Genomic DNA, 72,089 nt, shown 5'->3' with positions numbered 1-72,089 from the left:
CAAATAAATTTAACTTTTTTTGTTTTAAATTACTAAGCATACGATTTTTTACAAAAATTTTAATTTTACGGCTTAATTGTTAATGTTAACTTTTAACCAACGAATTGCAAATTAGAGCTGTGTTACATTATGAACCTACTTTTGTAAAGATTTATATAAAAACAAAGTTTATGTCAACAGTAGTGCAACATTTGTGGTTAAAACATTCGGACTTCTTCACACAAGATACTAAAATACATTTTTAAAATCTATTTTTTAATTATTTTACTTGTGTTAACAAACTGAGAAAGTAATATTTTTTGTTAACATCTTAAAAGATAGCATTTAAGAAAAGTATACAACATTAAAAAGTAGTTTTGCAAAAAATTCTGAAGAACCACGACATTCAGTTCTACACTAAGGTATATGCTTTGTTATTAACAATTACCATTAAAACTTAACAATATAAATATTGTTGGTAATTTACTTTTTGTAATACTTTTTTCATCGGACTTCTTTTGGCAAGGAAGCGTTTGAATATCACAAATATTTAATTAAATTTTTTCAATTCACTTATTTATTTAATTCAATAAAAAATTGTTATGTATGTTTTTTGTTATTGTTAGTTATATCTTTTGAAACTTGGAATAATTATGGAAAGCGAAACTTCAAAAATCGTTTCATGATTTCGGTATAAATGGTGTTTAGTAAAAAGTACTGAATAAATTACATAGCTTTTTACATAATCTGAGTATTTTAATGTTTATTAGATTTTATTGCTTTTTATGACCTTTAAACCACTTATATAAGTAATTTTTATTATATAAAGTTAACTAGTATATACTTTTTCACAATAAGATCTAAATTTTTAAGAGCTCTAGCCATAAAAATTAGCAAAAAATAGAATTCTTTGATATTTTATTCAAAGTTTTTAATTTCATGAAACTCTTCAAAATTAAACTTTTTGCTATTTTAATTAATTTAACAAATTCAAACTATTTATAAGAAAGGGTTTGATTTAACCTTAATATTATCAAGCTAAAGCTATTTTGTTTTCATTTTAATTGATTTTGTTTATCAGTTTTGGAGACTAAAATAAATATCTAAAAATTAAAATATAATTTCATTGATTATTTTGTGCACTTTTGTACAACATAAGTATATATATATTACTTTTTTCGTTTTAATTTTAATTCCTTGATGAAAGTTACAATTGAAGCAAAATTTGTAAAAATATTACATATGAGTTATTTGGTATTAAGTGTAATACAAAAATTTTATGTTTAAGTTACTCAAATAGTTGCCATAGTTTTGAATTTCATATATCTTTATAAAAATATATAACAGAATGCATTTCATTTTCTTTAAATTATTTAAGTACTTTCAAGTAGGACTCGTCAGAAATTGTTTCCTACTGGATTGGAATGAATACAAATTGAAATAAAATTATACTGCAGTTTAAAGTTTTAAGATATAAAATGACGTAATAATCAAATGTTAAAAATTAAATAAGTGCTAATGCTAAACAAATTTGGTATACTAATAAAACTCGGTAGAATTAAAACAATCTAAATCAGGGTTTCCCAAACTCATTTTCTAAATCGCCCCCTTTTTAGAAATTTGAAAAATAATCGCCCCCCACGATTTTACAAAGTAGTTTTTCTATTGAGTACAAATTTTTGAGCCGAAAAAGTTGTGTTCGAAATGTAATTTAGTCTGGTACTTCTTATGCACGCCTTTTTGGGCTGTGTTCAAAGTAGTTTATAGGGCTTGGAAAATAAGTTACATTTGTTTTCTTATAAGCCCAGTTAAATGTATTAAAATACTTAATTATTAAAAAGCCTTGTGTAATCTGTAATTAGTCTTGTTTAGATATGAACAGTTTTGAAACTAATGAAACTTTTAGGGTAGTGGTGGACAACTTTTGTAGTCAGCAATTCATATTTACTAAAAAATCTTTTCTAGTTTCAACTCGTTTAAAAAATGTAATTGCGGGCTGCATAATTTAAAAAATAACATATAAGAAAATTAAAAAACTCGAGCAAAATTGTAATAAAATTACTTAGTAATATTGTGATCTAGGAAATACTATTGTGAACTGAAAACCAAATTGAAAGTGTAATTCAAAATATTTAGTATCAAAAAACTAAATTTTGTTTCTTTTGCACAATTAGTTTCCAAGTTACTTAGCATGTCAATATTTGACTGGATCTTAACCATACGTTACCCATCTGAAATCTTAATTTAAACCTGACATTATAATAATCTCTCATATAACGAATTTCGGACATTTAGAAGTTAATACTAAGTAACTTGTTTAAGCCGCACAAGGTACTAAAATTATTTTATAAATAGGCATATTCTAAAATTACTATACCAGAGATAAAGAATTTATAAAAAAAATGAACAGTTTATGTTACACATAATAAAATAAATAACAAAACATAATTTCTGATCTAGTTCGAGGAAGTTTGACCGACTGGTTGATTATCTCACATGAAAAGTGGTTTCATCAACAGCTTCAGTTAATGAAGTAAAGTTATTAATTTCAATGCTAAGATATATTATAAGCAAGTTACTTGTAAAGTTAAAAACTTAATTTTAAACTTTTTAAACTACATGTTTTGTAATAGAATACTATTAAATAGTATTTGACTTGGAATAACCTTTAGGAAACTAAACCTTATTTTAACATTTTCTTTTTTTTTAAATAAATTCAAAAAAAAAAATCAAAAGTTTTACAGTTAATTCTGTGAACAGAAAGCAATCGATTAAAAAATTCTTTTAATTAGCTTAAAATTTTGTTTCGTAACTGCAGCAGTCTTTTTAATGGCTTATTTAATATTGTTTTAAATTTATTTTTTCTCTAGTCATTAGCCTATGATAATTTACCAGAAGAAATAGTGAAAAAATAAAAGCTAGTGTTGAACTATTAAAATAAACAACACATTCTAATTGCTAATATATTTAAAACTAAGATAAAACAAAAAATATTTGTTTTAATAATTTAAAATTCCTTAATGTATGGGTTTTTTAACGATAATAAATCAAGTTGGAAAATAAAATTGAGTTTAAAAATGTTTTAAATGAAAAATTTGAAGTAGTTTCAAATAGAGACCTCAAATCTATACTCTTTTAAAACCAAAAAAAACTTAAAATAAAAACTTTAATGGTTATCAAGATTTTCTTATTTTTACAGATTAAACAAGTAATAACAAAAATATTTCAAATAAATTTCTTTCAAACAAACACTTTAATCACTATGCTATAAAAACTTTTAATGTAATGCAAAACGACAAACATAAACTACAAAATTAACCAGATCAAAATAAAACTAATATCAGATTTAAAACATAAATGATTTAATAAATACAGTAGACTTCCGCTTGAGTTGGCACTTTGAACGAAATCAAAAAGTGCAAACTCAAAAGTTATTACCTTTTTTTTTACTAAATGATAAATTTAAATATATTATATGCAATAACGTTATGCATAAACATAAAATTAACTAAAACATAAAACAAACATTCATTAAAAAATAGATCTATATAAGATATTAAATATTATGTATTTTTTTTTTATTAATACTTAGTTAGTAATAGAATTTTTTTAAGTTAAACTTTAGAAAATATAAACTTGCACTTTTTTTTGGGTAAAAAGTGCGAACTCAAGAGGAAATCTACCGTAATTGATATTTATTTGGCATTATGCAAACCTGTTGTAGAATAGATAACTTAAAAAAAAATTATTATAAAAAGACTACTTAAATACAATACAAAACAGGTTAAATAAAAAGTATTTTAAAAGATTAAATAAAACAAAAGAAATTTCATAAAATAATGTCTGCTATTGAAGTCTAATATAATGTGAAGGATGAGCTTCATGACTGCTTGCAAGTTTTTCTCATCTGATTATTTATCAGTAATAAAAAGCCTCCTTTACAAATATCTAGATTAGATCTTTTGCTAAAGATGTTGATAACTCATCTGAAAGCTTTCTCAACAACATAGCTAAAAGGAAAAACTATAAACAACAATCTATATTCCTCTCAAATTATTGGATACTTTTGCCTTAGTTTTTGTTGAGTCCAAAAGCTTTTATTTCGTTCTTTGGAAAAATTCAATTTTAGTTCAAGGTCAGTCACTTTTCAAAATATAATTGGAAATATCATGTGGTAATATAACTATCACCTCATGATATTTTCAATTGTTTTTTGAAAATTCACTAAGTTAGAATAAGAAATAAAGTTATACAGGGTTGCCAATTTACCTAGAAACTTAATAATATATAACATAGATTTTCATGAATGGTTTATGATCCCAAATACCATATATGTCAGGTTATAAAATGGTGAGAGGGATTCCGATCGTCTATGATCTATGTAATTGTTAAATAAGAAAATATATGAATGAAAAATTGTAATTTACTTTAAAGTAGGAGTCATAAGCACTTGAATTTTGTCTCTATGTTTTACATTAATAAAATAAACTTTTTTTGTTTAAGTTTTACCGCAGGGTCAAATATTTAATAGCAAGCTAAAATTAGTAAAATAGCAATTTAAAAACTTAATGATAGCCAAAAATTTCAAAATCGCCCCCTTTTCGCCCCCTTACTAGCTATCGCCCACCCTTTCGCCCCCTTACTAATTATCGCCCCCCGACTTACTAAAATCGCCCCAAGGGGGGCGATATCGCCCACTTTGGGAAACCCTGATCTAAATAAAGGAGCGATAAAAAATTTAAATTAAAACTATGCTTAAAAATAAAGTTTAACAAGAAACTAATTACTTTAAAACTTCTTGTTAAACTTTATTTTTAAGCATAGTTTTAATTTAAAATTTTTATCGCTCCTTTATTTAGATTGTTTTAATTCTACCGAGTTTTATTAGTATACCAAATTTGTTTAGCATTAGCACTTATTTAATTTTTAACATTTGATTATTACGTCATTTTATATCTTAAAACTTTAAACTGCAGTATAATTTTATTTCAATTTGTATTCATTCCAATCCAGTAGGAAACAATTTCTGACGAGTCCTATTTGAAAGTACTTAAATAAATTTAAAGAAAATGAAATGCATTCTGTTATACATTTTTAGTAAGTTATGCACCGGAAAAAAGCTGTTCATATATCTTTATCTTGTATGGCATTTGTAAACATTTCAATTTCAAACTTAGATTTTCACATTTGTAGTTTATGACGAAATAAGCTGTGATAAGTTAAGTCTCTAGAACGTTCAGATTGAAATAAATTTAGTTTGTAACGGTTTTGAAAAAAAAGTTTGTAACTGTCAATTAACTAATAATCTAATGGCAACTATGCTAGTCATTATAACTGGTAAGAAATCGCTTCAAATAAAATTTTTAAAATTGTTAGTTTAAACTAATGTACAATAAGTTATCATTTGCTAATTTATAATTCTAAATAACATGTCATTACTAAAATTTAGATAAAAAGAGTTGAATATGAAATCTGAAAAATTAAAGGTAGTGTTTACAGACTGACTAATCTTTTTGTTTTTCAAATACTTAGGGCACATACCAAAAAATAACTTTTAACTCTATTATTTACAAACTTATTATATAAACTAATTAGGTAGAAACTTTATTTGCGGAAACATTATAATAAAATCAATTTTAGTAGTTATTTTTCTTTGAGTAACCTTTTTTTTGATATATTTGTTTCGGTGGTAATGAGTAGTAATACTAGTAGAAAAACATACTACTAGACTAACTACATTCATAAAGTTGTTAACTTTTACAATTAATTCAAAATTTTAAATTTAATTAACAATACAATGTTTCACTTTTACAATTAAGCTGTTTCAAAATAAAGAGTAAGTTTATCAACAAACATATCCTCATTAAATTGTATGTAATAAAAGTAACTAGATATAGTAAAAGACTGTTTAAAACAATAGAAAATTAATTAATAGTGGTACCTTTTCAGCTATTTCTCAGGTTAGTAATACAGAAAAACTAAAATTATTCACAGTGAAAACTTTAAGAATTGGTTTAAACACATACACAAGTTGTTTTACTATTTACAATTGAACAGAGGTATTCACTGTTGAACTTGGACATGTAAAAAGTATGAAAAACATTTTAAGATCTTAAAAGTTTGGCAATTGGTCATGAAATATAAAGAAAAATATAACAAAGTTAAAAATAAGCTGAGCTTGCATAAATTTTAAAAACCAAAGTCACTGTTACAAGCTGCTTCTTCTTTCATAAAATCTCTTCCCCTCCTCACCCCTCATACTCCACGCCTGGTGGCACATGATCGCCCCCAACACCCCGAAAACGGCCGTCAGCAGAATTTTCACCGCGGGCGCGGTAAAATCCCCCAAACCGAACAGGACGCAGGACGAGACGGCATCGCCTGAGCCCAGGAGGGCCATGCCGGCCGCTGTGTCACGACCCGAGTAAAGTTCGGAAAAGACCTGCGAAAAATTTATTAGCAATGCCCCTTTCTATTTTCATAGGTAAAAAAAAGTTCCCGAAATACCTGCGAGACGAGGCTGCGGCTGAGCCCGATGCACAGTCCGAAGCCCAAGCTGTAACAGACAAAGTACCAGTCGGGGTTGTCGGTGGCGGGAGTCCAAAAAAGCCCTAGAGTCGAGAAGAGGACGAGCTCGACCACCAGGGAGAAGTAGATGAGGCGGGTGACGGGGAAGCACCTGATGAGAAGGCCGATGGAAAAACTGGCGGCAGTTGAAGAAGCTCCGTAGATCATCAGTAAAACTGGCACAAACGACACGGCTAGAAAAAATAAATTGTTAAAAAAAAACTAAAAACTAGTGAAACGTCATAAACTCGCATTATAAATATATATATATATATATATGCCTTTTTGATTAATTTCTCTAGCAAGTAGTGTTAACACTTCGTATCTTTTGAAAGCGTTTTTATTACATTTTTTATAGAAAAACACTTAAAAATTTTTGGACAGATGCTTTATTTATAAATTTCTTTTGAATAGTCTAATAGAAATAAAAAATTTGCAAAATGTAAACAAAAAAAGGTTGAAGATTGTTTTAGTTTAAACGTAACCATAAATTAGGATATATTTTTTTAATGTAAATAGTACTTTTACAAATCATTTATTATAGTTCTGCATATTGTAACGTTTTGAGATAATACTTGAAATTTTAAATAATAAAAACATATAATTACACTTAAAAACTTTATTTAAATAACTATCGTGAATGACGACAGACTCGTGATAATGTAGAAAAATTGTGAAGAAAAGTGACATTTGATTGTTCGAGTTTAAAAATAATCATGAAAATAGTTTATTCTTACAAATTAAGTTTTATTACAAGTTTTTGTAGTAAACAATATTTTAAAAACATAAGTTATAATAAGATTAAAAGTTACTTAAACTTACAAATCTGAATCTCTTGAATACATAATAATTAGGAGTGTATTCATATTTGTGGTTTTTAAAGCTATATTGAAGTTTAGGTATTTATCATATTTATATGGTAAGTCTATAAAACTTTATGTACAGGTGCTTTATTTAAGACTTTCTTACAACAATTGAAAAACAAAAACAATAAAAATAAATTAAAAACTTTAAATTAATATAGTTTACACGTCTGCATAAATTAGCAATGAAATGTTTAAAGTATAAAATATTAAAGCTAAAATTGCTATAAAATATTTGTACGTATTCTTACGGTTCAATATACTTAAACTTTTTTTAACCAAAAATCATAATAGAAAGTTTGAAAGTTTTTCTTCAAATAAATATCATAAACTAAAGTGATTTAGTAATGGTGGAAAAGTTTTGTGAAAATACTACATTTGTTTAATTATTCATCATAAAAAAGCATAAAATATGAAAAATTAAATTTATTACAAGTTACTTTTCTAAAAGCATTTAAGGTTTAAAAAAACAATTAAAAAGACTAAAATTCATTTAAAGTTTATAATTTTAAAGTTTTAAATTACAGAACTAAAATAGCTTTGAATATGTGTATTGTAGCTAGTTGTATTTTGAGTTAATTTAGAAGCTTAAGTTATCTAGTTAGTCAAAAAACCCTTTTTATATTGAAATTAAATATAATATTTTTGTGAAACGTTTTAGATTATAAAACTTAAACAATATTGTTGTAATACAAAAATTTTGACAGGTTTTACAGATGCTTTACTAACAAATTGCTCAAAAAGAAGTTTTTGTCATTATTTCAAAAAAAAAAAAAATAAACTAGAAAATTATCATAATTAACACGTAACGTAAGCACTACCTTTTTTTTTAGATGTTTAGATATAATAGCAATTACCTCCAGACATTCTACGTATTGTAACGCTTTAACATAATTACTCAAAACTTCTTGAAACTAAATCAAACTAAATTTGAATCATTAAAAAGAATTTAAAAGAGTTTGTAAAAACAAAATTCGTGAACTAAAGCAATTTTTGTGACAAAGTTGAATTTTGTTAATAAAAAATAAATTTAGTATGTTATAGTAGTAAGTAAAAAAATTACAAACTAATTTTTTTTATAGGTTTTTATTATTAACTGTGTTTAAAAGTTTGAATACTTTAAACTTTCCAAAATTAACACAACAAAGGTTGGAAATTATTCAAATATTTGAGATATGAAGTTGTTGATTACTTTGGTTGAATAGCTTTAGGTGTGTATTAAATATTGTGGTTTTTTAAGCTATTTCAAACCTTAAACTGAATACTTGTTTAAACATTTTGATTTACATTAAATTTTTATAAAACAATAGTTGAAACATTTTAAAAAATCTAATTTTAGCGTTTAGAGTAAATTTAAACAATAATATCATTATTTGCATTTAACTAAAAATTACTAATTACAAAAAAGTAACTTGCTAAAATTTCAGCATCTTCCAACAGTAAAGTAAGTAGTAAGAACTTCTTTTTTTAAGTTCACTGGTATGTGTTATCATTATTATACAACTAATTGTTATTTAGTTTGAAGCCAAACTGTTTAAATATATTTTTAGCCTTATTACTAACAATATAAATATTAATAGTAAAAATGTTTTAAGTTCAGTTTTATATGCATTTTTAGTATAAAACGGCATAAAACATTTAATTAAAATTTAAAACAAGCTGAATAGTCTTAACAAAATGTTACTCTAAAAACTGATAGTAATTGAACTATTTATATCAAAAGTTAACTTTTAACGCAGGAAGCCCAGCTCTTGGTGAAATCGCCCACAAAAGTCGAATGCAAAAACCCAAGATGGAAGGTGATCAGTAACATCAGCAAGCAAGTTTTGTCTGAAGTCATCAAATTGAACATCGCTCGTATCAGAGAATGCTGCCGTTTTCTATAACAGTTGACTTTAATGACTTATGTTTTGTGACTTGAATAAAATGTTATTGGTTGTTTGAATAACATAAAAGTTTTTATCTATTTTTAGAGTTTCACATCGGTAAAACCATTAAAGTATAACTGTTATGTAAATTTTCAGCTTTACTGTGACTTTTGTTAAGACTTCTCAAGATAAAAGTTTTTACATTCTATATAAAAAGTTAAAAAAAGGTTACCTTAGGCATAGTTTTATCGAAATGTAACTACCAAGTTCAAATTCACCTATATATTTTATCTGAACTTTCACTGTCGAGTAATTTCATGTTGCTTTCAATTTCTTTAACACGCGAGGCTTCGTTCTCAATTGAACTTTCCAATTCAACAACTGTAGAAAACTTGCTGTTGTTGCAATTTACTTCTTCCGTTACTGCTAAGCTTGTTGTGTCGCAGAGAAAGTAAAACATTACAGCAGATAGCAACTGCATTACCAAAAAAACAGTTACCGCCAAAAAGTTTATATTTCCAGAGTCCAAGTCACTTTTACTGTTTTTTTCTGCTACAGCAACTTTGTGAAATAAGCCGCAGTTTGAGTCGTTTTTACGATGTTCTTCATGCTCGACAGCAGTAAAGTTGAATAAACGGACTTGTGAATTTTCGTTCTCAGCTGTTTTGTTTATCAGCCACATAAGCGCGCTGCCTAAAACTTGAGATGCCTAAAATTGAAACAAATTTACATTTTTTAGCCAGAAAATATAAAAAAGGATAAGATGATTATCATTGTATGCATAACCTTTGTCTCTTGTTTTTGTTATTCAACTATCAAACGCTACCTCTCGTTTTGTTTATGCGGTAAACTTTTGAACATGTATTATTCATTGGTGTTATTAGAGCACTAAATCTATGTAACTGATACGTTTTTGTCATTATTATTATTAGTTTATAGGTAAAATAACTTTGAAATTACCTTTATTTTGCAAGCAATATTTTTTTAAGGTCTAGTAGAATTTATAAACTATGCAGATAATATATGTATATAGCTTATATGGCTTATGTGCAACTTTTGTAAATTGTTTGTGCCGCACAAAAAACGACTTTGTTGCATTTTTATTATATAAAAGATTTATACGATAAAATTCCAAAGTCTTTGGTGCATAAAATAAATTTTAGATACGTATATAATTATATAAAAGCTATTCCTATTTTGCATAAGTTGTTACCAGTTTTTAGCTATAAAATAAAGCAAAGTTTCTTATCATCGTAGAAAAGTTAAACGTATTCTTAAAATCAATTCTTATTGTTAAATTGTTGTAATTAAATCTATGTTCAAATATACTTTAAACTTTATTAACAAAATTTATTTATTAACAAACACTTAAAAAATTTAAAACTAAACCTACATTAAAGTCTTTATTTATAAATTAGATATAAATATAGTTTGAAAAACTTTAAGTTTATGCTGGTTTTAAAACTGTTTTCAATTTTACGTACTTTACTCTGTTTTCATCTATAAAATGTGTAAAAGTTTATACTTTACTTTTTACATAATTTACTTTGTTTTGGTAAAATTGAGCTGAAGAAAAAAATTTAGTATGTAAAAGTTATCTTACTCTTTACACAATTTACTCTGTTTAGTAAGTATAACACACAAGTTAGTTTTTTAAACTTAAACTACCAAAAAGTCATCAGTAAAAAAATTACTTGTAGCATGTAGAAAATTCCAAAGTAGAGCCCAGATATTTCAGTGAAATCTTTCCCCGAGTGCGCGGCATGGACCCTAGCGAGACCCGCAACGTAAGTCCTCGCCGTGGCCCAAAAAGGACCGGCAGCAATGCCCATTACGATCGCGCTGGGAAACAACGTCCACGCCGTGGGGTGGTAGTTTGCTGCGTTTAAGTTTGTTTCAGCAAAAGAGTTTTATTATTGGTTAAAAACATACGGATGTGATGGTTTTGATTTTTTTGAACATTGAAACCTGCTGTGTACAAAGTGTACAGAACTTGGCAGCACGGCAGCACCTGGTGCGGTTTGAACTTGCTCGACACCAGGGTCGGAAGCAGCATCGAGGAAAAACAGTAGAGGCCGTAGATGAGGCTCAGGGAAATCAGACCGATGGTCGGATTCACGCTGCTCTGAAGCCCTGATAAATATAAACTGCACTAAGAATAGCTCTTACAAATGCTGCATTAGTAAAATAGTGAGATTTAAAATAGATTTTGTGCTAATACAACATTTTTATATAAATTTAAAGAAAATTTTTTGAAACAACTCATAAATTTCATTCTGTTACAATAAAAAAGCTTATAAATTTTAAGCACTAATTTATATTAAAAAAGCTATTCAAGCTACATCAACTACTAACCTTCCAAAGCGAAGTAAGCAGAAAAACTTATAGTGAAACCAATAGTTAGGAGTACGAGGGAACGAAAAACTTTCTTGACAGCTTCTGAATTTTTACTCATTTTTTTTGTGTTTTTCTACAACACTAAACACTGATATTCTTCAAAACAAGTTGGTTAATATTGGTTTAATGATTATTGCAATAAAAATACTTTGTGAATGTTTTTTCCCACTTGAGCACTGGCATGCGTTTTTTAGAAAAAATGTAAAAGAAAAAATGCCTTGTTCTCAGCAGCTTTTTTGACTTGGCAACATTTCAAAATGTGCTTGTGAAGTGTGACAAATTAAAGAAGTAGTAATAACTTGTGCTTTATTTTACAAAAAATTTTAGAGTGACACTTATCTTTGAATAATAATTTTGCTAAGGGTTGGAAAAAAAAATCATGTAGATGTTTCTAGCACTTACCAGCTTTTTTATGGAAATTCGAATAGTAAAAAATAATAATTTTAAAGACAAAGAACTTTATGATTATTATATTGTTCATTGTGAAATGTTTGATTAATTTTATGATGTTTAAATAATTAAAGTTAACGTTACCTTATCTATTAAATGTATATTTAAAACTGAAAAAACAATTTAGAATAGTTTTTTAAAGTATCTTTGGCTCGGTAATAAAAAAAATTGTACAAAAATTTTTACAAACTTTCAAAGATGTGCTTAATTTAAGGCTTTCATTTCTATTTACTTTAATTTTTAGCTCACTGAAAACAAAAATTCAATTATTTATACTATAAGTAACTATACTTTTTTTTTTTTTTCGAACATATTCTTTTAATTTGTTTAATGGGCTTAAACAAACTAAGACATTTTTATTTAAAAAGTATATTGGTGTAAAAAATTACTTTTGTTTTTATTTGTTGTTACTATATACCTTAAAATACCAATAAAGCTATAAACTTTAGTTTATCAACTACTATTTCCTTTATGTACAAATTCCAACTGCACTTCAACTTGAATAAAAACAATTTATTATCCGTTTTACTTAAAATATAACTAAAGAAGTTCTTTCATAGAATTTGATATAAGTTGAAAGTTTTAAAAACTGAATTACAGTTCTGTATTTAACTATTAAACTAATCACAAAAAGTTTAGCTTATAACGATAATTGAAATTTAAGAAAATCTACTTTAAAATACTAACAACGTGGTAAAAATAAAAATTTCTTTCTTTGAAACATGCTGATAATATTTAAAGTTAAAAATATTTACGCCATCAGTTATAATCAGTATTATTTCTTAACGTTCAAACTACTATTTTTAATATGCAATACTAACTATATGATAGCTTAAACTAAAAAACACATATTATTGTTGGTGTAATCAACAGTTTTGCACACGGAGTTATTCACTAGATTAATTTAATGTTCAGTATGTCTTTTTTAAGACAATATAATCTACAAAATTAAAAAAAATTATTAAACATAAAAAGGTCTTATTACCGATGAAAAAAACTTGATTTAAAATAAAGAGCTAATAAACAACTGCCGACGTTGATTGAATTTTTTTTTGTTATTCAAGTTTTTGTTCTAACTAACGTAGTAATATCTAATAGCCATGGTTAGTTATTTAACTTCTATAACAAAACGCAATGATAAAGAATACAATACAAACAACCTTTGAATTTTTGTTCAAGTGTTGTTTAGTTTTACTTAAACCTTAAAACAATTTTTTAGTACAGGGGTCGACAACCGTTTAACAGGAATGGGCAAAACTTACTGAAAAAAGTTCACCGCGGGCCATAATAGTTTGGAAAAAGAATACTTAAAAAATAAAAAATGTTTTCAAGAGCAAATCTGTTTGAAATAAGCATAAAATAAGCACCACAGTATCCTATGAAAAAAAGCATACTTAAAAATCTTTTTATATAAAGAACTTTATTTATTTTATTTGTTTTTTAGCTAAATAGCAAGCTGCTGGTTACACATGGCCAAATTGGCCCGCGGTCCGCAGTTTAGTTAAATAACTTGTAAATTTACTTTTACTGCAGTAAGTCTAAACTGCGCTGATTTAGTGAAAAAACATTTTGTGCAAAATCAATACTTATAAGAATTTTCGAAGTAAACAAAAGTTAAGGTAGCCCAAGAGTTATATGTATACACATTTTTTCAAATCAAACAGGAAAATATCGTATGAAAAAAAGTTATCATAAAGTAGTAGCATCCTTAAGTGATTTTGCTTTAAAAGTTTTCTATTTTAAATATATGGTCATTTTAAACTTCCATAAGACAAAGGTAAACTTGCTACTTATTTTTTTGTTGTTGATAAAATGTTTTTTTTTTTTCTGTGAGATAGGTAAGCTTTTTTGGCTGTCAGGAAAATCCTCTCGGGCCGCCTAATTTTGAAAAAAAATATATTCAAATAGTCGATAACAACTTAACAAAAGTAACTATTTAACACAAAAATCTTTTAACAGCAGTCAACTGTTTTCTGTAAAGAAAGTTAAAAGCACGTATTTAGTTATATTTTTATAAGTTTTCTTTTTTGTTTATCACAAGTGGATTTTAAGCCAAAGTATACGTAACACGTCAGAGATTTTCTTGATGGGCCCGATCCGTCCCATGGCAGCACCGTGGCCCACTCCTATTGTATTAATAATATTTATTTAACATTATTTTTACAGTTGGAAACAAGTTAAAATTCAATGAAAGGCTGTACTACTTTACTCAAATAAAAGAAACACCTGCAGCCTGGAGGTAAACTTAAACTGTTATTTTCAAGACAAAAATAAAAAACCTCAAAGAGTATATGAACAAGTATTTGAGTAATACTTTGAGTAGTACTTCTGTTTTTATTTTGAATATTGTGTCAAGTATATCACTATTTTGACAACTATGCACTAAGCACAGGGGTTCTAAAATTGTAGTCCGAGAAGAGTTCGGTGAACTACCTCAATTTATATATTAAATACTGTTTTATTAGTTCGAACTGTAATATGCAGCTTTGAACTTCTTTTGTACATGTAAATAGCACACAGAAAATATGAGTTTAAAAGAATGTTAAACATTTCTATTTTGTGCTTTACAGTCATGTATTTAGTTTTAATAAACCAAGTATAAAACTAATACGAATTTTTCAGAAGTATTATCAAGAGCAGGTACAGTTTGACAAATTGTATGCAAAAAATTTAATATTTTGCTTGATGAAGTTGAAGAAATTAAAATAAGTTTATTGATGGTAATCGAATTTGATCTCAACAATAATTGTAATTTCTGTTTATCAAAAATTTTGAAGCTATCATTTTTGTCTAAAACTTCCTTTTGCTTTATTAAAAAATATTTTTCATTTTTTGCACAGTCTGAAGATTTTTTAAAAGCTAGAAAACATCTTTTTTAAACGATTTTTCAAGCAGTAAACTACGTATAGACTTAGATTTGCAGATGTTCAACGCAGCATACGGCTGGTCGAGTCACGATAAAACTAAACGTAGCAAATTTGCCAACTAAATGTTATTATAAATTTGTCGGTGAATCGAATCAGTTCCAACTGTAACTTACGTGTTTAATAAAAAATCTTGATTTTTAGTAAGTGACGAGTGTTTACAAGATGAAAGTTTCAATTTCTTTTTCTCCTTCAAATGTCTGCCAAAAGTAAGTTAAAGCCTTTTTAAAATATATTACAGTGACTATTGTTGGGACATTCTAAACACTAGCTTTTTTAAAGGAAAAAAACAGTATTTTTTTTTGTGCTTATTTCATTTTTGTTTATTTTTATATGTTAAAGTATTGCAACGAATGTGACTTTCTTTTTAAATGCAAATGAGTTTGAAAAACAAATGGCTTTCTTCATGAAGTTTGCCAATAGATCTTTGGATTATCCATTAACACTATTTTGTATCTTCTGTAGCAAATAAAAAAGTTTTATAAACATTTGAAAACCTACAACTTGTAAAAATATCTAACACTCGTTTATGCTTGATAGTTTACTTGTGTTTTTCCAAGGTTTTTTTTTTATTTAGAGTGATTTAATCTTCCTTTAAAATACATAAATTTTGTTTTTGAATAAAAAATTGACAACTGCTTTTCTCGATTAATTGGATCTGTATCTCAGCCTTATCCATTATATTAGTTTTAAAATCAAATAAATTCGTTTATACAAGCTGTTATCAAATAATCTTTTTTTTTATTTTTTGTAAACAAAGTATTGACAAACCAACTTCTATACTTTTTAATAACATACAAACAATTGGAATAAACTGAACTTAAATGACATGCAACTTTTGGTATGGTAATATTTTGTTATGTTTATCTTTTCATTATTTATCATTTATAAGTCTTAAAAAAACACTAAAATTAGAAAACTTAAGTTAATCCGAACATAAAACAAAACAACTATAACTTTACAATTTTTTTATTGTGTAAAAATTAACGCAATATAGAAGTTACTAACATGTTAGGTAGTTTAATACGGCTCACATGCAAAAATAGCCACAAATATATTAAAACATTGGATCTTTAAATCGAAATAAATGCATCCCAAGTATTTTAATATGTTGGTTATTTTTGCATTTATAAACAGTTAGCGTATTCAACTAAGGCTTTAAAACGGGCTTCAGTCTTAACTTTCAATTGAAGAATTTAACCATTAGCTTTGTTTTAAAACTAGCAGAAGCAAACAGAGAAGTACAAAAGTCCTAACAATCGATAAAGCTTTATTGTTCTAGAATACAGACATTGAAACCTAAAAACAATTTACACATTTACAAATAGCAAAAAGCAGTTGGTAGAAACTTTAAAATTTCACTAAAGTTTTTGAAACTGATTAATACCAAGAGCTTCATCTGTACAAGTCGAAAGGTGCAAATGTTGAACACTGTGGTCAGTACTACTTCTTTATCCCGGGAACTATTTCCTATATGACGTCATATTCAGTTTACGGTCATCAGTGCTGTTGGTAAGGATTGTGTAAAAATACAGTAATTTACTTTTAAAAATTTTAAGTTAGTTATTTCAATAATTAAAACACTTTTTTAGGTAAATAGTAATAAACCCTTTAAGTTTTAAGCAAAATTTAAAAAAATTAATTAAAGTTTTACTGATTTTATTTGACCATTAATAATAGCATTTAGTTAATCAATAGCTGGCGCAGTATTTTATGGTATAATATTTATCAATACAATCACGACAATATGTATGGCTATGAAAAACAAAACTGCTGAAGTAAATACTGGCTGTATTTAATTAACAGTGCAAAAAATATAAAAACGATAACAATTCAATACGTTTACAAATTAAAAAAAAATAATTAAAACCTTAAACAATTGCTTTTTTTCAACGACAGTTTTTACGTATTGAAAAAAAATTAAAAGTAATTGCTTAAATCAGTTTATTCATAATCTTAGAAGCATACATTAAAGTCGAAACAAGTTCAGTTAAGTTTGAAGTCGAAAACAAATACTATTTCATATCTTATAACAGCTTAATAGTTAATGTTGAGAACAAAAAACTTTTTGCTTTAATTGTTTTAAAAATATACTAAATAAAAACATTAATAGTAATTTAATGTTTTTCTAACGATAATAGTTTTCAAATAAATTTCTACTATTTCATAGTTATTTTGATAAACTGATATCTATATATTTCGTGAACTAGTTTTTAAGTTTGCTTGAATTGATTTAAAATTCTATTGCAAAAGTTTTAAAAAAATTACACTGATAAAATTTTACGAATAAAAACCACGATTATATTTTCGTGATACATGAGTTGCTGAACTTTAAAGTTACATAAAAACATTTACAAACGAAGATTAGTACGTCTAAAAGAGAATTCTTCTAAAAACTCATTTACTTTTGCCAAGAAAAGCTCTGTTGAAAAACAAATCAGTGAAATTTAAAGCTTAAAAAAAAATTATTTCAAATTCAAAACTGTTCAAAGGTTGCAAACTAATGCAGCTGAGAAATACCTTGTTAACATGTTCACGATGTCACGACAGTATAAATTACTGTGCAGAAGATTATGAAATTTATAGGTGTCATACCTGTACAGTTGCAGACAGAAGGGATCCAAAAAAATAATAGAAAGAAAAACACGAACGTAAGATTACTAGTACAAGTACTTTACAAATAATATGTTATTACTACTAGTGGCCACGCGTAATATTAAGGGGTGCAGAAAATTTAAAGTCTTCAAAAACAATCCTTAACTTGGTATTAAAAAAAGTTATTTAGTAAGATAAAATACTACAACTACAACATATCGTTTGTGAAATAAAATCATTTGAAAATTAACAACTATTGTTCATTGTATATTAATAGTTTTTATTTCATTAAAAATAGTTTGTTCTGTTTTTTCTTAGTTGGAGTATTGTAGCAATACGCTACCCCACGCAACACCTATGATTACTAACGTACTCATGGTAATGCTCTAACCCTCATTTTTGAATGATTTAAGGTGATTGATCTTTGTAACTCTGTTCGTGCCCACTAAAGCATAACTTTAAACGTGAAACAACTCCAAACTGACTAATTATGTTGGTAAATTGTTGCGTCTTTTTGGAAACAAACTGAAGGCGATTTGTTTGTATGCAACAAACTAGTTATCTTAATATAAGACTAAACAAAAAATAAAGATCAACGAAATAAGTTCAAATATTCCAAATTAATTTAAATATTCCAAAAATCCATTCTAATAATTTAAAACCGGTTTAAACTTTTTGATCACTCCAGACAATTTTTTGTAAATGTCCAAAATATAACTTATTGCTAGCTAATTTATAACAATCAGCTATGATAACTAGGTCATTTAGCATAGTTTATGCAAGGAAAATTTTAGCAATATAATCTAAGTCCTTTCCTACCTTTAGAACACGGAAGGTTCAAAATACAAAGTCATCTAAAAATATGCAATTACAAATTAAAAACTTAAATTTTCCACAGTAAAACACTCAAACTTGGTCAGTTTTGCCAAAAGATATTTGTACTAAATGACTGTACTAAATTGAGCCTAAAACTTATAAAGTAACTTTTTTTAATAAACTAACCAAGTTCTTTTTTAATATTCTTACTGCCCTTTAAAGCTTCATCTAAACTACTCTTACAATTTACAAGTTTTTAAGCGTGTATCAAACATTTACATTATTTTATTAGAAAATGGCATAAAAGTAAGTAAACAAACCATTGCTTCATTTTATGTGCACGGGCGAGCCGGCTGGCACTTTTTTCTTCTTCTGGTTGATAAGGAAATCATCTTCGTCGGAGCTGTTGCTAGGCGACGCGATATCGTCGTCATGGTTGGATGATTCCTGTGCGAAGCGTTGTTATGTAAGAAACTAAAGTCGTGGTTTTACTCGTGTGTAACAAAATCACTTTGTACAGCCACGATTTTTAAGGCAGCCTGAAAATGTCATAGTTATTTTGCTAGGACTTTTTCAATAATATGAGTTAATCATTTTTTTTCTACAAAAAGCATATTTATTCATAAAATTACTATGTAAATTGATATTAAAAAACATTTATACAAATAAAACTATTGGTAATTAACTTCAGTTAGATTTTTCAGTTTTAGTAGTAAGTACATTTTTAATAAAATTTTGGTCAGTTTTTTTCCTATTTGTAATCACTATAAACTTAAACTAAAGTCAATAAAATCAAACGATGTTAATATATAAAACTGCAATTACAGTTGTTGTGTTAAAAAAAAATAGGTTAGTTATATAAGTTATTATTAGTAATGTTAGTAAAAATACCTATTTATATATACTTAATACTTTAAGAAAAGTATTTATCATCATTTAGAAAACAAAGTTGTTCTTAAACGGTTAAAAATTGAAAAATGTATATAAAATGCAAAGAAAAATCAGCCAAAAAACATGTTTATACTACATTTTTATCATTTTTAAAAACTTAATCACCAAATTAACTGCATGCTTAAAAAATGTTTTATGAATCAAATTTGAAAAGCGTTGTAAAACAAGTATTTGCACGAAAATAAATTTTCTTAACTCTTTTAAACCAAAAATGATCAGTTTCCAAACAGCCAGCGCAAAACAGTCGAGCGAAAAGCCCGCTTGGACGATGCAGAAAGCAGTTTTAAAACATTTTAAATCGCATCAAGTGAAATTGCTGATAAGCGGCATGCACACTACAAACATACGGGAGCGGCGTCTTCTTCAACCGCGTCCTCCTCATCCGGCAGCTCTTCTATCGAAACCACCTGCACTATCTTGTTCGTGCTCTCTACGTGCGGTTGCTGCTGCTGGACATGGAAAAAGTTTTGTGTCTGTTGAGGTTTTATTTTTGCGGAGGCTTTTTCAAACGGCGCGAGAGAAACCGTGAACTTTTGTGCGTTGAACACGGAAGCCCGTGATTTGGTCACTGGATTTTGCGAGGTATTGAACTTTAATTTCGAATTTTAATTTGAATAGAGGATTCCATTTATTTTATAATAATAAACACTAGCGATCTCACTACATAACTTATCATACTTTAAACAGTACACAAGTTACCATTCTTTAAATAAAATAATACATCCAAGTTTCTTAAGCGCTTGATCAGATCGCGACAAAAACAGGATATATTTAGTTTCTTATGCAAAATAAAAATATTTTTTTACCTGCACCATTTTTAGTAGTTGAAATTTACAATAAAATATGTAACCAAAAACTTTTTTTCAAAGATAAAATATACAGTAACAGTCCGTGATTTGATCACTGGATTTTGCAAGATATCGAACTTTATGAAATTATGCTTATTACAACCTTTCAAATTTACGTTCAACATACCTTGCTAATAATATTTAATTAAATTTTAATTTTTAAAGAAAAAAACTTTATTTAAATCATTTGCAATTTATTTACAAGAGCTAAAACTTGTATTAATAATGCAAAATTAAATTCTTCTCTACAAATCAATAGTGCTCTGCAGTATTTCTAATATCCTACAAAAAGTTCCTAAAGCAAAACAGCGAAAAAAAGTGCCATTTCATGATCGATGCCGTCCTAATTGGTATATGACGTCATAATATGAAATGAAACAGCATGACGTTTCAAGTGAGCTACAGTGAAGCCTGATGACGTATGTGGCATTCAACTAACGAATAACATAAAGAATAATTTCTAATAACAATATTTAAAACATTTTTGTTATAACAAAAATTCAATTATAATCTATATTAGGTGTACACCACATAAATTGATAAAACTTAATCCACGGTTTATAATTTTTACTTTAAACACTCAAAATAGGCTTCATTGAAAAAGCCAACAAAACAAAAGCGAATTGATTTGAAATTAAAATCAAAGCTCGCTACAAAAATTATAAACCCGAGTGTAATTCAACTAAGCGATTTTAAGCTCATTGCGAAGTGCAATCGTAAGCGAAATAGGCAAAACACTAACGTCGTCCGAGTTGAGCTTCCAAGTGTCGTCTCGCTCGTAAACGTTGCTCCTCTTCTTTTTCTTCGGCGAACTTTCCCCCGCTGTAAAAAAATATTGTAAACTACACCAAAGCAAAAAGTTTCTACGTGTCCATTTCATTTAACAATTATAAAATCTCAAACAAAATAGAAAGCAACAACTAGAGATTATCTTCCCGTTTCCAAATACCGATACCAACCAAAAGCTAAATAGTTCTTGCAAAAGTGATAGAGCTTTTCACTGACAATTAAAAGACATTTTTGTAAACTAAACTAAAAAGTAATAAGTTGCAACACATACATTTAAAAAAACAATTACAAAGGTTAAAGTAACAACATGAACTATTAAAGCTTATTTTTACGTTTCACGCTGGTTAAGAAGCAAAAATGCTCTTTTCAACTGACCGGACTCGTCGGAATTTTTTCTCTTGCTTCCCCCCGCCTGCTTCTTATCGCCGTTGTCGTTGAGCTCGTTTATGAGCAGCTTGATGTTGCTGATGGTCAGGTCCGGAACCTCGACTTCGAACAGGTCCCTGACCAGCTCCCTGAAATACCCGTGGATGGTCATCGCCACGTTGCCGAAGTTCGAAGACTCCTGCAAAAGGATTGCTAAATATTCAGTTGGGCGAAACAGTAGTAAAATTTTTTTGTTGTTTTCGTGAAAGTGTCACTCTTTCAAAAATAACTACTTCACGTTACAGAGTTTTATTTTGACATTTTTTAACATTTAAATACAGTTATACAAGCGAAATTGGTTTTAAGCATCCAACTGTTTAGTTTCATATTGCACTAAAAGTTTAAAAATTGGTGCCGATTATTTAATAAAATAAAGTTGTGAAAAACTGTTTTAAGTTCATATAGTGATTTAACAACTCCAACTGACAACCAATAGTAATTAAATGTTAACCAATAGTAATTAAATGTTAACCAATAGTTAAAGTATTACTTAAAAAAATATTAAAAAAGCAAATACAATTATTTTAACAAACACGACTCATGTGTAAATTTAGGCGGTAGAACCAAAATTTAAAAACTGAATTGAATCAATTTTAAAAAAAGTTGTCATGGCAACCGACCCCGTTGAACTTCATGCAGTTGTTAAGCATGAGCATGACGTCATCGACGAACTGGCCCTTGCACGCGTACTTGTCGGTGAAGATGTTGGGCGCCAGCTTGCGTTTGATTTTTGAGAGGTCGATGGGGCGCGCTATCACCTTGTAGTAGTTGGGCGCTTGCTGTTTCATTTTAAATTTATTTAAAAACTGACTGCATTTTTGTAAAGATAACTAAAATTTGCAGTAAAAATAAAATGTTTCAGGTGAACTAAAAGGCTGCAGTGGCTGGAAAAAATTGAAAGTAGTTGATGACCTTATCTTGGACATGACAAAATTTATACAGCTAATATTTGACAATTTATAACAAGATAAAAGTTAAACAAGATTTTTGATAAAAAAGATGAACTAACGCATAGCTTAACAGCTTTATGGAATATGGTCGAATCCGGGTGACAATACAATAACAGCAGAATCTTTTCGGCCAGCTAGAATATATTTACATTATTATTCACATAGTTAAGTTTAAATTTTAAAAATAATATAGTTCATTTAAATATAATATTTATATGTATATTTTTTATACAAAAACTTTTCTCAAAGATTTAGTTAATTTTACTTCTAAAATTTTGAGATACTTAAATTCATGTTAAAAAATAAATATATATATATATATAAGGAAAAAGCAAAATGCAATTTGTACTTGACTAAACTTAAATTTAATTTAGAATAATTAAAGTTGTTTATACTAAATCTACCAAGTACAAAAATAAAATTAGCTATCTAAAATAATTAATTAGCAAAAATCATTAGAGCTAAAGCCTGGTTGAGCTTAAAAAAAAATTACACATTCCGACCACATAACTTGAATCATCAGATTTTAATCAAAACGATTTATCTTATTTGTTTGATCTTATCACAAACGAGCGTGCCAGATGTCTCGCTGCTGGGTACTGTATTTTACTTTGAACCAGACAAAGCTGGCGTTCGTATCAGCAAACAGCAGCTATGTGATAAAACACGATAACTGTTTTTATAATGGCCAGTAAGGCTTTATTCGGTTTACTGAAATTTTTAACGAGATCCGAGCCCAGACTGCGGTCTGATGATCCGAAAAACATGATCAAAAAATGTCACAAGTATAACAATAAAACGTGCATGATGAAAACTCACTTTCAGATCTTTACCGCTCAACCCTCCTCCCCTCGTGCTCGAAGCGTGAGCTCGTTTCTTGTCGCACTCCAGCTTCGCGCAGAAGGTGCACTGCCAGTTTCCCCTGCGAAAATTAAAACGCTACGTGTCAGTACGGAGCAGTAACGTACTTCAAGTTTAACATGAGAGAAAAATAAGGTGGCCGACAAAAAATCGAGTCGTTGAACCCTAAACAGTCTAACTTTCGTCCTTCTTATTAAAAAACCTTAAGTTATTTAGCTTTTTGTTATGGTAGAAGAATTTTTTAACATTAAATTGATTTTATTTACGTCACGTCAACAAGCTGCAAACTCTAAAATAAAAATACGAATTTAATTTCCGGATGACGTTTTTTGTCATAAAGTCAAGTGGAGCAAATAAAATTTTTCCCAAGACCAGATCACGTAAAAAAATCCTACTTAAGTATTGCAGATTTTCTTCAGAAAAAAACAAATGTAATGACTATTACTTAGTTTAAAAGTTTATTATAAAAAACACTTTAAACCAAAATAAATCAATATAAATTTATTTCATAACAATAAACACTAGCGATCTCACTACACAACTTAACATACTTTAAACAGTACACAAGTTACCATTCTTTAAATAAAATAATACATCTAAGTTTCTATAGCGCGTGATCAGATCGCGACAAAAGCATGATATATTTAGTTTGTTATGCAAAATAAAAATATTTTTTAACCTGCACCATTTTTAGTAGTTAAAACTTACAACAAAATAAACAATCTTTTTTTCAAAGATTAAATGTACAGTAACAGTATTATAATGCTCTAGTTTCTCAAATCGTCCTTAGGTACGTCAACTATTCTTTGTGATTTTTTTGTCTTTATCTCAACACTCAAACAACATAATATAAAAAGTTAAAACTTTGTCAACTTTTTGGAAGTTATATATATAAGGTTATTATTTAAGCTTGGACACCTTCTACTAAGCCCACTTGAAGGGCTTTTAAATAATTTATTAGAAAACTAAGATCTTAAAAATACTGAGACATATATATAGAGAGTTTAATATATTACAATCATTTCAAACTAACTGGGGAGTGCCGGGCAGGTTGGGGACGTGGCAGCTGAGGTGGAAAACTTTGGGGCACGTGTCGCAACAGACCAGGTCCCCGCCGTTGCTACACACCCCGCAATAATCGTCGTTAGGGTCGTCCGCCCGCATCTGAACGTTGTTTGGAAATAATTCAAGCTTTAGTAACATGTTTCAATTTTAAAATGTCAATTCTTGAATAAATTATTTATAACTTGTGTAAACCAGGGCGGCCACTTGTCTGTGAATTCCTTCCAGAAATTACAAGTATGTTTCATGTTTGTAAAAGTTTTATCGTCCTGTATGGGTGGAAAAATAAGCTTAGAAAAGTATTCTAACAGTTCAAAACTAATTTAAAGAAAATGTGTTGCTATTTTAAACGTGATTTATTTGAATAAAGTTCTTTCAAGTTCTGTCACAAGATTTTTAAAAGCGACATCACACATATAACATAAAAATTCTTAACACCTAGTTACAATTTGAAGTTAACCTTAATGTTTATGCTTATCTTAACAAAAACATAAGACAGAATCTAGTCCCTGACTTTATTTTTTGTTCAGGTAGTTTTATTACTTACTAAAAGTTCTTTACATGCTTTTACAACTGTTTGTGTGTAACAACTGTTCCCAAAAAAACTAAATTTCATCATTCTATAGTTTTGAGAAATTTAAATATGCTCTTTTATACCTCTGCACAAGAGAAAAATCATAAAGTATAAACAATAAATTTTTATAATTAACAAAGATTTTTGTATAGTTGCTACTAACTAATTTACTTCATGTTGCTACTAATCAGTTTTACATGTTAGTAACAACCACTTTTGTTTGATGATATTATTTATATTATAAAGTTTTTTTTTTTGTAACAAAATGTGCTTACAATTTTTTTCAGTTTATACTTAACTTCTGTATAGATTCAAAGTAAAAAAATAAAGCAATTTGTGAATAAGTTTTTTAATTTAGTATCTTTTTGTTTCCGTTCACTAATAAGCGTTTATTGATTTGTTTACGGAAGTATTTAGGTTTATAGTTCACATTACGTACAATAATATAGTTAAAACTGTTAAAACACAGAGATTAAACTAAGTCAAATATTCCAGGACTTTCAAAGGTTATTGAAAATGCTCCAAGCTCCAGGTTTTGTAATGACTTTTCAAAAAACGGTCAAATGTCATGATTTTCAAGAATTAAATGGCAACCCTGATATTATTTTAAATATAAACACACAACTAAATTTACTTTGGGCGCACTCACTTTTCCAAATGTGGGCATTTTCTTCACGTAATTTTTCACAATTTCCTCATAATCTGCTCAAAACAGATTTTTTTTTTTTAAATAAGATTGTTTTCAAACAAAAGTTTTTGAGAGTAATGATATAAAAAAATTAATAAATATCGGCTGTGAAATTTTATCGAAAAAAAAAACCTTTAGCGTCGCTTTTATCACTGGAGGGCGCGCTTCCGCGTTCGTTACTGACGCTCCTGGTTGCCCTGGCGAATAGCCCCTGGTTGCCATGCAACGACCTTCCCCCCGACGAAGCGCTCCTCTTCACCAGCGGCTGTTGCTGGGGCCGGTTGCCGTGGCTGCGGAGGGTCTCGCTGTCGCTGACTGAAGTGGGCGGCAGGGAGGAGCTGCTCGGGGAAATCCCCGAGTTTGGGGAAACACCCGGAAAAACCTCCTGCTTCACTTCTTTCTCCTCAACCTCCTCCTTGGCGGGTCGCAGTTCGGGGGAATTTTGTTTCGTGTCGGGCGAAGCCTTTTGAAAATGTGATTTTGTTGCGATTTGAATAAAATTTTTGCTGAGTTTACAAGTTTCAATGCTGAAAGTGGAGTTTGAAAAGGTATTGATATTTTTTTAATGTCTTTTCATCACAAACATTTTTACGCCAAACTTTTTTGTTGAATTTTTTTTTTGCAGTTTAAAAAAATGTTTTTAGCAAAAATGAGTTTACCTGACCTTATAACTTTTTTCTAATTTTAAAATATCTTATATTAAAAAGTACTTAAACGACACTTATACCTATTTGAAAAGTTAACAAAAGTCCCCGCAACTCGTAAAAAATTCTTTAAAAAAAAGTATAACAAACAACAATCGATTTTGAAAACCGTCTGTAAAAAGATTAGCAAAAAATAAAAATAATTAAAAACTTGTTTTTATTGAACCTTTCAACTGTTCACATATTTGGCTTTGAATTTTAAAACAAACACGTGAGCAGTAGCGGAAATAGTTTAAACGAAAATGCAAAAAAAAACTGTAATTTTTCAAAAATCTCTGTTGAGTTATTGAAAAAAAAATCCTACTACATAAACAATTAGTATTCAAACTACTTTTTTATTTAAGAACATTGAACCTTGCATGTTTAGTTTTGGAATTTTTAACAACATACCTGACTACCAGTGAAAAAAATTTGAAAAAAAGCTTTATCAACCACATACAATTATTTTCTAGCGATAAAACATTTTTCAATTTTTTAACAACATACCTGACTACCAGTGGAAAAAATAAGAAAAAATATTATCAACAACTATTATTATCAACTATTTATAATTTTTCAATTTTTTAACAACAACAACGCACCTGACTGGCAGTCGAGGTCGGCAGCTCCGGAGGCTCGACCTTCACTCTTTCCATGTGGAAGGCGGACGGTGTGGCGGAGGGGACCAGCTGGTTGTCGTCCGACGAGATCGGCGTCGTCGCTCCGGACGAACTGTGTGACGTCATAGCGGTTGAAAATAACGTGACGTCACGATGGTTGTCAAAAGTTTCAAACGGTGCGAGCATTTTCAAGCGTAATGAGGCTTATTTTTTGATTTTTATTTATACATTTTATTTTTGATTTATCATATCTCGGTCAGACTTATTTTGATAAAAACGATTTTATACATAAACTGTTATAAAAATTTATAAACTAAACAAATAGATATATGATACGAATTGAATACAATTTAAGAAATCTTCTTTTTCAACTTTCGTCAGGTCAAAAATACGAGATAAATATACTATATTTTGAAAGGTGCTTTTAAAAAGAAAGGAAAGATGTGAACATTTGTCAGATTAAAAACGAGATAAGTGCACTGTCAAAGCAACTGTATATAAAATCAATATTTGTTGAAAATTGGCGAGCACATTGTTTATGAAAAACTAATTTGTTTCATTATTTTAAATAAAGCAACTCGTAGCGCTTTAATGAAGGTCGACAAAAACATATTAGCCGAGTTATCAACATTTCATTTGTTTTTCAATGTGGTAAAGTTTTTTTATTTTATTATTTTTCAGAATACTTACATACATGCCTATAATATGCTTACTTTAGATAGATAAAATGTCTTTATCATGAAAAGTAAAAACATTGATTTCTATTTATTATTAAAATCAGCTCAACTTATACCACAAAAGCTTCAAACATGCCAAATAACTTTAATAATTTTATTTAATGTAAGAAGTAAATGAATTTAATTATTTTAAAATGCAGATTAATTAAATAAAGAAATTTATCTTACAACTGTAATTTATTATCTTAATAGTCAAATATATAGTAGTTCTTCTCAAAAGTAAGTATCTGAATTGATTTTTAGTAAAAATTTGTTATAACATAAATCACAATGAGCAATTCAAGCTTGATAAAAACCTTAAAATGAAAAAGTCCTAAATATACAAGAGTTGTAAAAAACTATCATTAAAAAATGAGCATATGTGTACAACATATTTAAGAAGTATAATACAAAAAACAAAAACTACAGCTTGTTTATGTACTACTAATTTACCTGGAATTGTTAACAGACACGGTAAGTTTTGGTTTGGGTGGTGCATCCATGTTGCTATTAGAAACCATGTTGCTACTAGAAACCATGTTGCTACTAGAAACCATGTTGCTATTAGAAACCTTGTTGTTAATGTCCATGTTGTTACTGGTAGCTATGTTGTTACTATTAAGTAGGCTGCTACTGGTAGCAACGTTGTTGTTGTTAACTAGGTTGTTACTGGTAGCAACGTTGTTGTTATTAGCAACGTTGTTGCTGTTGAAACTCAACTGGCTGGATGCATTTGAAGGTGGTCTGCTTGTGTTTGCTGTTTATAAAAACCAGTTTAGTTTCCTTTATTACTCCTTTTTTTAATAAACTAAAAGTATTAAAAAAAAAGAAAACAAAGTATTTTTAAAAGATGATAATATTTCATAAATTATGAAATTAAGTCAAAAATAAGTAAACTAGAAACTTTACAAAATTTGTGCTAAAAGAAGTAAAAATTGTAGGTAAATATAGTCTAATTGAGACATGGAAATATAAAAGTGTTACTTATTTATCTAGTTCTAAATTTATGTTGCTTTAAAAAAATTAATAATGTATGACTTATTTTAAAAAAATTGATAAAACTATTAAAAATTAAAATTAACAATGTATATTCTTTTTTTTTTCGTTTGTTAGTCAATTAAAAAATAAAATAATAGACGAATGCAAAACAAATTAATTTCTTCAAAAAATATAAAAGTCTTTATCACACAAAAACAAAGTTTTAATTCTAAAAACATAGTTGTGTTTATACAGTTTGAAAACTTTTACTTACAAAACTATAGTCGAACTTGAACTACAAAAAACTATATTTAAGATACATAAAACAAGTCTTTTTCACAACACAAATATATTTCAACAATTTTCTTCAGTGTGATTACAATTGTAACAAGGTAAAACAAATTTTAAACTTATATAGCCTTTTTAATTATATGAGAAATTATCAATCAATTAGTAAAAAAACCCTAAACTATAACAAAAAATTAAAAACAACAAGGAAAACATAATTAACTGTAACATTTAAAACAAAACAAAATTAGTCTAATTTAAACAAGGATAAAGAGTAATCAAACTCTCTTTGTTTGCATAATTCTGGCTTGTCTAAGTGAATATAAATAGCTTCTATTTTAATTAAATCAAAAATGTTCGTGCAACTTCTTAAAACTTTGAACTTTGTCTCACTGTAATTATTACCACATTTAGGATTTTTTACTAAGTGCTCTGAAATTGATGATCTTTTTGTTGCGTTTAAGGTTGCAATACTCATTTTCTTCGGTTGATTTTTGATATATATATACGTGGTATACACGTATAAATGCTGTTGCGCAAACAGCTATATAGGACAAACATCTAGGCATTTAGAAACAAGAATAAAAGAGCACGTACCTAAGTGCGTGAAAGACCATATCAAAAATCAACCGAAGAAAATGAGTATTGCAACCTTAAACGCAACAAAAAGATCATCAATTTCAGAGCACTTAGTAAAAAATCCTAAATGTGGTAATAATTACAGTGAGACAAAGTTCAAAGTTTTAAGAAGTTGCACGAACATTTTTGATTTAATTAAAATAGAAGCTATTTATATTCACTTAGACAAGCCAGAATTATGCAAACAAAGAGAGTTTGATTACTCTTTATCCTTGTTTAAATTAGACTAATTTTGTTTTGTTTTAAATGTTACAGTTAATTATGTTTTCCTTGTTGTTTTTAATTTTTTGTTATAGTTTAGGGTTTTTTTACTAATTGATTGATAATTTCTCATATAATTAAAAAGGCTATATAAGTTTAAAATTTGTTTTACCTTGTTACAATTGTAATCACACTGAAGAAAATTGTTGAAATATATTTGTGTTGTGAAAAAGACTTGTTTTATGTATAAAAATTAGAATTAGCAGACATATGTTTAAAATATTTAAGATAATTATAAAAAAGATAATAAAAATAATAAAAAGAAACTTTTTGTACAGAATCTACAACATTTAAAAAATCAGTATCAAAATAAAAGTAGATAAATATTTTACACACAAGTAATGTTTCACTTATAAACACATCGATTAAAATTAAAATCAATATTTAGCTTTGCAAAAGAAAAATCTTGTTATCAGTTGTTTCATCATCTTACTTTAAACATTGTTGCCACTGGATCTAAATAATGAGTTACAAATCACTAAACTATACCGCAATATTAATTGTTTCCAAGTATTTATTCCACTTGTAAAAAAACACACACCAACACCCCTACTTTCAGATAAGGAAGTATGTTACTTAAATATGACAAAACTAGGGTTTGCTTTTGAAAGATTCGTAAATTAACCAGCATAAGCATGACCTGGATAAACGATTGCTTAATTTTTTTTTGAGAACTGGTTTTGACACCCTCAAAAGATTAATTTATAGTTTAACTCAATGTTGCTGATCTAATGAAAAGTTGAATTATAGTATTTTGTTCAGTTTTAACGGTATAGTTGTCAAATATTCAATTGAAAAACTAAAGTTTAGATCCAAACAGTTAAAAAGTTTACTAAAAAACTAGACTTGAAAAATCTTCACTGGTACTTTTGAAAAGCTTTCAAAACTAAACTTTGTTTAAAAACTATCATTTAAATATACTAACAAAGGCATTCTATTTTAGCATGAGGATAAACTGATTTTTTTTAATCAGTCTTTGAAAGAGGCAACTGTGTGGAATGTAAATAAAATGAAGCAACTGAAGTAAAACTACTTGGATTTTAATCTACTAAAACTTAAAACAATTTTTCAAAAACTCATGCTAAAAATTTCCACACAAATCAGGAATTTGAATAAAGAATAATTAAACTATTTCTTAAAAGTATAAAATAAGTTAAATCAAGAATCAAAAGTATATTTTTTCAAATTAAGCAAGCAGGGTTGCCAAACTTTTTTGAGAAATTTCTTCCAGGTTTTTAAAAGTACACGTTTTTGGTATTTTTATTTCAAAACTATATTTAAGGTCAAAAACTGTGTATAACATTGAAAAGATACTGTAACGCTACGTTAGATGTGTTTTTTAACGAAAAACTTATTTTGATGATGACAAAAGTTTTTTTTATCTTAATGATGGATTTTTTGTGTCAAATTAAAATTTTACTACTTTACATATAAAAATTGTTTAAAATTCCAGGTTTTCTGACAACCCTGAGCAAGACACAAATTAATTTAAAAAGTTAAATAAACTTCGAAAATAAAAATTTTATCATTCCGTTCCTGCCGTTCAATCACCTTTCAAGATCGGGGAACTCCCAAAACTGAAAACTTCCCTCCTCTTCTTGGACAGGTCCATTATGATGTCACTGGACTTCCTCTTCGGCAGTGGCATCTCCGCTCCTGTTGAAAAAGCGCGCTTGTTTTGTGACGTCACACTACTACCTTGTAACGGCGATGGGGTCTTGATGTTGGGAGGAGTCCCTGGTTCGGTGATTCCCCTTCCAACTCGCTGGTCAGAAACTTGGTGGGTTGAGACGCTGGGTGGCGCTATTCTGCTCCGTTGAATCCCGTCTTTGAAAGTTATCAATCAAAAATGTTTAATCCTTGTTTAATTGATATTCATTAAAAAGAAAAATAATTTGTAAATACTTAAATACTTATCCAAATAATAAATGTACTCCATCTTTGAAAACGATTAGTTAAAAAAAAAACGTTGACCCTTTAACAAATCCTTAAAAGTCTTTGATTTTCATAAAACAAAATAATTACTTGCGGTGGATTGGAACGGGTCGATGTCGTAGTCTCCGACGTCCACCACGGTAATATTTCCCCTCTTGGTGATGCACTCCTGCTGAGTGTACCTCTTCGGCTCGCTGGCCTTTCTCTGTTTTGGGGTGTATGTGTTGTAAATTGCGTTACATTATAATATTCGTGAGCTAATAATAATAATTAGGTAGTCTTGGTGCAGCTACAATTATGTTTGAATTTTTTTAAGTGTATTTTTGAGCACTGACGAGCTCTTTGAGCGTTTGGGAAATAAACTTTTGAAAATAAAAAGTTGTAATAATCTTTAAGCAACAATATAGTTTCTCTGTAGGGTATTTATTGTTGGTTATCATTATCTTTGGCTCACTCGTTTTCCTTTAAACATTTGTCATAAATTATTAGTAGTATTGGTGTAGCAGCAATTCCATTTGAAATGGATTTGTTTTTGTATTTTTTTAATCATGAATAGCTTTTTAAGCGAAACTAAGTTTGTAAAATAAACTTTTGGTAAAAAAAACTGTACTTGTCAAATAATATAGTTTCTCTGCAGTGTATAATGGCATAAACTATTAGTGATATTGGTTTAAAATATTAAAAAAGCTGTGTATAAGTTTACGCTAAGTTTTAGATTTGTTTGTTTAATTTATAAATAACTAATTAATTAAAAATTCAATATTACTTTGAAGAAAGAAAACGTTATTATATTAACTTATAAAATATGGCTGTCTAATCAATTTTAAAATCACAGTGGTTTTTAGTAAGACTTTATTAAGCAATTTATAATTTTAGTGATCACAGACAGCAACTAGTTTTTTTTAAGTGTAAATAAAATTACATTGATAAAAGTTTAGTTGTTACAACAAATTTTTCCAGTAAATAAACTGAACACAGCTCTCTTAAAATTTCACCTCAAACTAAAATAAAACTCCTTTTTTGCTTTGCTAGCAATAAAACCCGTTTTATAACGTTTTTTTTGCTGCGTTGAATTTACTTTGTCCTACTCAAAACTTTATAGCTTTTGCAGAAGAAAGCATGTGGAAAATATTTTATTTTTATATAACAAAAGAGCAAGTTTTAGTACACAAAATGTAATTATATGATTACAACAAATAGTATAACTAGTTACAACAGCTGGTGTTAATAGATAATTATTAAAATAATATACCTTGATAAACTTAAATAAAATGAAAGGCTGAGTTTAAAAAAGTACAGCTAAACTTCAGAAAAAAAATTACTTATTAAAAATTTTAAAAAAAAAACTAGTACAAACTGACCCTGTTTGAGGAATTTTCAGTTGGAGTCGCAGAGGTGTTGCCATGGTGATTCGGCACCGGCTGTTTCCTGGCAACAGGTTGCACCGGGTTCAGTCTCTGTTGCTGGGTAACGACGGGTCTGAGGGGCCTGATGGGTTGGAGTTTGGCTTGTTGCTGGACTACCTGCTGGTTGCTAGGTGATTTGGAATTTCCTGCGTTGTTCATTCCTGAGTATTCTGTGAAAATGCAAAACCTCACCAAATGTTTTAATATCAAGTTTTTCAATTAGTAAAATTTAGTTTATCGATAACTTTGTTACAAGTTTAGTACTAAATAAACAAAAAACATGCATGGAGTTTTTGAAGTTGTATCAAAATAATGTAATGTATGAAATATTTCAGGATAAATAAGAATATTTGTTGTTTTTTAAAAAATAAAAGTTCAAACTAAATATAAATGTTAAAACAGTTGCATTTATCAAGTAAACAGAAAAATTTCAGTTGCTTATATACTACTTTTTAAAACTAACTAAAGTATATTTCAACTTAACTGCATAAAAGTTGATAAGCCAAAAAAATTACATTCTTGCCTCTTGTAGGAGTTTTTTACTACAAATAGTATTAGAAAGTATAGTCTAGGAACAAATATATTTAATATTTAACTGGGAAAGTGAAACTAAATATAAAAAATGAAAATGGTAAGTAGTTTTTGTGTGTTTGAGTGCTAAATAAAAAGTATTTAGTTTAATACTTAAACTTAATTGACCAGATAAAAATCTAAAACATTTTGCTGAAATTAAAATAAAGTTGTTAATAAAATGTTGCTTGTTTTTGTTTAGATTAATCATTGGCATGACTAATACATTGTGGTTATCATTTGTGGAAGTTATTAGTCACTTTCAATTAGTTTAGCAGCACTGGTTTAGCTACATGATTGTTTACAACAAAAATCAGTTGATAAATTTATAATCTAATTTCGAAAATTTAGAGTCTTTTTTAAAATCTCAACTCTTTTTTACACGTTACAAAAAGAGAAACAGTACAATTTTGTCAGCGAACATTTTTTAATAACTCAACCTTTTTGCCAGTAAATCTGTAAACTTTCACTTTGTGCTTTAATAAGGATATCAAAGCATATTAATACTTTCAAATTGATGCAAAATAATCGAAAAAGGTCTTTTAATAACATCCGGTGATTTATTAAAAATATATTTTTAATATTTTCTGTAACCTTACATTGTAAATATAACTTTAAAATCAACAATAACATAAAAAGGCATAAAAAGAAAAGTTCCATTATAAAATACCACAATTGATAAATTGAGTATCGCGCAACTATTTATAAAAAATAAAAATAATAAAACAAACGGTGGAATTTGTAGTTGTTCTTGCTCGTGGGCTGCATGAACCTCGGGTTCATGTTCATGTGGTGGACTGTGGGCTTCCTCACATTGTTGTTGTTATTTAGATATCCGCTAGGAGGCGCCCCTGATCGCACCGCGTTGCTTCCACTGCGAAAATTTGTGATTTACCAGAAATTTAAGCAAGTGTGCGACTTTTTTTTATAAATTAAAAAATAAAATTAAACATATTTTGCTTAACTAAACCATACTTATTTTAAAGTGCCTTAAAAAAAAAAAAAATTGCAATTTTTAATAAGTTATTAACTTATTATAGATAAATTATTATATTTCTGTTGGGAATTAGTTTTATTGCCTAGAGAAAAGCTTAAGTAGTTTGTACACTTTTTTAAGCTCAATAATATTACATTTTTATAATTGTAGATTAAATTCTTAAAGCTACACAAATTGCATTAACAAAAATCAATATTTATTTTACTTTACTGAAATATATAATTTTTAACACCCTATAACGATTAAAAAAGTATTAATTAATAATTAAAAAATAATCGATTAATAATTAAAAGTTTTATTTAAACAAAAAAACTTAAGTATGTATTATTAGCAAAAAATATAAAGTTACATTACTAAGTTATACAAGCATTTGTTTAAACAAATATAGAAAATAAAATAAATCAAACGTGCATAATAATGTCATTAAATGGAATCTGATTATTTGTATTTTATTTGGCAAACATTAGTTACACCAAAAAAAAATTACCACCGAAAACAGATTTCACACTAACAATCTCAAAATAACAACCGTAAACTGTCAACAATAAACTGTTTAAAAATTTTCTTAGTTGAAAATTTGAAACTGTACTATACACTTTATTTAGCTTTTAAAACATATTCAAACTTTTATCGTGATATTGCATACCATTGGTTTAAATTAAAATATTTTATCAAAAACTAACTTTACTTCAATCAAAAAAATCTTAAATAGTTTTACTTAACAAATGTTTAAACAAATTTCACCAGCTTATTTTCTCCCTTGATTTGTGATTTCAAAGTTGAACAAATATCTTAAACATTTATTTAAATAAAAAGGAGTTGATTTCAAATTTATAACTCACCAGTCCAGCATACGACAGCTTGTAAAAAGGTACGGTTTTCTATCAAAGTAAACTCATAATAATAAAAGCAAAAAACTGCTATTTACAATCCAAACACTAATTATTTTAGTCGCTATTAGATGCGTTTTCAAAGGTCAACAAGAATAAAAGTTTGTGCTTTTAAAGGTCGTACCGTGATTTTACTAAGCGATTTTTGGAAGCATCATCAAAACAGTATCTTAAATTATGTTAAAAACTATTAAATTTAAACTTATTTTCTGTAAATATATGAAGATACTTTTAGCAAGATTGCACGACCATTCAAATTCGGACAGTTCAAATTTTTTTGAAAATGTTTAAAATGCCATAATTCAAAAAGTAGTATCTATTTGATAAGTCTAAAAAACGATTGTAGGTCTAATACTAATTAATACTTACAAACCTTTTTCTAAGCAAAATTATAATCAAATTTTGAGATATGGCTAAAATAAGTTTAAAAATTTATTAATGTTCTAAAATCTCTTTTAATATTTTTTTCTTTACTATCATAATCTTATTAATAGGATCTACAACCACTTCTTTTATTTTTTAAAATATCTATTACTTTTTGAGTTGTGGTCCTTTAAAATAATTTTTGTCAGAGTTTCAATTGTCAGAATTTGGATTGCTTTGTAACCTTTTAGCAAATAATTTAATAACAAAAATATTTTAATCAATCTATTAGGCATCAACCACGTCAAAAATGTCAAACTTCACATAAAAACCACCAACCTGTTGTGAAACGCGGAGTGGTTGACCTGTTGTCCTGGCAACAGCGGCTGGTGGGGATGGGGAAGGTGGGGGGAGGTGGTGCGGTTCGTTGATTGGACGAGACCTGGCGACGTGTGCCTCTGCTGGCTGGCCCAAGCTGAAACTGTTGAGAAAAACTGCGTGAGTTATTTTGTCTACTTTTGAGCTTTAAAGTTGGTAAATCAGTAAATGTTTGTTATAATTTGAATTATCTGACTTCTCAAACATAAACTACTGTCATTGGTGTGATTGTTGACAAACCAATTAGAGGTTCTACTTTTTTGTAAAAGGTAAAAAAATGTATTTCAAGAAGTGACGAGTTCATTGAGTGAAACTCGATGTGCCGAAAACTTTTAGAAAATAAAAGGCACATAAATTTTTAATGTTTTGAACTCTTAAGCTAACAACAACTAAATAATTAAGATTTGCTGTAATTTAAATTATCTTACTTTTCAAAAAAAATGTATTAACAATCTAAACAAACAAAAACAACAACCGTTGGGTCGCATGTAATTGGCGGGGTTGGAGTTTCTCGCGATGCTGTTCATCTGCTGCTGCTGAAGGAGTTTCTGCTGGTGCAACCTCTGCTGGTTCATCTGGTACATTTGCTGCTGGTAAGTCTTCTGCATGTCTCCTCCCGACTGCTGTTTCAAAAAAAAACTTTTAGTTTTTCGTGCAAACACGACCAAATTGTTTGGTAAACTTAACTTAAAAGTACACATATACTTATACAATATTTTTATAATATATATTTAAAAGTATTTACAAGCAATTGCTTCAGCCTAGACCCGGGGTTAGCAAGCTTTCCGGTCTGCAAAGTAACTTCTTGCTTCTGCTGTGGTTTGATGGTTGATTTTGTTAAAATAAAATAATTTTCGACATGTTGCAATTTTTCATAGAAAAAACAAAGTACCTAAACCAGGGGTCGCCAAGCATAAATCTATGGTCTGCGACGTAATTTTTAGCTTTGTACTTTTATAAAAAACTTTGCAAAATTGAGCTTTTTTATATTGAAAACCTATAAATGCGCTTTTAGCTTGATTGAAAAAAAAACAGTAGTTCTTACAGCGACCATTTCATTATCATTTTCCATTTAAATATATTGATTTTTACCGCACATTTTTAAAATTACGATGGCTTGAAATTTACTTTTTTTTCTAGTTTAAACCTGTTAATTGGAAAAATTTTCAGATCCCTGAATCTGGATAAAAGCATAATTTTTTTTAACAGTCGACAAATCTCACCCTTCTGCCGGAGACCTGTTGCGGCGACACGGGCCTCATTCCTTGCCTGTGATTGGCTGGAAGCTGGTGACGAGCTTGCTGCTGATTGGACGCCAGATGCCTCAGCATGCCGCTGCCTGTTTGCTGCACTCGACACCTGTGTGTTTTGTAACTTAAAATTTAAAAAATAAGTAATTAATTTATAATTTTAAAAATTCTCTTCAGCTTTTAAACAAAATGTTATGTTTAAATACACTAAACAACCTTACTCGGAGTTTTTATTTTTGAAAATACACTTTTAAAAGCAATACCCGGTAAAGCTGTGTTAAATATTGGATATCAGAAATTATTTTTGACCCCTTTTTTTTACTGCTTGCTTGGATACTAATTTACATATATAGTTGCAGTGATTAATATACAAACAACTTTTAAGCCGCAAAGGTTTATGAGGATAATGTTTAATATGTGTTCAGTTTTTTTTTGTTACTTGCAATATTTGTGTTTTTGTGTGCATGAAATGCTATGAAAATATAGTATTTATTAACTGAACTTCAAAAATAAAACTATTAAATAAACTTCCTGACTAAATTAAATACATTACAACAATTCCAATAATTTAAAATGAACACAATTTACAAAAAAAAAATTATTACTAGATCAATTTAAATGAAAACGTTTATATTATGCAGTCCTAATTATTTCATAGACAGCAAAAATACACTTTAGTTATTTTGTTAATAAAATAATACTGGTTTTACCAGATTCTTTTGAGAATCTTGAAAACATGTTATTCAGTTTATTATTTACATAAATCATATGTTTAAAGCCACAGAATGAAAAAGGCTTAAAGTTTCATGTAAGGCGTAAACTAATAACAAATTCTAACTATGTTTAACCAGTACAAAGTATAATTAAATCAAATAACTATATGTATACAAAAATGAAAAAAAAAATGATTAGTCTATATTTTAGTTTGAAACTAAAACTGTTTATTTTGAAACAAAAAAGTTCACGTATAAAAGTAGCGTGCTTACTTTTATATATAACTTTATGCAAAGTAAGTTTTTGCTTATTTGCACAAAAACTTGTCACTTTTATCATCAAGTCTTGTCTGAAATAAGTTGATTACTATTTTATTTCGGTTAAAAAAATTTAACAGTTTTAGTATTGAATTTAGCTGAAGTTTAATTTAATAATGACGTATTTGTAAACTTAGTTTACATTAAATTCATTTTTTTAAAATAGAACTAACCGAGTTAGACTTTGTGTTCAACAAAAGTATAAAAATTGCATTTATACTTTAGTTACATAATCATTACAAGATATAATAAATTTAGAAATCAATTATGACTATATAAGTCGAATTATTTTTTTAAGGTATAAATAGAAAAAGAATTATATTATAGTCACAAAAACAATAAATGTTTATATTGAAAATAAAAACTTTGAGTAATTTTTCATAATGTAATATTTTTTAACTTTCTCCAAATTTAACCTGTTTTAGTATTCAAAAAATCCGTTATTATAATTATTGTTTAAAAACATTTTAAAAGTATTAAATAACTGTGAAGGAAAATTCAGTTAAAATTTATGATTGCAACATTTATTGGCGCTAACAAAGTTTTTAATAAACACTTCTACAAAGTTAGGAGCCGTTAAAATTTAAATTCGAGCAGAAAACGGAAAAGCACTGGCTAAAAATTCATGCAACGCAACGAAAACTATTAAACACAAAGTTCGCGCTGCCAAGCATCGCGAAAGTTCAGCAGAATATTGATTTGCCAAGCAGACTGCGCATGCGCAGACCACGTCCAATCGAAACGCGCCATGCGAGCGTGCATGGCGTGTGCAAAAGCTCGTGATCTCGTTAAGCCAAGAGACTGACATTTATTAACGAGCTCAGCCGCGTTTGTTTGCACAAAACTACGCGCTTGCAGCCAGCGAGCAAAGAAAACAATGTTCGAGAGAATGGGAAAGTAAAAAGCGCTGAGACGGCCCGACAAAAGCTTGAGCGAGAGAGAAAAGTGCTCAACACAATAAGCCTGCCGCCCCCTCAAAAACGAGAGATATCTGATTACACGCCAGATGTGCCCGCGGGGGAGTGAGAGATAAGCAGACGATCATATCTCGACAACCCGATGATAGAGAGCTTTGTGACGTAACACTCGTTTGCGCGAACTTTGGACATTGTTGCCACGTAGAAAGTTAATATTTCAGTCTTCAAAATACTTTTTCACTCAAGTGGTACTTTTAAGAAATTCTGCCTCGCTGTAGTTGTACAACGTTCAAAGTTGTTTTACGCAGTAAAAAAACATTCTTTAATATACATTATTAATGAACTGAATTTAAACTTTTATCATGGTACTTTTTATTCCTTTTGTTTACTGACTTACTTTTTCTTTGTTTATATAATTCAAAAAAAGTGTTTAAACATACTTTGAACTTTTTTTTGTTAATTATAAGTATATAATAAAAAATACGTTTTTTATTTTACAAAAGCTTACCAAAATTAAAATTTGTTTGTATCATTTTACACAATTGTTTTAATCAAAAAACTCACTAAAACTTAAGTAATAAAGATTTAACAATACAAGTGTTCTTTCCAAAGTATTTATTTTTTTCTAAACCTAAAGTTTTATTAAAAATAACAAGTAGGTTCATAAGTTAGCAGTTTTTTCAATATTAGTTGTATGTTATAAATTTTCTATTTAATGTAACAAAATAATTTTATTGAGTTAACTTATAAACTTTTCTAGGTTAAGACATCTTAGAAATCACTTTTTAAATAGTTTGATTTTTAGTCTGTGAAAATAAAATTTTCTTCTAACAAAAATCTAGTAAAAAAGTATCTTATTCCTTACAAATTAACTTAAACAGACTCGTAAATTTTATTCAGAACCAAAAATACACAAGCATACATATTGAACATCTATTTACATAGAACAAGTTCATTAGTAAAATTTCATCCAGCATGAATTGGTTAACATTAACCTGGGACTTTTTGGCTCGTGCATTCAAGATCATACTCACTAAAACTTCAACTAAATTTTCACAGCAAACAACCATCGGGTGTATTTAAACAGCGCATACTGTTAATCAGCAAAACGAATTCAGCACAAACCGATCGACATAAGGCTTTTTGACTTGCTCTTACACGACCCGTTCAACGAACCTGTTCATGGGTGAAGAGTTCACGGGGCTCCTCTGCTGCTGCTGCTGGTTGCTGCTGTACAAGTTGTTGCTGCTGATCTTCGCCCTCCTCACGCCGTTGCTGCTCGCGTTGGTCGTCTGCTCCGGCTGCTTGTTGTTCAGCCTCTCGATGGCACCTGCGATTGTTTTGCCTGTTACCAGATACAAACGCCAGTTAGTGAGCGCAGCATGTGGACGCAGGTTCGTTTCGGTTCACTTTTCGTGAAAATTTAATTGTGCGTTCGCTAACAGAAGGTCTTTTAAAACCTTAAAATATAAAACTTAAATATGTAATGGGGGCATTAATAATCCCAGTAGTGCCAATATGGAAGTGCTTGTGTACAAAGATCTCGGAATTTTTGTGATAAAAGCACTTCTATATTAGCACTATTGGGATTATTAATGCCCCATTACATATTTAAGTTTATATTTTAAGGTTTTAAAAGACCTTCTGTTAGCGAACGCACAATTAAATTTTCATAAAAAGTTAAAACGAACCTGTGTTGCATTTTTTTTAATTTCTCTGCTTTAGTTGCATTGTTATAATGAATAATAAGTCGGAAATTTTTTATTAGTTTGTTTGCAAATTGTTACCATAAGTAAATTAATAAAAAAAAGAATTTAAGACTTTTATGCAGCTATGAGTATTTTAAGGAAAATTAATATATTGATATTACTACATTCAACATTGTAAAATTTTGTTTAAAAACTTTTTTTATAAAAATTTTATTCTAGACCTAGTGTCTATTTTCTACTTTTCCTAAAAATACTTAGTTTAATAAACTCTCTATAAAATACTTTAAATTTATCAGTCTTTAAAATATTTCCTCAAAAACGTGCTATAACTCTAAAAAAGGTTAGACACAACCAGCAAATAAATGTTAAGGAAAAACAAAATATCAGTTTATTTTTACAAATTTACACTGCAGAAGCTAATTCTCTTTTAATTTCATACCAACTTCAAAAACATTCAAAAACGAACCGAATTTGTCGCAGACGAGGGCCGGCAGGTCGTTGTTGGGAATGAAGTGAGTTTTGATTCGGGGGATGTTGTGGGTGGTGAACTGCTGCCTCAGCACCGTGTTCAGGTACTCCACCACCTTGATAACAATCATATTTATATTTGGTTGGTAAACGTTTAATTTTAAATGGAATCTGGTTTTCAAGTGAGAGCTTGTAAAAAACGTTGGAGCAGTTTTGTAAAATTTGGTTGCGAAAACACTCTGAGTACAGCAGTATTGATATCAAAATAAACAAATAAAATTAGTTTTAAAGTAGTTCGTTCATTTCTTATCACGTTTTCGTTATACAATTGTCATCAAACTCTTTACTATTTTATTTCATGAGACACGACAATAAACTAGTCTAGAGGTTTACTTTTTTCTTTAAATTCATCAAAATAAATAAATATATCTTTATTTTTTTCTTTTACGATTAAAAAGCACAATAAAAATGTTTAAAAATTTATTTCAAATGTAATCTATAAACTACAATAAGAAAAGGTTATTAATTCCTGATAAACATTTATAGACACATAATCTAAAACACTATCAAAATTAGCAGAACAATCTTAAAACTTAGTTTAGAGAAAAAAGTTGTAATTTATTTTAAAAAATGTGAAGTGTCAAAACAAACATGTTTATATAAATTTTGCTGCATAAATAAATAAGGTATAATTGGTAAGGCCTAACTAGTTTTCAACTCTAATGAAAATTAATTAAACTATTAATTTCAGACAAAGTAAATATATTTAAAATTAAACTTATGTTAAATACAAACTTTTATAATTTAACTAATCTCAAACTACTTCAAATTTGTAAACTTAAAATCTTAAAAATGCAAACATTAAACATCATTTCTTAACATTATGGCTTCTGTTATTGAAAAACAATATTTTACACGTCAACATTTAATAAAATTTCAACATCTATAAACGTTTAAATAGATTAGAAAGTTCAATCTACAGAAAAAAAATAAGTTGAATTATTGGACAGAAAAAACTAAGGTTAAACTATGATTGGAAATAAAAAAATTAAAGTGGATTTTGATAGGGTACAAAAAACTTACGTTTATTTTTAATTGGGTACAAAAGTATATTGGTGGTTTTTTATGGCTACAAATTACTAACGGTGGATTTTGATTGGATACCAAAGAACTAACGGTGAATACTCATTGGGTACAAACAAATATCAGTTTTCTATTGGATACAAACAAATATCAATTTTCTATTGGATACAAACAAATATCAATTTTCTATTGGATACAAATAAATATCAATTTTCTATTGGATACAAATAAATATCAATTCTCTATTGGATACAAATAAATATCAATTCTCTATTGGGTACAAAAAAACCTTCAATCAATTTTTTATTGGATACAAACAAATATCAATTTTTTATTGGGTACAAAAACCAACAATCAATTTTTTATTGGATACAAATAACTAAGGTGGATTTTTATTGGATACAAATAACTAACGGTGGATTTTGATTGGAGGAGGGCGTGCCCGTTCTTCTTCAGAGTGGCCATCTGTATGAACTTGATAGAGTGCCTCACCGCGGTTTGCAGCCTCCTCGCCAAATTCAGCTGGCTAGTCTGTTTCTCCTCGTTTTTCCTAAAAAAATCAATAAATTTCATAACTGAGCGAATTCGTTATTTTAGTTTGTCTTTGCGCACACACGTAATTGAAAGTAATATTATATATCTATTGAAAATCTCGACTGCTTTTTTTGTAACTCTTGAGGTTAATCTTAGGTCGCAAACTTTTATTTTATTTTATTTCTAGGGTTCGTCAAATTGTTTTAGCCGAACTTTAGCACGTTGTTGAATGCATTTACATGTTTGACTAGCATCGAACTTTTTGGGCGGCCGTTTAATTTTTAATGCAGTTTCGAAATGCAAAGCTAAAATTACGCGGTTAGTTAAGTAAATATAAAGTTGCTGGAGTGTATTAATGATACTTTAAAAACAACTTATACACTAGCAATAATTATTTGGCATTTTATTTAACGTGAAAAACTAGATATGTATTTATTCTTGACAAAGAATATTTCAAAGCTTAAATTAGTAATCTATTTAAGATATTGTCAGCTTTTAATAAAATGTAATAAATTTAGACATCGATCAGTTTTTGGCTTGTAAAACAAAAATTTAAAAAATACAAACAAAGTCATGTGAGGTTACAGTTTTAACAAAATACAGTTTAAAATACAGTTTATAAGTTCAAGTAATCTATGAATAAGTTCGTTATAAATTGTTGAGCTTTCAACGGAAAAGTTTTAAAAACTGTTTCTACACTAGGACTTTGACCACGCTTTAAATATAAGCCATCAACTGAAACGCGGAAGTCCTTTTAATGCTAATTTTGCATATTGAAAAAAGACATTAAAATTGTAAAGTTAGCTTAATTCATTTGGATGAAACAAAATTTTAGTAATAAACAAGACAGCCGTTTTTATATCTTAGTGCATTATGAAAAAAAACGCATCAACATTTTGCAACTATTTTTCAGTTATTAAAAATAACACCTTTTAAAGCCAATTTATACTCAGTTTTTTTTAACTAGGGATCGATCAACTTTGGCCTCAAAACGCACTTAAAATTCTATTGTAACTTAATATAATAAAATATAATTTTAATTTTTTTTAAGAGATAATCTACCGCTTATATTCTTTTGTTTAAAAAAATTGGTAATAAATTTTTTTTTGGCATATCAAATATTGTTCCTTTTACGACCTACCAACCCCTGTTTGCAACAAACACCAACTCACACTTTTTTGAATTATTGTTTTCTCATAACTTATATTTATTCACACTTTTTAACGCCATTTATTTTAGCTATTCATTTAACAAAAAATTTTCAACAACTTACATCACGATTGTTCTTATATTACATTGAAATATTTGAAAAAACATTCCGGGATTTAAAAAAAGCAAAACTAGCCTGAATCAGTCTAAACTTTTAAAAAACTTTAGCCTGAATCATCCTGAGTAGCCTGAAAGTGTGGCAACCCTGATATCATTAAAAAACGTCAGAAAAACTCTTAGTTTTTCAAACAACTACTCTTATATCAGGGTTGCCACTCTTTGGGTCATAAAATCTTCCCTGAGTGAGTAACCTTAAACTTCCCTGAGTTTTTTTTTCAAATCCTTAAAAATTTCATTGGTTGTAAAAAAATTACAATGTTAATTCTAAGAATATTGAAGAACTAGCCGCAAGGCTTAAAAATTTCTAAATAAGCACTTAAAAAAAAATTAACTGTTTTGAACAAAAGTTTGAAACTGGATTAACTAAACCTCCCTCTAGATCTAGAAACAAATTTTCCTTGAGATTTTTTAAAAATCTTTAAAATTTCACTGAAATTTCTAAAAAAAAATCAAAACTGCCCTGAGTTTCCTGAGCTTAAAAAAAAGTGTCAAAATTCCTTGAGTTTCCCTGAGTTTCAGTAAGATTTTCTATAACTTGAAAATTCTCTGAGTTTCCCTGAATTCCCTGAGTTCCCTGAGTGTGTGGCAACTACTTTTTACACGCAAACTCACATCATGATGCTTTTTATCTTCCCGATGGCCACCTCGCTCCTTTTGTTGATGCTCTGCACCAGCACCTTGGTGAACTCCTGCACCCTCCTGATCTCCTCCTCCATGTTCACCTTGCCGCACCGCACCAGCTCCAAGATCTTCTCCTCCTCGCCGCGCAGCAGGTCCGCCTTTCCCTGCGGTCAGTTTCAACGTGTTACGATGGTGGGTGAAGGCAAAAATATAAAACGCAGGGTTGCATGTACAATATTTGGTTTTGATAGAAAAGTTTTGTACGAAAAGTAAAATAAGGTTTTTCTTTACTGTAGAACAACTTTAGTTTTCCATCAACGATAAATTATAATTAAATCAAAAAGTGGTAATATTTTTAATCAAAAAAAATTGCATGTTTAAAACAGATTGCATTGTTTTGATTTTTGATTAAAAACATAAAAAATTAAAATAGATAAAACAAGGTAAGAATTTTGCAATTTTTATTTGTATGTTTATATAATTATGTATGATTTTATTTTTTCTGCTAGTCAGGCGCGTGCTTAAATGCAAAATTTTAGACTTAACTTACAATTTAAAAAAAAAGTAGTCATACTTACAGAAAACTTTTGATTGAGTTCCATCAACTGCCTTCGTTCAGATTCGGCAGCTTCATCGATAAATTTGTACCTGCAGCAATTTTATTCTAATTACTAGAAAGACACAGAAGTGTACTTTAGTTCCATATTTTAGCAAAATCACTGTTTTCAAGACAAAACTCTTCGTGTCGTCTATTTTTATAAGTGTTTAAAAATATAAACTAATATTTTGCCCTTTTTCAGCAAGCTTCAAAAATCAGTAGTAAAAAAGTAAAAAAAAAAATGAAATATTTTTATTCTACAACACTTAGCTCAAGATTTTATTTAAACCAACCTCTTGTCTTTTAAGCTGCAACGCACACACGTATTTATTTATACCACCCAAAGTAAACAATCTTACACATATCATTACATAACTTATTTGCATGAATTTGTGCAACCAACTCTAATCAATAAACAACTACAAACGTTAAGTAACAGTTTTAAATTAAATTTTTACTTTGTCTGTTTTTTGTAAATTTAGACAACTACAAAGTTAATAAACATTAGCTTAGAAGAAATGAACGTTCAGAGCCAACAAATTTTATAGTCTAGTTACGTATCATATCATACAAAGTTATTAAGAGTAATTTGTCTTTCATTAAATTTAAATATTATAAGACCTTACATTTTACTATTCCACATCTTAATTTAAGAGAAAAAAGTTAATCATCTTTCACATATAAAAATAAATTACACAAGGAAAATAAACTTAATGCAAAATAACTCAACTTGAAAATAAAAAATAACTTAAAATGTCTGTAAATAAGTTATTTCTAAAATATGGCATTGGAATTTAGCCTAATCATTCAAAATAAAATAAAATCTTTGAATGGCCAGAATTAATAGTCACTTATCTAACACAACTAAACTTGCTGCACAAATATCTTGGCACATTTATTTGCAAATAGCAATTTCCGAGCAATCATTTCAATATATTAAAAACAAATCTGGGACCAAGTTCAATTGCAAACGAACTTGTGATCTCGGTGGCTGGTGAGCTGGCAGTCCCGGCAAGTGAGCACCAAGCAAGACTCGCAGAACAGCTTGAGGGGTTCCGAAGGGTGGAGGGTGCACATCGCCTGATCGCTCGCTGCTTCGCTTTCTGTTGCAACCGTTGTAAACAACTTGTAAAATGAATGAACAACGTGACTGAACACTAACATTTTTATTGGAAAGAGCAAACAGTAATAATCAAAAAAAAAACTATTTAGTACAGCACTGGTTAAAAAAAACAATTTGCATTAGCTGATACTTAAAATATACAATTGGTAAGTGTGTACACTATACAGAAAATTATTTACTGCTTGTTTATAAATAAAATAGAAAGATTTTAAGGAGATAAGTTTTTAAATTTTAGTTTTATTATTCATATTTGCTACACATATTAAAAAAATAAATAAACAGTAATTACTGTATTGTATCTTTGTATATTAACCTAAGATTAAGCAAATTTTTTGGTATAAGATCTATTAGTATTATGCTACTTTATATGAGATCTATTCAAATTTCAATGCAATTTTTTAGTGAACCATTAAAACCTGCAGGAGTAATTTTTTTGACAGGCTCCAGCTTGTGGTCTTTGGTTATTCTCACTCTCTTGTGAGCTGATACGCAATCCACGCACAAATTCTCATTGCATATGGCGCAGTAGCTGTTGGTTAAATACAAATAATATTGAGAAACTGTATACAACTATTTTAATCTGTGTTGATTTGTTTTTGACAGACAATGTTTTTTTCTCTTTGCAAATTAAAGCCTTGATTTTTAATTCAAAGCCAAACACTTTTATATGTAATAGTCATAGAATACTATTAAATTTTAAGTTTACAACATAAAAATTTTTTAATGATGATTTGTTTATACTTATTTAGCGAGACTTATTATACAAAAATTTATTTCAATTAAAAGAATTCGCCAATTATAAATTAATTCTGAATAAAAATTTAAATTAAATTAAATATACTGATAAATGGTTTAAGTAAAATCAAAAACATATAAACAGGTCGCAACAAAAAAAAACTGTCCTAAGTGACCAAAAACTTTCCTGAGTTATCTTGAGTGTTTTTAAATCCTTAAACGTTTTTCTAACTTTTTAAAGTTAATAAAAACCAAGTTCTTCAACAAATTATTATAAAAGAACGAATTATTGGAACAAATCAACTAAATCTCATTTAAATCTAGAAAACTATTGTACTAAGATTTTTTTAAATCTTTAAACTATTCAAAGTTTCTTAGAAAAAACAAACTGTCCTAAGTCAGTCTGAGTTCTTTTTTAATCAAAATACCCTGAATTATCCTGAGTGTGTGGCAAACCTGTATAAATAAATAAGTATTTTTCACTCGTTTCAAATGTACTTTTCAGAACTGTTTTGTAACTAACTCAGGACAATTTTGGTAAAAGAATGTCTTACAATAAATTCTGATTTAGTATACAGTAAATCTTTTAAGAAAAAAGAGCAAAAAATAAAAAAAACATTGTTATTATAAGGTCAAACATTAAAAAAAACGAAATGATAATAAAAGGACTTAATATCTATAAGATAATATAGTATTCTTATAAATAAAAGTTATAAAAACTAGCCAAGATTTAGAAAATGATCAAAATTAGCCCGAATGCATAGCAACCCTGACAAACTAAAAAATTAAAACTATATATATTTTGCAATATCTTCAGTTGTAATATTTCAATACCTAAATGTTGCTTATATGTGAAAGAAACATAAAATATTGTATATAAAGTACATTACGAGGTTAATTTAAGAAAAATAAGGGTATTGTACATTATGTTTAACATATTGTATATTTAAGCATAGTGTTTGCTTAAAGTTCTAAACAAAATAAGATAATATTCATATTTTTATCTTGAATACTGAAAATTACAAGCTAATGAATTGTAAATACAGATCCTGGCAAAGCAAGTTTGCTGGAACATATTATAAAAACAATTTGCACTGTACTTTTTTTATTGAACTAACATATGTTTCTCTGTGTTAAACAATTTTAATACAGATAAACATATGTTAGCTGAATAAAAAAATATACTGTGCAAATTGTTCTTTTTATCTTGTAAGTATCATTTTTATTTATAAATATGAAATCATAAGTAATAAGTTACATTTAAATGCAACGTAATTATTAATAAAAACAGTTACTTAAGTAAAATAAATTAAGATTATTAAATTTATCTGTATAGTTATATTTACGTTTATCAACACTAACTTCACAAAAAAGTATTTTAATTTAAGAAAAAAAAATCTTAAAAAAATATAATTATCCTAAAAGATAAACTCAAGTTTTTAATTTAGTACTTAATTTAGTAATTTAGTCAACTTACTACAACTTATTTATTTAAGCTTTTTTAGTCTAGTTCTAGCTTTACTACAAAACACACCAAAGTACTTTTTGATCACATCAACTAACTTTAAATAGATAATTACAAACAAAATTACTTTACGGCCGGGTTGGAGTCGTCGCAACTGGTGCAAGGGTAAACCTTTTCTTCGCTCGCCGAACCTTGCGAGCTTTCCACGTCCACGCTTGCTCGCGACTCTTCGGCCGGAAGGTACAAGCTCCTTCTCATGGCGCGCGAGTTGCTGAGGCACTCGCACGCCGGGCACTTGACGAATATCTTCACCTCGTTGCACTGCTTGTCGTTCGACACGAACGATATGTAGCTGTCTATGTCCGTCAGCGCCGAGTCCGGGATCGCCACCAAGTCGTTCTGAAATAGTTGATTGTGAGTTGTCAAATTGAAACAAAATTTAATAATATAGTTTACGACTTGATGCCAAAGTGTATCATTACCTTTATCTGTAGAAAATACAATAAATGGTTTTAAGAATAAAATTGGTTTTACCTAGGTTTAGTGTTTTATAGTTGACCACTTTTAAATTTGTAAAACTATATAGTTATATTAGTTTAAAATAAATTACAACACACACACTATTTAAATATTTATATATTTTAATAAAAATTTCCTTTTAAAACAAATTTTTTGATCAAAACTGAATACACACTTACTAGAATTTTATATTGCAAAGCACTATTGTTTCCAAGTTCAACAGGATCCTTAAAAACATTTTGTATAATAAAATTAAGGCCATAGGGGAGTCCGACATTTTTTTTACAAAAATTAACTTTGGCTTTTATATGAAAGTTTTAAATAGAAACTACAAGTCTGTTTTTATAGAATTCAAAAATATCATTTAACTTTTGAGATATTTTATTCTTTGCAAAAAGTTTTCAATACAAACGTATAGACAGCAAATTTTTCGGGATCAATTTTCACAAAAATTTTAAAATTTACTAAAAATCTATCTCCTCCTTCATTTTTCAAGCAATCTTTTTCAAATTTTCAAGAATTATTCCTTATATTAAAAGATAAATACGTTACTTTAGAATTTTATTAATGTAAATCAATAAAATTTTTATCACAAAAATAAAAATAAAAATTTTTTTTTTAATTTAAATAATATTTTACAATTTTTTTTTAATTCTAAAACAACGTTTTTTTTTTTTGTTATTGTATAAAGATTGACTGTAAAAGTTTAAAGAAGATTGCTTGGAAATTGTAGGAGGAGATAGATTTTAAATAAAATAGTCTTTTTTTTGCCGTTTTAGTTTTCCCTTTCCATTGGGAACCTATTATGCGGCCTGACTTTGACTAGTCATATCTCAAAAAATAATTTGAATTTTTTTTAATGATAAAAAGCATCTTCAACCTTAGAAAAAACTCTTTAAAATAAGATCAACTTGTAAAAAAAAAAACTTTTGAAAAGAAAATATTTATTTTACTTATGCTTTTTTATATTTTTTGGGAAAACTTTAAAAGTATAAAAGTAAAACTACACAAAAATTTAAAGTTTCAAAAGCTTGTGACAAGTCAGTAAGTATGAAAAAATAAATTTTGAGAGATGTAATTATTATATATAATTTGGATTGAAAGGGTCATAAAGATCAAAAGGTTAAGAAAAACTTTATCTCCACAAGTAAAAAAATAATTCATAGAGGCTATAATATAATTACTTTAATTTATTTCAAAATCTGGTATCAAGTTTAAACCATTGAAGCTAACATTATTGTATGATTTAATTTCCTAGCTAACTTTAATTGTATAGCTTTTGATTTTTTTTTAATTAAATAGATTAAAGGAATATAGTGTTTTAAGCTGCACACACACCAAATAAAATATCAGTTAAATAATGTTGCATACAATAATAGTTTAGCCAAAAATACTCGCTGTTAGTAGCTTAATTAGTATTTAAAATGCAAAATAAACATAGTATAAATGTAAATAAAAAACACCAATTAAAAGCTAGTATGAGACTTCAACCTAAAAATACAAAAATAAATAAAAAATTGAAAAGTGTTTTATAGAACATTGACTTAAAAACACTTGGGATATATATTTTAAAAGCTTAACAATTTAACGAAAAATAACGTAGTATTCTATTAAAATTGTTTAAAAATAATAATAATAATTTAAATATTTAAACAAAAAACTATTTATAAAATTAGTATTACAAAACACCTTAGTAGTTTGTGCACTCAGCAAAATGAGCTTGATTTAAATGAAATAAAAAATATATATAACCAATATTAATCATTTAAAGAAACTTACACTAGTTTTTTCTTCAGGTTTCACTACTAAAGAGTGATTTCCATGTCTCAAATTTTTCCGCTGTATAATGCACTTAGAGCAAAATATGTGCAAACACCCGAGCAGTATTGGGTCTTTGTCAACATAACTTGTCAAGCACACTCCACAAACCTCAGCAAGCTCTTTTGTAAGGGTCTCAGCAGGAGAACTTTTTTGGGAATCAACTTCTTTGCTCATTTTTTTCTCAGGTTGACTAGCAGGCAACTCCTTGGAGTTGTTCTTGTTTTCGTTGGGAGATATTTTCAATTGACCATTTTGATGAGCGCTTGTTGGTTGGGGTGGGCTTCTGGCAGCTTCATCTTGCCTTGGTTGCTCCATTTTTAAGCCTGAGCTTTACTTTAAAAACCTTATGTCAACTATAATCTATTACTATTCTGCAAACACAAACAGTTATTAGGAGTGCAATATTAACTTACTTTAGCATTCAAAACATCTAGACAAAAAAGAAAGTAAGGCAGACTGTAAGAGGCTTGTTTTTCTGTTAATAACTAATTTTTAAATCAGTTAAAATTAATTAACTTGTTAAAAAAAAAATATTCAAGCTTACAATACAAATAGGTTTAAGTCATACAGGAAGAGAAACAGAACAACTTTTATTATACAAACAAAAAACTTACCTCTTGCATGTAAGCTTTAAGTAAAATTCATTTATCATAAAATACATAAAACAAAAAATAGGTACTTTTTAAGATAAATTTAGACAGTGGTAAAACTTTCAGTACATTATTTAGAACATTGAAAAACAAATGGGTTCATAACTGTACATTTAACAACATGTCTGCAATATATATAAACTGTTTATTTTTTAAGAATTGTTTGTGTTAGAGCACTTTTACCAGTCTGATTTTGTCCAGTAAAAAAATGACTATGAAAACATTGTGTATTGTTTTTTTAATAAATATAATAATTCCGTTACAAAATGTTTTTTTAATTAAGTTGTACAAATTTCTAGTCATAAATAAGTCTAAAAACTTTAGCACATAAACATACATGAATAGTCATACATAGTTTTGTTGAGAAATTAGTTTTTTAAGTTTATGTTTGATATTTTTAATAAATGTTTTTAAGAACATAGGGGGGTCCACCTTGACTTTTACAAATTGATCTTATTTTGTAGAGTTTTATCTTAGCTATCAGAAGTTTTTAACTGCTTAACAAAAATCAAAATAACTTTTGAGATACAACCAATCAAAGTTAATGAACTCGAAAGGTTTCTTAAAGAAGGAGCAAACTAAAATGCAATAAAAGATTATTTCACTTAAAATCTATCTTCTTCACTTTTTTAGCAATATTTTTTAAAAATTTAAAGTTAGTTCATTATTTATATTTAACTTATTTTAATGCAATATTTTTGATATCAAAAAAAATAAAATTAAAAAAAAAAACACTTTTTAAGGCCATAGGGCAGGTCCAACATTTTTTTTTTTACAAAAATTAATTATGGCTTTTATATGAAAGCTTTAAATACAAACTACAAGCCTGTTTTTATAGAATTCAAAAATATCATTTAACTTTTGAGATATTTTATTTTTTGTAAAAAGTTTCCAATACAAACATATTGACCGCAAATTTTTTGCAGTCAACTTTCTTGGAAATTAAAAAATTCATTAATTACCAATCTCCTCCTTCATTTTTCAAGCAATCTTCTTCAAATTTTCAGGAAATGTTCCTTATATTAAAAGGAAAAAATGTTACTTTAGAATTTTAATGATGTTAAAAAATAAAAAAATTATTACAAAAATTTAAAAAAAATTGTTTATTCTTTAAAAAAAAACATTTACAATTTTTTTTTAAATCCAAAGTAACATTTTTTGTTATTGTAAAAGATTAAACTGTGAAAGTTTGAAGAAGATTGCTTGTAAAATGTAGGAGGAGATAGATTTTAAATAAAATAGTCTTTTTTTGCTGTTTTAGTATTCCCTTTCCATAGGAAACCTATTATGCGGCCCAACTTTGACTAGTCATATCTCAAAAAAAAAATTGAATTTTTTAAAACAATAAAAAGCATCTACAAGCTTAGATAAAATAAGATCAACTTGTAAAAAACATGGCTACCCCCCTATGACTTTAACACTTGAAAAATTAAATCTAAAAATTTTATTCTTTAATATTTCTTAAATCCCAGCATTAAAAGTCTTTTAAATTATAAAAGGAATGTTTTCTGTAAGTAAGAGGTAAATAGCTCAAAAAATGAAGGAGAAGATGGATTTTCAGTGAATTTTAAAATTTCCAAGAAATTGACTGTGAAAAATTTGCAGTCCATAGTTTATATAGGAAACTTTTTACAAAAATTACAATATCTCTAAATTTAAATATATTTTTAAATTCTATAAAAACTGCTTTGTAGCTTATACTGAAACATTTTATATAAAAGCCAATCATAGTTTTTGTATAAATAAAATGTTGGACCCCTCTATGGCCTTAAAGTTATTTCTATGCATAATAAATAATGTATAATTAAGATAATATTCATAATAATAAAAATAAAAATACACTAAACAAATAAAGAAAGAACAAGTTTTAATAGAAAAATGTTTTTTATAGTTCATTGAAATTATTTGTAAGAGTTGCAACTCATTAGTTTTCTACTCATAAGTAGTTTTAACTACTAACATTATATTTAATCACTCACGTTTAAAATAATAAGACTATTAAACCTTAATTTACGTCACCTATCTTAAAATTTTACTGTTACCTGATTTAATATTAACTATTCATAAAACAATAGTATATGTAATAAAAAATTTGTTCAGCACCATAAAAAAAATCTATGAAAATATTTAGTTTTTTTTAATTTAAATGCATTAATCTAGTAATTCTGTGTCTATATTTTATTTATTTTATTGGTTTGAAATAAGCTTTCCTAGTCAAACCCAGAACTTTAAGTAAAAGTTCTGGTTTTTTAAAGTTTGTGGGTATTTAAAATCTATAACCTACTACCTTAATAATAAAGTGATTTAAAACAATTGTTAAATAAAAAAATTCTGTTTAATAAAAAGTTCATTCTTGAAAAAAAAAAAATAATGGTTTTATACTTTAATGTAATTATTTAGCAGTAAAAAAGTTTGTTTTTACAAATAAAATTACAACTGTAGTGAACACTAATTAAATATTGGCTGAATAAAACCTTCTAGTTTTAATCATATACATAGTTTATTGATGACAAAAAAAAATATTTAGTCCTAGGACATGATGCACAAAAAAACATTTTGGTTACAAGTCATACACCATTTGAATACCTTTTAATGTCTTGTCCAGGACCATAAACGATGGTTTAAAGTTAATTTTTTTTGTACATTTGTTTTTTTTTGGGGGGGGAGGATTAAGGTACACATTATATTTAGCAACTAAATAAATTTTAAAATATTATGTAACATTTCAGAGTCAACCCATTTACTCAGTGAAGCCTATTACTACACTATGAAGAGAATCAAAAAAATCTTATAAGATCAGTGTTCAACTTCTAAATATTATAGCTGCATATCAAGGCATCGTCTGAAAAACTTGGCAAAACTCTTGATTTACAGATTTTCTTTCGCTAATAAAAATCTAACACTTTATCTTTATACAACTCTAAACTTTTCTATTTGTTTTTAATTAAAACTGTAAAAAATATTTTCGAAATAACAAAAACTTAAATAAAGTAATAAATACTTAAACTTTACTAGTAACTACAGCTAGACTCAAAAAAAGTGTTTTAAAACATAAAATATCACTTATTTTCATCAAAAATTAATTATACCTTAAGAAAATCTCTTTTATTACAACACTTAGATATGTTTATATTTGAACTGATTTAAAAATTAAACATTCTTTGTTTCACTAAACTTACCTAAGATATAAAATATAATGTTTTTTACATTACCTACATTAAATTCTTTTTTTTTTTAAATTAAAAGGAAGCTATTTTCTAAATATTATATTTAGTTTATTGTAATATACGTTATTTTTATAATTTAAAAAAAAAAAAAAAATGTTTTAACAGTTTTTAATCAGTACAAAACTAAAGAAATTAAACTAGTTTTGCTGAGGGAAAAGTTTTTAGACCTAAATTTTATCTGAATAATATTTTTGTGTGTAATCCATTATAAATATCCCGTACAACGGTTTCATTTCTGACCTGCGGTCATTTCTCACCCGAACATTTCTTATACGGTCATTTCTCACCTGATCATTTTTAACTTGATCATATCTATACCGATCATTTCTAACCTAACCATTTCCAACCCGATCATTTCTATTCCGATGGCTTACGTTCACTTTCACCCCTAACTCTTACTCTTGGTGGGTGAGCGATTACTTCAGCAAGCTTGGTAAGCAGCGGTTGGCGATTGCAGCGGTGACTTAAACAAGCCATCTGTGCAAAAGTGACTTTGTGCAAATATTACCCTTAGTGCAAAAAGATACTTTCGTTAAAAACAGGATGACCCGGTCAGATTATGGTCTTGAGTCGTGTAGTAGGAGCTAAGTACCATTGTCAAGAGTAGTAACTAATGAAGTAAAAGTTTATATAAAACAAACAAGTTTTCACTGATCGGCCTAGATATGACCGCGGGTTAGAAATGATTGGCTATATAAAACATATTTTTACTATTTTTGTCTTGGTAGCTTTTTATAGTTATTATGTTGTATGTAATGTATTACAGTTGTACTAAATTAGACACATATAAAATAAAATTTAAAAAATTATAAAATAAATAGTCTTAATTTTTTTTATTAATGTAAGTACTCTTTATAGAAAACTAAAAAGGTTATTTTGAACAAAATTAATTTTTAAAGATATTTATGAAATTAAACTGAGTTTAAAATAGATATTTTTGAAATGTTAAATGAGATACTAATTTTTGCTGAGCAGATTTAAACAAGCTCTTCTATAAAAGTAAAGTACTAGCGTTAAAATCATGTTATATCTTTATTAGTTTATTGAACGACAAAAAAGACGTTCAAAATGTTTTGTCCTAGAACCTAGTGCACGAAGAACCTTTCAGTTATCCTGCCTATGTGTTATCACTGCATAAGTTAACAAGCAAACTAACTGCGTTTCAGATATTCAACAAGTGAGAACAAGTTAAACTTTTTGCAAAATTAAATAAAAGTGTAAATTTATGTGTAGTAATTTTAGCAACTAACTTGTAGTTATCACAACTTATTTTCTTAAAGAAAGATCAGATTTGTACGAGTGTATAGATTTGACTGGCACGTTAAAATTCTTAAAATCTCGACCAGCTAATTTATTTAACTCCACCGTTAGAAAATAGTGTTCTATATTGTGAATACCGCTACAAAAAGAGTGTGCATACATAGAGTGGGTCACATAGACCAGGGGTCGGAGAATTATGGTCCGCGGGCTAGATGCAGCCAGAGATGTACATTTTAATAAAGCAGTATGAAAAATAAACTTTTATTATAAAATAGTCTTTTTTGTTGATTAGTTGAACACTATTTTAACAACTGTGGCCTGCGAGCAACTTTTTCTTAGATAGTTAGTCAATAACTTATAAAGTGTTGCCGATTCTTGATATAGACCCAAACTTTATGATCAAACAGAAATACATAAACTCAAGGTTTTTAATATTAACTTCATTTTAAATGTGAAAAAGCAACGTACGGCCCGCGGAGTGAAAATTACCGGCTCGCCGATGTTTTAAAAATTTAAGTGGAATCCGCGAAAGCTAAAACTGCAGCCCTAGAGCACGCTAATCTGGCCCACTAAAACAAGTTTTGAAGTGTATGCTACATATTCTAGGATTTAAAGTTAAGAGCAAAATATAAAGGGCATAGGTACAATTTTATGACACAATTCGAATATACATAAGATATAGTGAAAAAAAGGTCACATAAAGATGGTATTTTTTCGAAATGAATATAAATAAATCATAAATTGATAGATATTGAAATGCTGCGGCTCAATATGGAACAACTTCTTCCACATTTTGCCCGCCGACTAAAACTGCACAGTTGTAAGTTCTGATCTCAAAAAGTATAACAAAAACAAACTAAAAAACGTGGTTTTATGACCTTTATATCTTTGCTGTACATATTTAAACTAGTACGAAACAAACTTAAATTTTTGTTTGATTTCACAAAAATTTAATAAAAAAATTTAAGTCACTTAAATTTAGCTACCAAACTTTGTATAAACTTAATACAACTGTATATAACATGTGCATTCACCACTATTTAAATTCTGATAATTTAAAACTTAGTAGTTTATAGTTATTGTTTATTTTTTCTAACTTAAGATATAATTTTAATTTTTTACTTTCATAATCTTTTCAATTAAATTATTAAGTATTTTTTTAGTTTGAATCATTTATAAGATATCGCTAAAAGAAGTTTTAAAAATTAATAAAATATAAGTATATAAGTAATTATCTATTTTTAATAATAATTTCATAAAGAACTAACCATCATATTTTCATTATTTATACCTACATGTAATTTTTTAATATTTTCGAGTTTAGTTTACTTTCAGAGAGGTTGCCCCATAAGAGTTTTTACAAAAATTTGAATTTTCATCAATGTCGACGTGTCGTATTTTTATTAGGGTTGAGAAAATTTCAAAGTATTTAAACAACCCCTCAACTTGATACTTTTTAAAACTAATTTAGTTTAAGAAAAATTTATTACAATTACAAAAAATCGTTTATAAACAAAATATTGTTGGAAAAACAATAGTTTTAAAGATTTTTGTTATAGTATTATTAAAATTTTTAATTATATTAAGTGAAGAATTTTCTCTTATGGTCCACCCCACACGACGCCCCTTACTGTCATGTGAACGTTTATAACTACTTTATTTATATTATAATGTTTTAAAGCTAAACTAGTCAAATTTGAAAAGCTGATTCGGTTTAATGATTTTAATTTTATGTGCAACGGTACGGGAGATTACTAAACTTTTAATTAAAACTTAACAACTTACTTATTTTATAATTGGTATATATTTTATTCAATTCTTTTTTACAGTTTATTATGTAAACCGTTAGTTCATAATCGTCAGAACAAGTTCTGTTTTTTTTTTTAATGTTAATTAACCTTTTTTTTGGAGAAAGTTCTCTGTATTTTAATAGTAACTTTTTTACAGCTTTTATGACACGATTAGTGAAAAATATTTGTTATGTCAATCATACTCATTACCATATCAATAGAAGCTAAGTTAAGAAACTTGTTGTAAAAGCAAAAAGAGAGACTACATTGTAAATATATTATATATTGAACGAAAAACAAAGACGCTCAAAATGTTTAGTCCAAGGACCTGGTGCACAAAGAAACTTTCGCTTATCGCGTCGCACACCACATGGATACCTTTTAACGTCTTGTCCAGGACTGAAACAGGACTTTTCCAGATAGCTTAAAATATTAAATTTATTTTAACGTTTAAAATAACGAAGCGCAGAAAACACGAACGATCCCAATTCTTAGGCTCCCTGAAACTTGAGATCTTCTTCGTACAGTTTGTTGACGCCATCGATGAGGACTTGCAAAAGTTCAACTTCCGAGTATCCTAATCTGTGACGGTTGGAAATGTCGAATGTCGAACCGTTTATCCCGCCAGACTCGCCTCTCGTACCTCGAACCTGAAAAAGGTACAATTTAGGTGTATGCACAGAAACATGTACTTTTCAACGTACGACTGAAGGTGTTGTCAATAATTTTTGTACGTAATTGTGCTAACTATTTGATATATATATATTTTTGTGCATTTACATGTGTCTACGATTAATTTTAAATTGTAACAGTGCTGATAAATTGGAAACGGATTTTAACTTTTGGTATCGTCTTTAGTTTTTTGTTCATTGTTTTTTATGAAGAGAAAAACCATACAAAATAAATGCAATTAATTTAAATAAAACCCAAATATTTTGATTTGTAACTTTTTTGCAAAATTTCAAACACAACTAATTAATATATTGTCATTTTATTTACTTAAATTTTTTTGTTAAACTCATTAAGTTTAAAGTAATAAATCTTCCTACGATAACAAGGTCAAAATCACCATTTTGTTTTGTTTCAAACTTTGAAGACAAGGTAATAAATAAAGTTATTATTTCCGATTAAGTTTATTTGGAATATTTTTTTTAGTACATAAAATGACGAACATAAAACTGAAAATCATATCGATGCTTGTTATCTGAAACACTTCAAAAAAGTATCAAGTCTAGAGAAAAATTGGATTTTATTTCACTCAAGTACTTTCAAGCAAAACTAAATAATATTTTTGATATAAAAGTAAAATATTTTAATTTTTTTCAACCGACCTGCAGTCCAAGCTCCTTCGCCTTCTTCTTGAGATCTTCAACCTTCCATCCGGGAAGGTCCACGTGCACCGAGGCGCGCATCCCCGTTCCGAGGTTGGTGGGGCACGAGTGTATGAACCCGTTCCTCTCGTCGAACTGAAACTTCTTGCCTGTTTTGCTGAGGATCATGTCGCCGATGGCCTCCACGCCCCTCTTCAACCGCGCGAACGTTTCGACGACGTTCGAACCCTGGAAAAGTTAAAAGTATGAATAAACTTGCATGTAATAAATAAAAAACTTTGCATTAAAAAAAACAATCTTGTGTTGGTTAATCTTTCAGAACTAGGTTTCTTTTTTTTACTTTAAAGAGAAAACGCATTGCTTTGCTTTACGGTAATTTTTTTTAAATTTAGTTACCTTTTCCATGGAAACGATCCTGAGCTGGTCCTCCTCGTTGACCCACGCCGAGAACTTCCGGTCCTCCGAGATGAACACGCCCCTGCCCTCGGGCCACTCCCTCTCCATCCCTCCCACGATGAGATTCGGGTCGCCGCTGATGAACAGCACGTGCTCATCGATCAACATCATCCTCTCTTCCTCCCCCATGCCATCTAGCGGAAAGTACGATCCCTTCACGTGAATTTAGTTTATTGACACTTATTTGTATACATTCACACATTTATACGTTTTGTAATGTCTTACCTCGTTAAGTTTTGAAATTTTGAAAATTCTGCAGCTGAAAATTGCTAAAAAAGAACAAAGCAGCCAAAAATTACTAATCTTAGATAAATTTATACTTAGAAAATAGTTCAACAAGAGTTTTAAAACAAACCTTCAAGTCTCCTTCCAGCTCCGCGAAGACCTCCTTCATCAGCGACTCGAACTTCAACCGGTCCTCCCTGCTGATGCACGGCGGCAGGGCGAACCCTTCCAAGTTCCTGCCCACCCTGATCCTCGTCGACTTGACCGGACACTTCACCTTTCCGGTGATTTTCCCCAAATCGAAATCGCTGACGTGCTTCCGGTCGTGCGCGACGTCGTGGTAGTCGCTTATGATCGGCTCGAAGACGTCGCTGAACAGCCGGTAGGACTCCTGGTCTCCCGCGTAAATTCCCACGCCCTGGTTTTCAAGCTCTCTGGCGCAGCTGGTGGCGCGATCGAGGGTGAAGCCGTTGGCAGTTTGAAGGTTTCGGAGCTTCTGGTAAATTTCGGGGGTCATGTGCTTTTGCACGAGCGAGTTTTTGGACATCAAAACGGGCATGCTTGATTTGCTTTCCATCTGTTTGAATTGTGTTTTTTAATTGTAAATATGATTTACAAAGCTTCATTAATAAACGTATAACATCTTAGATTAAAAGAGATATTAGAAAAGTTAATCTAAAATTTTAATTTTTTCGGAAACTTTTAAACATTAGTTCTGACATTTGCGGCTTAAATTGCATAATATTTCAAACTATGTTTTTTATATTGTGGTTAAAAAAGTTAAGACTGATAAATTTTAATAAATTATTTTTTACCTCTAATTTTTTACTTCTGTTTAACGTAAAGATAAAATATACTTGGTTTAAATCTGAAATGAAATTAGTTAAAGTAGAATATTAGGTATTCACATGTTAGTTATTATTTGTATACGAAAATGTTTAAAACTTCAGATACTAAAATATTTAAGAACTTATATATTTTCAAAACACTGTATATTAAAGACAAACATAAAACTTGTTTATGAATTAGAATTTTTTAGTCACTTTTTTCAACAGTAAAGCTTTCGAGTATTAAAGGTCGTATGTTAGAAAATGTTATCTTAAATTTCTTTTAAAAATACTTATGAACTTTGTATATTTATTATTTTTCAATACTGCAAATGTAAGGTTTTAAACTGAATTTCCTGCTACGAAACTAATTTATTCTGACTGATTTAAGTGACTTATATGTTGACTTTTAAAGACTTCGACTAAGCTAGCATTGAAAAAAAAAAAATTTTTAATATAAGTCTTAAGAATAGTAAAAAAAATGATTTAAAATTAAACATACTATAAATGTATAACAGAACAGACTTAAAAAAAACTTAACTTGTATACTTGTATTGATACTATGATTAAACACTAGTTTATTTAAGTTATCTGAGAACTTTTAATAAACAATATAATTAATTTCATGTGTTTATCTTAAAATTAATATCTTAATCATTTAAGATTAACAACAGTTAATTAATAAAGTTTAAAAGTATTAATATTTGTTTAATTATTAAAAATTATTTAACTAACTTTTTTATAGTGCATAAAAAAGATTAAATTGTTTAAAGTCAATTACAATTAATTAACAAAGTTAAAAAGTATATTAGTTAACTTCTTAAAGATTATTTTTTATAATGCAAAAAAAGGATTAAATGTAAGCAAATTGCAAACTATATATATTAAAAAAAGAGCTTTTCAAAATTATGAATATGAAGGTATTTAAAAAAAGTTAAAGTTATAAAATTTTTGTATTTTTAATCAACAAATGTATATATATATACATATAAAACGAGAGAGCTAAAGTTCAAGAAAAATATGTTTTTACAAACATGATCTCAGTTTTCAAAACAAAACTGCAAAGGGTAGGCAAACAAAATCACATAAAACGATTAAGTATCAATACATTTTTATAACACTGTTTGTTGCTTATGTTGATATGCTAATATTTAAGTACTAGTTAGTTATGTTAAAACTTATGTTATTTTGTCATACACATCAAAGTTTTAGAATTTTAATAAATATAAAAACTTGATGTACTGGTATATTTTAAAAATAACAGTTTTAACTTATCTTAAAAAACAAGACTAAGTACATATTCAAAACTTTAACAAAACAACAGCTTAAAATTTACATAACTCTTTAAGGTTTGCTTAGTAGCTTTAAACTATTTGAAAAGCAACTAAATTATACTTTTAAAATTTTCAGTGTCCGTCAAAAACTTTTTATTGCAAATTTTGTGAATGTTTTTAACTTATTTATAATTTTTCTATGCTTCAAACCGAATTACAATGATGAAATGTACGGAATCACAATTTTTAAACAAAAAATACATTGAAATTTTGTAATATAAAGTGTAATGAATTAAATTTAGTTTAAATGGCAAGTTGTTGAGTTAGTTTAAGCAACTAAAGTCTTACAAAGAAATATAAACCATTGAATTGAGTCTAATCAAAAATAGTCTTAATGTGAATTTATAAATAGCTTTATTATAGTTATTTGTAAAATGATAAATTTAGATTTGTCGTCTTCTTAGACGATTTTTTTTTTTATAAACATGATCTCAGTTTTCAAAACAAAATTGCAACAAATAGGCTAACAAAATCACATAAAACTATAAGTTTCAACTATAGATCTACCGAATCCAAATCTAAATTTGAAATTTGGACGCGGCCGAATCCGAGTCCGAGACCAAATCCGAATATTTTAATAATTGGAATTCAAAAGATTTAATCTGCTTGTTATGTAAATAAAGTATAAATTTATAAATAATAGTTATGTATTAAATTATTATCACTCTTTAAGTCAAAAAACTGCCCTAAATGACCATAAACTGTCCTGAGTCACCTCGATATTTCAGAAATCCTTAAAAAATATTTAACATCTTTTCGGCACTAATAAAAATCAAGTTCTTAAAAAAATTAGTTATAGAATAAAATATTGAAACTAAATCAACCAAATCTCGTTTAAAATCTATGAAAAACAAACCTAAAACTTTAAAAGTCTTAAAAATACCCTGAGATATTTACTCAAATTAAAACTACTCTGAGTTTTCCTAAATCTCCAAGATACTTTCTAAAATTTTAAAATACCCTTGTTTCCCTGAGTACCCTGAGTGTTTGGCAACCCATGATTGCTATAATTAATAAAGGATAACTAATAAATTATTTAAAAATATATGGTTTTTGTAAACTATACTTCTGCGCTAAAAACATTATTAAGTTAGCCAAATCATTTAATTAAAGTTTTTTTTAAATATATATAACAAATAAAGGTCTCTACTTATTTCTAAAGACAGGATTGCCAAATGTTTTTGGCAAATTTTCTGAGGGTTTTAAAAAGTTCTTTCAGGTTTTTAACAGTACACATTTTTGCGTCTTTTTTAGTTAAAAGTTTAGTTAAGTTTAAAAATTGTATTAAATTGTATAAAAACATTGAAAAGGTAATGTGAAGCTACTTTAAAAGTGTTTTTTAATAAAAAAAATTGTGTCAAATCAAAATTTTACTACTTAACTTGTAAAACTTATTTAAGAATCCTTGTTTTTTAGTGATTTTTGTTCAAAATTCCAGGTTTTTTTTAAGTTTCTCAAATTCCAGATTTTTCTAGGATGTTTAGTCTAAATTGTCAAATTTTAGGGTTCCAGGTATTCGGCAACCCTGTAAAGTGAATTATATAACATCATTCACCAATTGTTTTAAGACTTTGTTTTCATAACAATCTTTCACTACAAGAAATAGAACATCGAGTAAGATAAAAATGTATTAAAAATTTGTGAGCTATGTTGACTGTCTGACAAAGTCTTAGTTGGGTCTAGTTGACTGTCCTGTGGAAAGATTGTTTACCTGACCTTTTTGCTCATACTTTTTTTGCAGACGGAGTGATTTTTTAGCACGTTTATGCTTAGGACCCTCTGCGGGCAGCTTGGTATTTGTATTACTTAAATTTGACATAATAAATATAAATGATTTTATACTTACTTGTCATAATGTATCAGGGAATTTTATCTATTTATATTAAAGACTATTCTAGAATATTTTGTATAGATTAGGCAATATTTTGGGTGATATATCTATTATACAAAAGAACTACACAACAATTTTACAAAACTTCTTACTCAAATAAAAATAAGCATCAATCGGTAAAAGTTTTTTGATGAAAAATTACATAAGTTAATTTTAAGCCTAATTTCTCATAACTGCAATAAGCTCTAAATATTCTCTTATTATTCTCATTTCAACAGTTGCAGCAGTTCATTAAAAACTAATTAAGATTTTATTGTTAACAGATTTTTTTTTTAATTAGAAGATTGTTTTAAAAATAAAATGTTTGAAGTTATAACATACATGTCATAAATTAAAATGTTCAATTAAATAAATAATAAAATATTAACAAAAATATATAGCTAAAAATATTCAAGTATCTGCTTTAATGTTACATACTTGAGTTGCATTTTTTTTCTTTGTATAAATAATGCAGTATTTCATTACAACGAGCAAACATAAAAATTAAAGATATGATGAAAAAATAAGAGCGGTTATCCAAAAAGCTAATATTAAACGCCTTAACTATTTACTTTTTTTTTTGAGAGTCTAACAAAATTAATTTATCATAGTTTTTATACTGGGTGAAAACTCTACATCTAAATTGTAAAAGTGAAAAACCATTTATATCCGCTCAAGAGTAAAATCATTAACAAGTTTTACATTTCATTTAACTTTTGAGAACCAATAAATTAAAATTCAAAAAGTTTAAAGTAGTCTACCGAATCTAAATTTTCGGATTCGGCCGCATCCGAATCCGAATTTTATTTTGAAATTAGGATTCGGCCGAATCCGAGTCTTATTTTGAAATTTAGGATTGGGCCGTATCAGAATCCGAATTTCATTTTGAAATTAAGATTCGGCCATATCCGAATCCGAGTCCAAAAAGGCCGGATTCGACCGAATCTGAGTTCGAACCTTGGATTCGGTAGATTAGAGTATCAACATATTTTTATAATACTATTGCTTATGACTTATGTTAATATGTTAATACTTATGTTAGTAAGTACTAGTTACTTTTGTTACTTATGTTAATGACCAACACTTAAATTAATACTTATGTTAATGTGTCAAACACATCAACACACACCAAAGTTTTAGTATTTTAATAAATATAAAAACTAGTTATATTGTCAATTTAGAAAATATCAGTTTGAACTTATCTTAAAAAATAAAATATAAGTACATATTCATAACTTTAACAAAACAACAGCTTAAAATTTACATAATTCTTTAAGGTTCGCTTAGTACCTTTAAACTATTTAAAAAGCAGCTAAATTATACTTTTTAACTGTTTAATGTCCGTCAAAAACATTTTATTGCAAATTTTGTGAATGTTTTTTTTTTATGCTTCATACCGAATGAAACTTTCATCAATTAAAATGATGGAACTATAATTTTTAAACAAAAAATACATTGAAACTTTGTAATATAAAGTGTAATGGATTAAACTTAGTTTAAATAGAAAGTTGTTGAATTAATTTAAGCAACTAAAGTCTACTAAAAAAGTATAAATAATTGAGTTTAATTAAAAATGGTCTTAATGTGAATTTATAAAAAGTTATATTATAGTTATTTCTATTAAAATAAATTTAGATTTGTCGTACTTTTTATAATGTCTTACCCCATTAGGTTTTGAGTTTTTGAAGATTCTGTAGCTTGAAATTGCTAAAAAAAGAACTATGTAACCAACTTTACTAATCATAGATAAACTTAGATTTTTATTTTTTTAACAAACCTAAAAGTTAACAAAGCTTTTTCTGAAAAATTAAATAACTATAAACATTGCTGAGAATTAATTACAACGTTTATCTAATTGAAAAAAAAGTTGTTTGTAAAAAAAATAAAGAACTATATTTTAAGAAAAAAAAACTATACGGTTTGAAACCATATATGTATCTTTAAAACCAAGTAAAATTTTTCTTTTGTAAGATTTTTTTTGAAAAGAACAGTATTTAATGCAGGGGTCGCTAGGCTGCGGCCCCAAAACAGAAATTTGTGGCCCACAACGTATTTTTAGCTCGAAAGAAATCAAGTAAATTAAAGACTTTTAAAGTTATTGTTTTCGAATGCACTTTTAATAAATTTGCAAGTCAAGAGTAGGCCTTACTTAATGACAGATTGATAAGAAATTTGAGTCTTAAAAAAGTTTTTAGTTAAGCTGGTCTGCAAAAGATTTTTTCTATTTATTAAATATAGCACGTAACTTTTAAAAGATTGCTCTTTTCTCTGATACAAGGCGTAAAGATTTAAGATAGTTGAAAATTTACTATATAATAAAAAACACTACACGAGGTTATCAAAAACTTGTTTTTGTCACCAAAGTTGTTGTAAATTTTACTTTACTATCTCTGTTAAAATTAAAATATCTTTTGCATATCTATAAATATTTTAATTAGTCAAGAACATTTAGATGTCATTTAAGCGTATAACATATTATAATTGTCTCAAGCAATAAATGTAGGAACAAAACTAATATTTGAAAATGGTTTGCTTAAATTAGTTAATCATTATGGGATACAACTCTTAAAAGATCTTTAACTTATTACTTTTGATTAATTATTTTTAAATTACTACTTTGTTAAGTATTTTGCAGCTTGTGTTAAAAAATATCTTTCTTTACTAGAAAGAGTACTAAAAAATTATTTATAAAAAAATATCTCAACTTAAGTTTAGTATCTTCAAACTAACGACTTTTGATTACAAAAACTTATTAATAATCTGAAGATGTCAAAAATTATACTTTATTTTTATAAATCTGTTAAATAATATTCTTATATATACCTTTTTTAAGCTTTTGTGAAATTAAAATCTGCTGAGAACAATAACTTTTAAATTACAAATGTTTAATGCATATGTAACTGTTTGATAAATAGGTTATTATATTAGTTTTTAGTTTACAACGGACAAAAATTAGTTAATTATAGAGTATGATTTTTAAGATTTTTTAACTAAAGTCTTATAAAACTTTGTTTAGATATGTGAAATAACAGAAATGTACTAATTTGAAACTTTTAAAAATTTAGTTAGTTATTGTTGTTATTAGTTTTTCACTTGTTGAATGATTAAAAAATAAACTTTAAACGGCTTTAAATTTAATTCAAAATAATCCCATTCTTACGCAAAGTTTTTTTTTTTTTTTTATTGTACTACTAAGACTTAGATAAACGTTAAAGTTTAGATAAAGTTTTACAGTCTAAATAATCCTTTACTACTAAAAAAACGAAATTTGTTGTGGCTATCACAAAACTATTCTAAAACTAAATTTCATTCAAACTTTAACAAAAATGAATTAGTTATTTGGTATGGTAGACAACTTTATAATAATAACATAAACCAATGCAAAACTTGATAGCAATAATGAATAATTAGAACGGTCACTTTATTAGACTGTGGTGGTCAAAAATAAAAGCTATGAATAGGGTGTGGTATAAACTATAGCTATGCAGAAGTAAAACATGTTCGTTAAAAACATAACGAAAGTAAAAAACATTAGAACATTTTAATATTTAAGCTTATTAAACTGTCTAACGCTTCATAATTTAGTTTTTAAGTTAATTTCAGAACAAAACTTTAAACTCAGTATTTTGTAAAAGTTTTTATGTTGCTTTTACTTAAAACGACTGTATTTTACTTATGCAAATTTTTGCTTAATATCGTGATGCAAGTGTATTCCAGGTTGTTCGTTATCCTTGGCTATGGAGCTAAGACTGACTTTAATCTTTTGAGAAAGGAGTTTGAATGTTTTCCCGATGAGCCATATTGTTTTGTAGATCTTGAGCTCATGAAACAGTCTGAAACTTTGAGTAAATGTGTAGAAAAACAAAAATTGGCTAACAGTAGCGATGTCGAAAAAGGTGGTCTGAGCAAACTTTGTCTTCAAGTTTTAGGGCAAAATCTTGATAAGAAAGAGCAATTGTCTGAATGGGCCAAGAGGCCGTTGCGTGAAAAGCAAGTTACTTATGCGGTGTTAGATGCTGCCTGCCTGTTTAAAGTTCATAAAAAATTAAATGAAAGCCTTGCAGACCAAAACTTTTTAGAAGTATGGCAAAAAGAGATGAAAAGTCAGCCAAAGATAGCGAAGGTTGAGAATAAGAAAGAAAATGTTGCCAGGCCAAACAACCCAGACAGAGTTGGTGAGCACACGCTTTCTAAGTCTACGGTGTCTGGGTAAAACTTTAATATATTTTATGAACTGTCAAGCTTGGGGCTTACCTAAAAGAAGTTTTTTTTTTGCTTAAATGGCTACTACCATTAGCAATTTTTCTTTGTTTTTCATTTTACCATTCTATAAGATCTTATTTAAAAATTATTTGTACGAAGGTTTAAAAGCAAAAAAAAAGAACGAAAAAATATATTTCTTATTTAAATAGAAAATTGTTAATTTTTATTATTTAGCTAATTTGAGTTGTATGGTGTAATAAATTATTTTCAATTGATATCTTCTCACTTTTCCTAATTTTGAAAAAGTTAAGTTTCAAGTGTGAAACACATCTTTTTGTCTCAAAAAAGGTTTTAGTAAATACGTTGTGTGTAGTTCGAGGACCATAAGGCCTTTTTATACATTAAGTCCTTTAAACTGAATTTGATTTTCTTATCGTTTTCAATAAAGTATAGAAATTATAAAGTTGCTATGGATCAAACCACGTACTAAGTATAATAATTTTAGAGGTAAAAATAAAAACTTAATAATTTTGATGAAAATATAGTGTAAAATTACTTTTATAGGATTAAGGAATGTTTAAAATTATTACTAAAAGTAATAAATAATATTAACTCTGAGACTAACTATATCAACCGTTTAAGATAATTCTTTTGCCATCCCATTACTTATTGTTTATTCTTCATATAAAATAAATATAATGTATTAATTTATTTAAACTTATAAATAACTTAGGCTTTATAGTAAGTATTTTAAAAGTTTGTAAGGGTAGTGATTAAAAAGTTGACTGTGTCCTGGACCGACATTTGAAAGCTTTTTATATATAAAATTGTCTAAAATATTATTTGCTAATAAGTTACAATTAAACAATAATAATGAAACCAGAGGAGGTTGGCATGCCAACTTCCAAGGGTTTGTTTAGGAGGGTAGGAGGGTCAATGGTTGACTCATGGCTAAGAGATCTTTGGCTCTGAATGCGAGCACTCTTAGCCCGAGTTTGAATCCTAGTGTCTGGAAGACACTCTGGATTTGGACTGACCCGTGACATAGTTTAAATTTACTTTAATAAAAATTATTTAATAATATAAAATACAAAGCAGTTGAGATAAATTTATATACTAAAAACTTAATAGTAAACCAATTTGTAACAAAATATAAAAAACTTAAAATGAATAAAGTAGTTAAAATTAGACAAAAATTACAATAAAAAACTCAGGTATGAAAAAATCAATAAAATTTTATAAACTGTTATAAAATTTTATACAATGGTAACAAAATTCAAGAAAATACTTAAATTTGTCTAAAAACAATTTAAGTATCTTGCTTATAAAAAAAGTCAATAAAATTAGTCACTAGCACACTGGAAAAGGTGATTCTACTGGAAGACAATAAACTTCACTCCAATTCTTTCCTCAGAACTCAGACTACTCTCTCTAACAATGCCCAAGCTTACAATAGTCCTTTCCTTGACTAAAGACTATTGCTATAGCAACAATTTCAAATTTCTTATACTATCACTTGTCAACATCTCATTTGTTGTTGTTTTTAGCTTTCCCAACAACAAAGTGTTTCCAAGTAAAAAATAGAAAATTGGAATTAAATAACGTATCGTTACAATAACAATAATGGTATTGTGGTAGTAAAAAAATTTAAACTTAACGGTCCGGTGTGCACAAAACCTATTTTTCAATAAAAATTGTTGTGCATAATTTTTGAAAATTTTGAGAGCTACTGCTATTAATGATAGTTTAAATCATTACACGCGTATTAACAAAATAAAAACAAATATTTATTAGTAAAATAAAAACAAACATTAAATTTTCTTTAAAATTCTGCTGTTCTGCAAGTCCGACCCAATTTTACAAATCCGTTCAAAATAGATCTTAGATCGCTAAATTTCTATAAAAAAGTATTAGTTTTAACTAACGATGTTATCTAAATACCTAAAAATAAAAACTGTGTTCATTCATTTTATAAAACTCTTGTGAAGTAAACTTTAAAATGCAGTCTTAAACGAGCTTGTAAAAAGACAATTTTTCACAAGTAAAGTTTAAATACAGAAACTTTATATGAAATTTAAAATAGAACTTTAGTAATAAAATTAGTGCAAATTAAATAGTTTATCACTGCCATGTTTCGGTGGCTAAAAAATTACGACCTTGTCAAGTATAACAAAATAATTATCTAAACCAAATAGACTATTTTTTTATACTCGACAAACTCGTAATTTATTTTTTCCACCGAAACCTGGTATTGAATAAAATACGCATTTTGCACAAATCTAAAACTAAATTATTCTAAAATTATTATCATTTAATTCTAAAACAAAAAATGACTCTTTTCTGTTACGTCATACAATAATTTTGGAACAAAAATGAACTACAAACTTGTTTTGCAAGAAGATGAACAGTCATGGCTTGGAAGTGCAAGCTGAGTTGCTTCTTTCTGTTAGCACTTCTGACTCGCGTCAAATCACAAGTCAAGAAAGGGCGCGATGCGCGAGAAAAAGAAATTCCCTACCAGGTGTCGCTGAAGCGCTACACGGGCAGAAGCCTGTGGGCGCAAAACTTTCTTCAGTTCCATCACGAAGTATTTTGCGGCGGCAGCCTAATAAACATGCGTTGGGTGTTAAGCGCCGCCCACTGCTTGGAAACCAAACACGTTTTCGTGGACGTGTTCAGGGTCACGGCGGGAAGCATATACGCCCAAAAAAAAAACAACGATTATTACCGAAAAGTTGCCTACTCTAGAGAGTTCTTCATGCACGAAGGTTACAGGGACAGAAATGAAATGTGGTCGGAGGAAAGAAACGACCTGGGCTTGCTCCACCTCGACAGGGAAATAGCGTACGACGATTGGATTCAGCCGGCCGTTTTGAGCCACTTTGAAAGCAATCCGAAAATCGGTTGGAACTGCAGGACTTCGGGTTGGGGAACGTGCGCCATGGCAAAGGTGAACGGCACAGCGCAGCACCTGAAGCCGGACGTTATGCAGGTGGGAGAAGACTTGTCCGCGGTGGACGGCCGCCTCTGTTACAGTTACGACGCGTTTAACGACGACAACTACAAAAACTTGCTCTGCTACGCCGACACACGCACCGGTGTCGAGTTCCAAAGCTCCTGCGTAGGTGACTCGGGCGGTCCGGTGGTTTGCAGGAAGTCGAAAAACGTCCAGTTCGGCAACGTCGTCCACGGAGTTGTTTCCTGCGGCGGGTTCGAGTTCCGTTCGGCCGGTAGCATGGGGCAGCCGTGCGTGGCAGCCATGCCCTCGGCCCACATAGAGTGGATCGATGAAAAGGTGAGAACGGTTTCTCCGAACTTGATTGTTACGCAGCAAGGATCGGACGCGAGAGAGGGAGACGCTCTCTATCACGTCTCGATTTT

General features: G+C 28.2%; 3 protein-coding genes across 10 annotated transcripts; all 3 read right to left on the bottom strand.

Annotated features, from left to right (window-relative positions):
* Positions 1–6,187: 6,187 nt before the first annotated feature.
* On the bottom strand, positions 6,188–11,740 carry LOC145841303 (protein unc-93 homolog A-like). Its single transcript, XM_082948666.1, has 7 exons — positions 11,633–11,740; positions 11,246–11,410; positions 10,972–11,156; positions 9,556–9,986; positions 9,138–9,289; positions 6,487–6,740; positions 6,188–6,421 (listed from the first exon to the last, which is right to left on the bottom strand). Exons 1-7 carry the CDS (start codon positions 11,730–11,732, stop codon positions 6,188–6,190), a joined length of 1,521 nt encoding a protein of 506 aa, XP_082804792.1. The 5' UTR covers positions 11,733–11,740.
* A 4,299-nt stretch (positions 11,741–16,039) lies between these two features.
* On the bottom strand, positions 16,040–51,898 carry LOC145840239 (transcription intermediary factor 1-alpha-like). Of its 8 annotated transcripts, XM_082947427.1 has the most exons (30): positions 51,494–51,898; positions 49,323–49,594; positions 47,412–47,524; positions 46,849–46,975; positions 45,853–45,922; positions 45,266–45,438; positions 43,205–43,340; positions 41,706–41,823; positions 40,707–40,875; positions 37,556–37,691; positions 36,808–36,955; positions 36,294–36,435; positions 34,436–34,578; positions 33,090–33,304; positions 31,819–31,933; positions 31,345–31,620; positions 28,192–28,384; positions 28,081–28,155; positions 26,894–27,023; positions 25,741–26,071; positions 25,555–25,622; positions 24,318–24,448; positions 23,243–23,345; positions 22,483–22,557; positions 22,094–22,252; positions 21,423–21,612; positions 21,001–21,080; positions 19,758–19,883; positions 18,780–18,906; positions 16,040–16,554 (listed from the first exon to the last, which is right to left on the bottom strand). In XM_082947427.1, exons 1-29 carry the CDS (start codon positions 51,848–51,850, stop codon positions 18,787–18,789), a joined length of 4,491 nt encoding a protein of 1,496 aa, XP_082803553.1. In that variant the 5' UTR covers positions 51,851–51,898; the 3' UTR covers positions 16,040–16,554; positions 18,780–18,786. The 8 variants fall into 8 exon arrangements, with proteins under 8 accessions (XP_082803553.1, XP_082803548.1, XP_082803552.1 ...); XM_082947422.1 differs by having other exon boundaries at positions 28,081–28,384; XM_082947426.1 differs by having other exon boundaries at positions 19,758–19,859; positions 28,081–28,384.
* A 7,055-nt stretch (positions 51,899–58,953) lies between these two features.
* Positions 58,954–61,051, bottom strand: LOC145841302 (creatine kinase M-type-like). Its single transcript, XM_082948665.1, has 4 exons — positions 60,605–61,051; positions 60,190–60,402; positions 59,794–60,021; positions 58,954–59,112 (listed from the first exon to the last, which is right to left on the bottom strand). Exons 1-4 carry the CDS (start codon positions 61,049–61,051, stop codon positions 58,954–58,956), a joined length of 1,047 nt encoding a protein of 348 aa, XP_082804791.1.
* Between the last annotated feature and the right edge of the window lie 11,038 nt (positions 61,052–72,089).

This window comes from Thalia democratica, chromosome 7 (genome assembly GCF_965202585.1).
Source record: "Thalia democratica chromosome 7, ktThaDemo2.hap1.1, whole genome shotgun sequence".
Classification (NCBI taxonomy): domain Eukaryota; kingdom Metazoa; phylum Chordata; class Thaliacea; order Salpida; family Salpidae; genus Thalia; species Thalia democratica.
This window is presented reverse-complemented; position numbering and strand designations above follow the sequence as displayed.

Coding starts and splice junctions, on each gene's coding strand:
- LOC145841303 (XM_082948666.1), bottom strand. CDS start 11,732: ATGAGTAAAAATTCAGAAGCTGTCAAGAAAGTTTTTCGTTCCCTCGTA. Junction 6,741..9,137: donor CTGGGCTTCCTGCGTTAAAA/GTTAACTTTTGA, acceptor TATTTTTTCTAG/CCGTGTCGTTTGTGCCAGTT. Junction 6,422..6,486: donor GCCGCAGCCTCGTCTCGCAG/GTATTTCGGGAA, acceptor AATTTTTCGCAG/GTCTTTTCCGAACTTTACTC.
- LOC145840239 (XM_082947422.1), bottom strand. CDS start 51,850: ATGGAGCAACCAAGGCAAGATGAAGCTGCCAGAAGCCCACCCCAACCA. Junction 49,595..51,493: donor AACCTGAAGAAAAAACTAGT/GTAAGTTTCTTT, acceptor CAACTATTTCAG/AACGACTTGGTGGCGATCCC. Junction 47,525..49,322: donor GACTCCAACCCGGCCGTAAA/GTAATTTTGTTT, acceptor TTTAACCAACAG/CTACTGCGCCATATGCAATG.
- LOC145841302 (XM_082948665.1), bottom strand. CDS start 61,051: ATGGAAAGCAAATCAAGCATGCCCGTTTTGATGTCCAAAAACTCGCTC. Junction 60,403..60,604: donor AGCTGGAAGGAGACTTGAAG/GTTTGTTTTAAA, acceptor ATTCACGTGAAG/GGATCGTACTTTCCGCTAGA. Junction 59,113..59,793: donor CGAAGGAGCTTGGACTGCAG/GTCGGTTGAAAA, acceptor TACCTTTTTCAG/GTTCGAGGTACGAGAGGCGA.